This window comes from Bufo gargarizans, chromosome 6 (genome assembly GCF_014858855.1).
Source record: "Bufo gargarizans isolate SCDJY-AF-19 chromosome 6, ASM1485885v1, whole genome shotgun sequence".
Lineage (NCBI taxonomy): Eukaryota > Metazoa > Chordata > Amphibia > Anura > Bufonidae > Bufo > Bufo gargarizans.
Genome location: NC_058085.1, coordinates 321,060,932 through 321,121,879, shown reverse-complemented (window position 1 = coordinate 321,121,879; position 60,948 = coordinate 321,060,932). Strand labels below are relative to the sequence as shown.

At 45.4% G+C, this 60,948-nt stretch overlaps 1 protein-coding gene across 3 annotated transcripts; it reads left to right on the top strand.

Annotated features, from left to right (window-relative positions):
- The first annotated feature begins 5,237 nt into the window (after positions 1-5,237).
- MAPRE1 (microtubule associated protein RP/EB family member 1) lies at positions 5,238-40,433 on the top strand. 3 transcript variants are annotated; one of them, XM_044297566.1, is made up of 7 exons: positions 5,238-5,382; positions 9,108-9,232; positions 18,707-18,852; positions 19,642-19,849; positions 21,879-22,000; positions 22,496-22,648; positions 35,502-36,348. In XM_044297566.1, exons 2-7 carry the CDS (start codon positions 9,112-9,114, stop codon positions 35,505-35,507), a joined length of 756 nt encoding a protein of 251 aa, XP_044153501.1. In that variant the 5' UTR covers positions 5,238-5,382; positions 9,108-9,111; the 3' UTR covers positions 35,508-36,348. The 3 variants fall into 3 exon arrangements, with proteins under 3 accessions (XP_044153501.1, XP_044153499.1, XP_044153500.1); XM_044297564.1 differs by lacking the exon at positions 35,502-36,348 and adding an exon at positions 39,371-40,433 and having other exon boundaries at positions 5,239-5,382; XM_044297565.1 differs by lacking the exons at positions 5,238-5,382; positions 35,502-36,348 and adding exons at positions 5,399-5,426; positions 39,371-40,433.
- Positions 40,434-60,948: the final 20,515 nt, after the last annotated feature.

The window sequence follows — 60,948 nt, the reverse complement described above, 5'->3', positions numbered from 1 at the left end:
ACCTTCTTCCTGATTTTTATAGATTTGTGACTCTAGCATATCCTGCCTGACCTGCTCTATTACCATTGCTGCTTCAATCGGTGATGTCTCCTTAGCTGCATTTAAACTAATTGTGGTATCAAGATATGGAAACTTCTCCACAAACATATGTATCATGCCTTGTGGTGCTCCTACACCATGATCCTTTGTCACCTTCCTATACATGGCTTTAAACCTTCCACAAAGCGCATGGATGGTAGGCCTGAAGTTACTTAGGACCTCTGGGGTGACGTCCGTGTGCCCTGTTACCAATTGCATGAGGATGGAAAGTCTGTCTTCCTCATCATATAATAGGCCATTCCTGGGGGCAATTTTCCCTATGACCTCATATCTTTGAAAAAGATGTGTAGGCCACGAAAGCTTGAACAGTTCCTTGCGATATTCTGGAGGGACAGAAAATTTCTGGCAACGTCCCTCAAAAATATCACAGGAAGGGAAAGGATCTGCGTCTGGATCATATGTAGGAATCAGTTTAAATATTTTTAGCAGAAATTGCATCCTCTCCATGTTATGGAAAGAATGCAATTCTGCGGCATTGCTGTGACACGTCTGTGAGTTGGAAGTGGTCTGTAAATTTCCTATGCTACTTACTAATCCACGAATTGTGTCACCAGCAGCACTTTGTACAGCTACTGGAGTTGTATCAATTCCTATGACAAGCAGCGTTTTCGTGTCCGCCTCAAAAACAGAACGGAGACCAAACGCAGCCAAATTGATGCATTCTGAATGGATGCTTATCCATTCAGAATGCATTGGGGCTGAACTGATCCGTTTTGGGCCACTTGTAAGAGCCCTTAAACGGATCTCACAAGCGGACCCAGGATGAGGTTCTGGCTGAGAGCCATATTTCCTGTAACAGTAACCCTTAGGCCCCTTTCACACAGGCATTGCACTCGCACTGAATCCGGACCCATTCACTTCAATGGGGCTGTTCAGATGAGAGGTGATTTTTCACGCATCACTTGTGCGTTGCGTGAAAATCGCAGCATGTTCTATATTCTTTGTTTTTCAGGCCCCATAGAAATGAATAGGAATGCGTGAAAATCGCAAGCATCCGCAAACACGTGCGGATGCAGTGCGATTTTCACGCATGGTTGCTAAGGAGATGATAGGGATGAAAGCAACCCCGGACCCCATTAAAATGTATTCGCTGTATTATTTTCCCTTATAACAAGGGAAAATAATAGCATTCTTAATACAGAATGCTTACTAAAATGTGGCTTGAGGGGTTAAAAAATAAAAAAAATTAACTCACCTCATCCACTTGATCGCGCAGCCGGCATCATCTTCTTTCTTCTTCTTTCAGGACCTGCAAAAGGACCTTTGATTACGTAAGCGCGCTCACCACGTGGTGAGCGTGGTGATGTCAGTGCAGGTCCTGCCGAATGAAGATAAAAGGATCTTCTATCTTCATTCAGCAGGACCTGCGCTGACGTCACCACTCTCACCAAGTGTTGAGCGCGATTACGTCATCAAAGGTCAACCTAATATAGGTCTCAATGACACCATGAGGGGCAAATGCCAATTACTGGCAAAGCCCCTATCATTACTTTCTGATTGGTGGGGTCGCTACTACTGGTCCTAGAGGTCCTAGTGATCCTGGGGAGGGCTGTTCCCTGCACAGTGTAGTAGTCGGGTCATGCATGTACTGTGTAGGAATCTGCAGTATAATAAGGCCAGGGCTTTTTTCTGGCAGAACGCCCCGATACAGGGTTCCGCCACCAACTTTCTGCCGACTCGCCCCGCCCCCCTTTAGTTACTGGGCCCAGCCGGCCCGCTGCTTAGGCTGCTTACTTACAGACAGTTTACATGATTGCTCGCCTCTCAGTCCCTGGCCTTGCAGCCTCCGGCACCTCCGGCTCTCCACTGGCTCAGGCCTGCCCAGCTCCCGCCCACCACTGACAGCGGCGGAGAGAGTGAGAGAGCCGAGGAGACGCCGATTCTGTGGCCCCAAACCCCGCCCCCCAGGCCAACTCCATTGCAGCCTGTCTGCGGCCCCAGACCCGGGACCCCCCGCCTCCGGCTCCACTGACAGGCCCGCCCAGCAGGCAGGGAGGCTGCTGGAGGCGCGGACGGCAGTTTAGTGTCGTGGGTGTCGGCACGAGCAAGAGGCAGAGGGGCACCAGGCAGGAAAAGGAAAAAGGTAATTTTTCATTTATTTCATTTTTAAATTAAAAAATATTGAATTGGCCAATTAGGGGGACAGGAACAGGGAAGGAAGGGGCCAGGCCAGGCTGCGCTGCCCATGTGTAGACTATGGTGGCGGCGGCCGCGGGCACTGGGAGCCTGGCTGTCACAACTGGCACTGGCAATGGCATGGTGGCACTAGGCAAGGCAGGCAGTGGCACTGGCACACTACTTGGGGCGGCGGGCCCCCCTTTCGCCACTGCCTGCCTTGCCTGCCAGAGACCTAGTCCACACATGGCCGGCGCAGCCGGGCCCCATCCTTCCCCCAAGTAGTGTGCCACTGCCTGCCAGTGCCCTAGTCCACACATGTTGGGGGAACTTAGGATGGGGCCCGGCTGTGCCGGCCTTGTGTGGCAACTGGCAACTAGTGTCACTGGCAGGCAAGACAGGCACACTACTTGAGGGAAGGATGGGGCCAGGCTGTGCCGGTGTTGTCAAATTTTAACCGAACTATAAAATTTTCCTACCCCCGCCACGTGACTTCCAGTTCGCACGCCCCTACGCGCAGGGACACAGCGCATGCACATTTTACTGCATTGCTTATTATTTCATTCCATACATTTACTTTTATAGCCCCAAGGGGGGGGGGGGGGGGTGAGTTCCACCACCTTTTCTCTGAGAAAAAAAGCCCAGAATAAGGCTAAATGCACACAGCAGATTTTTGTGTGGAAAATCTGCACTGTAGATCAGGCACATTGTATTCTATGAGAATTTGAAATTCTCATGCACACGATGCAGATTTCTTCCGTGCGGATTTTAAAACCCACAGCATGCCAATTTATTTTATTTTTCCTGACTGGATTTTCTCCATTCACTTCAATGGGGAGAGTAAAATCCGCCTGTGGAAAACCCACACCAAATCTACATGAAATCTGCACCTTGAGGCGGATTGACCGCACGGATTTCCCTGCGAACACTGGCGGACTTCAGTGTGGATTCTCCGCACATAAATCCTGAACGTGTGCATTTACCCTAATGCTCCACTTCCCTCCATACTGGGTGGCTGGGAGCGCTGCAGTAAAGAAGGGTCTGTAATGTTAAACCAACACTGCGGCACCTTCAGGCTTAGTATTATTACTCCCCAGGTGGTGATATACAACTGGATGGAGTATTATTACTCATGATGTGATGATATATAACTGGAAAGAGTATTATTACTCCTCATGTAGTTATATACAACTGGATAGAGTATTATTACTCCTCATGTGGTGACATACAACTGGATAGAGTATTATTACTTCCCATGTAGTGATATACAACTGGATGAAGTATCATTACTGCTCATGTGGTAATATAAAACTGGATGGAGTATTATTACTCTTCTTGTGGTGGTATATAACTGGATGGAGTATTATTACTCCTTGTGTGGTGATATATAACTGGAAAGAATATTATTACTTCTCATGTGGTCATATATAACTGGATAGAGTATTATTAGGCTAGGTCTACACAACATTTGTCGCGCGACAGATAGGGCACAACTACACTGCAACATCTGTCACGCAACATTTTGTTGCAGCAATGTCGCGCGACAATTTTTAATAATGGCAGTCTATGGTGTCGCACTGCAACACTTGACATGCTGCGACGCGACAATCGCAAAAAATCCATTTGAGATGGATTTTTCTGCAACTGTCGCAGTATGTCACATGTTGCAGTGCGACACCATAGACTGCCATTATTAAAAATTGTCGAGCGACATTGCTGCAACAAAATGTTGCGTGACAAATGTCGTCGTGTAGACCTAGCCTTATGTATCACCATGCAAGGAGTAAGGCTAGGTCTACACGACGACATTTGTCGCGCAACATTTTGTCGCACCAATGTTGCGCGACAATTTAGACTACCATTATTAAAAATTGTTGAGCAACATTGGTGCAACAAAATGTTGCGCGACATATGTCGTCGTGTAGACCTAGCCTAAATGGATAGGGTATTACTACTCCTCATGTGGTCATATATAGCTGGATAGGGTATTATTACTTCTCATTTTGTGATATATAACTGGATAGAGTATTATTTTTTTACTCCTTATATGGTGATACTGGATAGAATATTATTACTCTTAATGTGGTAATGTATAACTGGATGGAGTATTATTTATTACTTCTCATGTGGTGATATATAACTGGATAGAGTATTCTTACTACTCATGTGGTGATATATAACTGGATAGAGTATTATTACTCCTCATGGGGTGATATATAACGGATAGTGTATTATTATTCCTCATGGGGTGATATATAACTGGATAGTGTATTATTACTCCTCATGGGGTGATATATAACGGATAGTATATTATTACTCCTCATGGGGTGATATATAACGGGAAAGAGTATTATTACGCCTCATCGGGTGATATATGACTGGAAAGAGTATTATTACTCATGTGGTGATATATAACTATGACTGTAGTGTATTATTACTCCTCATGTGGTGATTAAACTGGACAGTATGATTATTACTCTTCTTACAGGATATTATGAATCTTCGTGTGTGATGATACATCATTACTCAGAAACATAACCGGATGGTAATTGTCTATTCATAGACATATTATTTGCACAATAGGCCAGTATTACACCCGGCCTTTAAGACAGGGCGCAGCCCTCGGTGAGGAAGCAGTCTTTCTATTGCCCCCAGTGGCTGTCACCTGCTAGTGCAGCTCCGCAGTACGACACAGGGAGGCAGGCGTTGCTCTGCAGTACGCAGGGCCCCGCCCACCAGCCTTACAATGCGGTAGTGTCCACCGGAATCTGCCCGTCAACCGTCACATCCAGCCTGGCACACACCACCAATGGGAAGAGAGACCGCCATGTAACTCGTGCTCTCAACACTGTCTCTATTTCCCTCAGTACTGTGTTCGAGGATCGCCATTTTCCCGCAGCCTCACACGGTTATATTACTGGGTCCCACTTCGGGAAAATGGCCACAGCGGTCGGGACCGGGAAATGACGTCTGCAGCAGTGAAGTCGCTTCCTCACACTCACATCACGTGATTCTTGGGTGTGGTTTGCTCTGCTCCAGACAAAGCGTCACCTAGCAACTAAGCGAAGTATAAATTATTCATGAGGTGACGTCATCCCGCACGGCACGTTCTTCTACAGGCGTGTGACATCAGCACGGGTGAGGCCGGTTTGAACGAGACAGAAAAAGGTAACGGCAGCGGCGTGAGAGGGGGAAGTCTCGGGGTGCAGACGGTAGGGGCGGCGGGCGGTGTTGTAATAGGTATCCCCTGATTACTGGCGTGAAACCACCTCACCTTCTCCCCCCCCCCCCCCGAATACTAATCGATACCCCCCGTCCTCTCCCAGCCGGCCCCGGGTGGCGGCCCCTCATTCTCCTTACACTACCTCTACCTTTATATAACGCAGGGTGTGCCCCTATTACCGCTCATGTTCTCACCTACACCCCCTGTAGGTGCCCTTATTACCCTGACACATCCAATACCTTACCCATTATATGCCCCCTCGTGTGGTCTCCATTACCCGTGATATGCCCATATTACCTCCCCATGTTCACCCCGACATCATCCATGAAATGCCCCTACCACTATGGCACACATCCCATAGTTTACCTCTGATATACCCCCTCCTGTCTCTAAATTACCCCTGTTAGCCCCTCTTATGATTCTCACATCTTGTGCATCTATGACCCTTTTCTCATGTTTTCCCCCAACATCACCAATTACTTGACCCCTATACACCCTTATGTACCCGCTTAGATCAGCCGTTATGTCGTTTATTTCCCCCCCCTTACATTCTCCCCTGTATTGCCCATTATGTGGCCTTTTTACCCTCTTAGTCTCCCTGCATTACTTATTATATGCTCCCTATTACCTCCTCACATTCTCCCCTGTATTGCCCATTATATGCCCCTTATTACACCCTCACATTCTTCTGTCACCTGTTATATGCCCCTTAATATCCCCTCACATTCTCCCCTGTATCGCCCCTTACATGCCACCAATTACCTCCTAACATTCTCCCGTCAGTTATTTACCCCCCTCACATTCTCCTGTCAGCTATATGCCCCCTATTACCCCCTCACATTCTCCCCTGTATCGCCCATTACATTCCCCCTATTACCCCTGCACATTCTCCCCTGTATTGCCCATTATGTGGCCTTTTTACCCTCTTAGTCTCCCCTGTATTACTTATGATATGCTCCCTATTACCCCCTCACATTCTCCCGTGTCACTGTTATATGCTCCCTATTACCCCCTCACATCCTCCCGTGTCACTGTTATATGCTCCCTATTACCACCTCACATTCTCCCCTGTATTGCCCATTACATGCCCCCTTTTATCCCCTCACATTCTCCTGTTTCACCTGTTATATGCCCCTTATTACCTCCTCACATTCTCCCCTGTATCGCCCCTTACGTGCCGCCAATTACCGCCTAACATTCTCCCGTGTCACCGTTATATATGCCCCCTATTACCCCCTCACATTCTCCTGTCACCGTTATATGCCCCCTATTACACCCTCACATTCTCCCCTGTATCGCCCATTATATTCCCCCTATTACCCCCTCACATTCTCCCCTGTATCGCCCATTATATTACCCCCTCACATTCTCCCCTGTATCGCCCATTACATTCCCCCTATTACCCCCTCACAATCTCCCCTGTATCGCCCATTACATTCCCCCTATTACACCCTCACATTCTCCCCTGTATCGCCCATTATATTCCCCCTATTACCCCCTCACATTCTCCCCTGTATCGCCCATTATATTACCCTCTCACATTCTCCCCTGTATCGCCCATTACCTTCCCCCTATTACCCCCTCACAATCTCCCCTGTATCGCCCATTACATTCCCCCTATTACACCCTCACAATCTCCCCTGTATCGCCCATTACATTCCCCCTATTACACCCTCACAATCTCCCCTGTATCGCCCATTACATTCCCCCTATTACACCCTCACATTCTCCCCTGTATCGCCCATTACATGCCCCCTATTACCCCCTCACATTCTCCCCTGTATCGCCCATTACATGCCCCCTATTACCCCCTCACATTCTCCCCTGTATCGCCCATTACATTCCCCCTATTACCCCCTCACATTCTCCCCTGTATCGACCATTACATTCCCCCTATTACCCCCTCACATTCTCCCCTGTATCGCCCATTACATGCCCCCTATTACCCCCTCACATTCTCCCCTGTATCGCCCATTACATGCCCCCTATTACCCCCTCACATTCTCCCCTGTATCGCCCATTATATGCCCCCTATTACCCCCTCACATTCTCCCCTGTATCGCCCATTATATGCCCCCCTATTACCCCCTCACATTCTCCCCTGTATCGACCATTATATGCCCCCCTATTACCCCCTCACATTCTCCCCTGTATCGCCCATTATATGCCCCCCTATTTCATGGCTTCCATCTCCACTGATTCCTTTCACATGACGGGGTCCCTCCGGTTCTTGATGCCAGGAATAGCGATGCAGACTGCTACATTTATTATGCCATCAGGAGCACAGCGACAAATCCTAAAATCCTGTGTGCTGTATCCGTCTCCCGTGCTGAGAGCATACCCCCTAACCTGCTCATACATAACATGTATATCTGCTCTGACCACCTTCCGGGATCACTAGCCGTTTCTGCCCCCTACTGGTCCATCAGCCATGTCTCCCCGTGCCCCTCCTCAAGGACCTCCTGCCATACATGAATGAGATGTCTAGATTGAAGGCTGTGCTGCTGCGCTTATCTGATTGCCGGTGACAGATCCGCCGCTGGTCGTCTCGATTGAATTAGCATCTCACAAACTGTCAACCAAAAACGTGGTCTAATAGTAATGTCATTTCAGAAGACCCGAAGCAGAAATTCTGAGTGATGTTGCCACAGCAGATTGGGTTATTGTTTTGTGCTTCTGGTCTTCTCAAAACGTCTCCATCTAAACCAGGCAGCTTGCTTTGTTTGTTTGATAATCCAGAATATTTGCTAATCTGCCACCTATTGATGGTGGATTAAACATTTCCAGATGCTGATTTACTTGTCCCCCCTGAGCGGGGTCTCGTGTCCCTTTTTGCTGTGCTGTCAGACTTCAGCTAAGATGGCATGCCATGCTGCGACCTCCAAATCTGCTGTGCGCTCACTTGTTATCGGAGGCCTGATAGCCATGTACCTTGTAAATCCTGATGTCCATAAGACCTACAGGAAGTCCGAACTGGGAGGAAGAAGAGACCCGTCCCCCACCCACCTCACCAGCGCAGGGCGCACCCAGTCCTGCAGGGGTGGCTGCTGACTTGTTCCTTGGGAGGCCTTGTGGGATTTAAGATGCTTCCAGAGCCACATGCATGCTCAGCTGTTCCACGGTTGAGTTAGGAAAGACAACATCTTGGGTGGCTTCAGTTGCATCTTGGAGGAATCCAGGTTTTCTCTCTGTATATCACTGCATAAATTATGGAGGGTTGATGTTGTTCCACCGGGCAGATTAATGACGCGAGTAATCTACATAGAAAAAATGCCAGCGTGACAAGTGGAAGGGAAGTGTCTATGTACTATATGGCCGACTACAGCAGGAGGAGCTGCTCAGGGACACAAACTGCTGGTTTCAGGAGGCTGTAGTTTGGCCACGTAACATCTCTATCAGGTCTACAAGAGCCAACCTTACACCGGAACAGGACCCAGTGGAACAACGAGTGGTTGTCGTGTCTTCTGAAACAGACCTAATAAGAGGCACAGTAATGAGCTCAGTGTATAATTTGGACAGAGCCGCCCCACCCCCTCCTGTGGCACAGTCATGAGACTGGTGGCTCCAGGGAAGGCAGTGATCTATAGCTCCGGGTTCTGGGGCAGTCACATTGTTGTATTTTTGCATTATGTTTTTGTTCTGATCTTTGTTCTCATATTTCTCTTTTCAGAACGATGGCAGTGAATGTTTATTCCACGTCAGTAACCAGTGACAATCTAAGTCGTCATGACATGCTTGCTTGGATTAATGAGTCCCTACAGCTCAACCTGACCAAGATAGAGCATCTGTGTTCAGGTAAGTGACGGCTTTGGAGAGCGGCCTGCATACAGCCATGGAGAGGACTGGAAGTGATCAGGGGAGATTTATAATATATTGTCTGCATGAGTGGGGCGCCCTCCACAGGACGTGTTGGGGGCTGAGTTCAGTCCCTCCTATATGGTTGACACCGGTTTTCTCCCTCCTTCATTACTACACTAATGTGGAGCAGCACCTCTTAGTTCTGATCACGTTCCCTGCTCCCCACCATTCGGTGTCCAGCTGCAGTGATGACATCCTGGCATGGGGTTATATGACCACTGCCAGTGGCTGCAGCCTTAAGATGTCATCGCTAAGTAGTGAAGGCTGGTGGGCTGGGTGTGGTCAGAATGGCAGTGCCAGGGGGTTAGTGATTAAAGGGGGTTGTCTCATCTTGCTGTTACTAAGGCAAGATGAGACACAGTTCCGACTAGGAGGTGGCACGAAGACAGTGGAGCAGCCTGGCATCTGCTGTTTCAGTAGCTCCTATTACATTCCTAGGGAGCTACGGAAACAGCCCAGTTTCAGAAACCGCATAGCTTGCTATAATGGTGAGACAAGGCAACCCCCTTAATACATATTCTTATCACTTATTTTCGACTATTTTTTATTTATTTTTTCCCTTGGACAACCACTTTAAGTCTATTTGAAAATTGCAAAGAGCATTCCTTCACCACCCTCCTTTAAGTTGGCAGCAGCTAGAACCCTACAGATTGAACTGGGCTCAGTTCATTCAGTAGACCTGCAGGGGTCCTGGTTATTGCATTAGTGGCAAGGGCTGAAATCCCCCCCCCCCCCCCCCCATAGCCACAGCCTACCTTGTGTCAAGATATCCACGGTCTGTTAGTGGCTGCCAATCGAGAGTTAAACTGCACATTGCAGCGAAGTTTGTTCAGGCATTGATTGACTTTGCCTTCCTGTAAAAGTTTTAATTGCAGTCAGGGCATGGCGAGGAGTTGTTTGTCATTGATATAACTGAGCCATAGTTAAAAGGGTGTCTCTTCAGCAAATGACATTAATCTTGTAGAGAAAGATGATGCAAGGCACTTACTAATGTATTGGGATTGTCCATATTACTTTCCCTTGCTGGATGGCTTAATTTTTACATCCCATTGTACACTTCTCGTGTCCAGGAGTCATGGCCTCTGCTGCAGTGTAGGTATAAGGTGGCCACCAGAGAGGCTGGACCTTTTTCCAATAGTGTGCAAGCCACGACCACCACTACTGGATTGCAGGGTGGTTGTTACCCCTGGAAACAGTGTAAAAGGAGATTGAGAAATGAATCCAGCCAGCAGAGGAAGCAATATGGACAATCACAATACATTAATAAGTGCCTTAACGTACATGCCATTTACTGAAGTGAGACGACTCCTTAAGTCGGCTTGGCAACTGCAGGGCTCTGACCAGCACCTAATGTCTCCACTGTCTATGGTTGAAGTGTACCTGCACTTTAAAAAGGATTTTGGTATGTCATAGCGACATTAAAGGTTTTTGTTGATGGGGGTCCGAGTGCTGAGACTCCTGGCGATCTCTAGAATGAGCAGAGAGAAGTGCTCACATCAGGATCTCTCCTCACTGCTGAAGACAGGGTCAGTAGTCTTTGTCTCTAGTCTGTCTCCAGCAGTGAGGAAAGTGAGCACCACTTTCCTCATTTTAGCGATCTATGAGGGTCTTGGCACTCGGACCCTAACAAATAAAAACCTGAGACATCACTGAGTTTTGAAGTATGGGGACACTCTTAAGTGCGGCTTTGCTGCCTGCTGATGTTTGGCTTCTGTGCTGTTGCCCAGTAACTGTGGTCATTGTCTGCCGTCAGCGACCCTTCAGTAGCCGGCCCTCATGTTCTAGAAGTGTTAACGGCTTTGTTGCTATAGTGCCAGTTTCTTTCCTAAGAACCAGCGTCAGATAGCTTCATTGTTATATTGATGTGGGGGTTGTGTGGGCGTCTTAGGATGGAGCCTTTGGCATTAGAGGTTTTGGTTCATTTTGCCTTAAAGTACATGGTTTGGGTTGCTGTTATGGTACTTGAAGAAATGCAAAGTCCCCTTCCCCCTACCCACCAGTGCACGGCAATATTATAGAAGAGAGCTTGTCTGGTATGCTGGGCCCTGGTTACCACGCCAAGGGGCTGGAGCATGTCCTCTCTGTGAATGACCACGCCAGATCTACACAAGGACATACAGATTCAGTACTATCACACACAGGCCTTGTCTACAGTTTCTGAGGAATGCCCTGAGCATATCTGGGCAGCTTCTTGGCAAACTGCTTGCATGCTTGTGATTCCACATCTGGCCATGTAAAGGGCCCTACACTTATGCCCTTACATAGGTGAATTTGGATGCGCTTTTTCCCCCCCCCTTTTTTCTTCAAAACGTATTTATTCCAAATGGCAAAAAGAAATTTGCAAAGCATGCATGTAAATGCATAAGAAATACACAGAAGCACCGAATAACGGTGGATAATGTCAAATATAGTTTGAAGAAGCAGGATGTGTATAAAAACAAAGCAGTCGTAAAACTTTAGGAAAATAACCTACAATGAGTTACATGAATAATGCAGTATGAATAGAAAAGTGCTCAACTGCTGTGACTCTTTTGGCCCAGGAGTCAAAGGGGTTCTGCAGTCTGTTTAAACTGATGATCTATCCTCTGGATAGTTAATCAGCATCTGATCGGTGAGGGTCTGACACCCGGCACCCCCGCCGATCAGCTGTTTGAGAAGGCAGCAGCGCTCCAGGAGCACCACGGCCTACTCACGGTTTACTGCAGGCCCAGTGACGTCACGACTAGTATCAACGGGTCTGGACGGGGCTAAGCTCTGCTCACTTAAATGGAGCTTAGCCGGGTCCAGACCTGTTTAATACTAGTCGTGACCTCACTGGGCCTGCGGTAAACGGCGAGAAGGCCGCGGTGCTCCTGGAGCGCTGCTGCCTTCTCAAACAGCTGATCGGTGGGGAGTCCTGGGTGTTGGACCGTCGCCGATCAGATGCTGATGAACTATTCAGAGGATAGATCACCAGTTTAAACAAACTACAGAACCCCTTTAGGCTAGGTCTACGTGACAGATGGGGCACAACTACACTACAACATTTGTTGCACCAATGTCGCGCGACAATTGTTATAACGATTGTCTATGGTGTTGCAACATGACATGCAACATACTGCGACGCAACAGTCGCAGAAAAATCAATCTCAAATGTTTTTTTTTTTTTTTTTTTTTTTTGCGACTGTCACGTCACATTCACAGCATGTCGCAGTGTGACACCATAGACTATCATTATAAAAATTGTCACGCAACAAAAGTTGTCGTGTAGACCTAGCCTTAAAAGGGAGAAAGGTCAGTCAAGTCTTCCGTAGGCTATTCTAAGTGTTCAAGGATTGGCACATTTTAACCATGGATTCCATACTTTTGAGAACTGTTCCCTGGAATCGCTTAGTGGCATTAAGTATCTTGTATAACGCTGTGTGATTAACCCTATGAATAACTGCCAAGATAGTAAGTGAGGGAGACCTCCACATGGACACAATATTAATTCTTGCAGACATTAGAACTAGAAGATATTGTAGACGTTTATAGGCAGTATTAATAAATGTTGGTGGTTTAAGCCCCAGCAAGTACACAGGTGCTGAGAATGGGGCATCTCTCCCAAATACGTCGAACAATCCTCTCTTGATATTGGCCCAGATCCGTCTTACTATGGGACTAGGTTCACCATACATGGAGGGTGTTGCCAGTTTCTTGGCAACCCCTAAAACATAAGGGAAAACCATTGGATAAATGAGGTGCAATCTAGAAGGCACCATATATACTCTGTGAAGTATCTTTAAAGAAGTTAAAAGGGAACCTGTCACCGGGATTTTGTGTATAGAGCTGAGGACATGGGTTGCTAGATGGCCGCTAGCACATCCGCAATACCCAGTCCCCATAGCTCTGTGTGCTTTTATTGTGTAAAAATAAAAAATAAAAATTGATACATATGCAAATTAACCTGATATGAGTCCTGTCCCTGGCTCATCTCACATACAGGACTCGGGTTAATTTGCATATGTATTAAATCTTTTATTTATTTTTTTATTACACAATACATGAGAACTTTAGATTGAATGTGTTGGACTGGTGGTAAGACTATTTAAAGCATAATAACAGGATAGACGGCAATCAATTATGGGAAGCAGGAAAGGCATTTCTAAGGGTACGGATAATTTCCTATGTGGCAGGGCAGAAAAGGAGGCTAACACAATTATACTAGCCAGACCCCACTCCTCTACACAGAGTAATGGGATAGGGCGAAAAAAAGATTACAAACTCATCTGTAGGGAAGATCTATATGGAACTGCACAGGCCCAATTGTTCAAGTTTGGGAATAAGATGCGGAAACTTCTGACATCCCTAGTAAAAGGCCCATTCAAGCATTCCCCAATTGCTCCGATGAACGATAAGTGGGGAAAGACGCACTCATCTGGGCAAGGTAAATTACATTTTTGAGGGATTTCTATGCTGATCTATACTTGGGGAGTCTTGGCAAAAGCTAAGAAGCAACCCACTGGCTTAGCTTGGGGCTTCCCAAACTCAGGGGGAGGATATGTAGCGGTTAAATATTCCTGACAGTTGTCGAAACAGGTATAAAGTCACTGGGGTTGAATAAAGCGCTGGGCCCAGATGGGTATATAGGGAAGTTTTATAAAATGATGGGAGGACACATTATTCCCATTCTCAATGATATGTCTGGACACGTTATCCCTCCCAGTGTCGGCACATCCCACATAAGTCTTCCCTAAGTAGGGAAAGAAGTCCCTTTTAGCTTCATACCGTGCAATGTCGCTAATAAATGGGGATCTCAAGATTTTAGCAGACTGACTAGCGGGTTTTATGCCCAGATTAATTCCCCCTGATCAGGTGGGCTGTATTCAGGAGAGGGCAACTGTAATTAATATCCGTAGGGTCCTGGCGATCCTTGACGAAATTATGATGCTTCCACATTTCCACCAGTCCCCAGCTTTGCTGATGTAATTTTCTGTTTTATTTGGAGTTTGTACTCTTTGAAACTCAAAAAATAAAAATAAAAATTGTGGTGCACATTATCCCCACTTCTTTTAAATTTAGCGATCAAAGCCTTCTCCTGAGCTACAGCTTCTAACCTAACTGGGATCAAAGTAGGAGGTGGAGGTACATCATGCCTTATTTACGGGCGACCTGCTGCTGTTCAGGAAGATCCCTGTCCGGATATTCTAAGAAGTGTTTAAGCTTCTCTCGGATTTTCTGACTAAGTGTGACATCTTGGACCTGGCCCCAAGACTGAACATGCAGTTGGAGGCATTTCCGGTAACAATACCCAAGACCTCAGTGAAATACTTAGGCAAGATCCCTGCAAACGATCCCGGTTTTACCAAAACACTCAGATGTTATTACGCTGCAAACTGCCTTGAGATATTTTATATGGTCAGGTAAAAGGGAGAGGATCTCGTTGAATAAGCTGATGCTACTGAGGGTGAGCAGACCTACCAGATATCAGAACTTGCCGTTTGGCCAATTTGCTTCGATTTGGAATTGATTGGATAGGAGGGTCTTCTGAATTTTCCATTCTGGCACTAGTCAGTTGGTATACCCTTGGAGTCTAAATGCCCTCTTGCGTACCAGATTCTCTGCTATGCCCTCAACTACAAAATTAGAGACATGGTAGCGGCCCGGAAGGCATTGTGGAAAGTTTTCCACAAACCATTTCTAATTTCCCAATATCTCATTCCTTGGAAACGCCCTGAATTTACACCTGGCCCTATAAACAATTCACTGCTTGGAGACAGAAGGGTCTTCTCACAGTAAAGAATTTATGGAATGATGGTACACTGAGATTCTTTTAAGGAACTGTGCGGCATCTGTCATCTAGATTCAACCCACTTTCTAGCGCATCGCCCAGTCATGAGATTTCTCAAAACGAGATTGAAAGATCTCTCCACAGATGAGATGGAGGACATCCTTTCTGATCCTCAGGAAATTAAGTCCTTAGCAAGACTATATGGCTTGTTGAGGAGAGCAAATAAAACGGGGGCAAAGGGGCACTTTTTAAGAAGTGAGAGGAGATGGTGAAGGTGACGGATGTCATACTAGAGCAGTATCTAGTGAGATATGGAGAGAAACACAATTTTGCCTTATGCATAGGGGAATTTATGGATGTAATTTGCGTGATCTGGGTTGAGAGGACATGAAATGCTGCGTGCATTCTGGTAGTAAGTGCTACACGATGAATGCTCGCCTCCTACATGGGGTTTGGACATGCCTGACAGTAGGCAAACTATGGAAGTCTCTGATGGAGACGATCCAAAACTAGGGGTGCACCGAAATGAAAATTCTGGTCCGAAACCAAAAATTCAGGATGCCCTTGACCGAAAACCGAAACCGCCTTTTTGCCCAAATACTTTTAAAATACTTTTTTTTTTTTTAATGATATTTATAACAGTGCCATCCACAGACCCCCCCCCACCCCATAACAGTGCCATCCACAGACCCCCCCCCACCCCATAACAGTGCCATCCACAGACCCCCCCCTCCCCATAACAGTGCCATCCACAGACCCCCTCCCACCCCATTGCCGCTCCAGTACAGACTAGTTATAAAATGTGTACAATTAATAAGGATTCTATTCATGAGGCTCCCTCTGCAGTAGAACATTCAATATAGCCACATCCTACTCACAGGGCTGTTATCTTAATGCTGGCCGGCCGGGCAGACGAGCGGCAGCGTCACGACTGACGTCACATGCCTGCGCCGCCTCCTTCATTCAGAAAGTAGACCGGGCACATGACGTCAGTCGTGACGCTGCCGCTCGTCTGCCCGGCCGGCCAGCATTAAGATAACAGCCCTGTGAGTAGGATGTGGCTATATTGAATGTTCTACTGCAGAGGGGGCCTCATGAATAGAATCCTTATTAATTGTACACATTTTATAACTACTGGAGCTGGGGGCTGGAACACAGTGAACGCACCGGCCCCCAGCTCCTCCTCCCAGTCCCTCCCCGCTATTTTCTGCCGATATGTACCAATATCGGCCGAAATGGATTAGGCCCATTTTCTGCCAATATTTTCGGCCGCCGGAGTTTCGGTGCACCCCTATCCAAAACCTTATGAAACTTCAATTATCACATCTTCTCTTCCATCATACCGTACATCTGGTTCCCATGGCGGTGCAGGCGGTAATATTAGCTATTTTACTTTTAACATCACATCAGTCTGCTCGTTTTGTATTAAAATGTACCAGTATTACTACCCTAAGTGTCCTTTTGTCTAGAAAATCGCTTTTATTAATATGGTAATTACCTGAGTAAGGGGCCCAATGAGGCGCTGACGTGTATCCTCGGAATGTGTTCACTGAGCCATAAGCTTGTGCATGCGCCGTGGATAAACGTCAGCGCCTGGAATCGCCCTCACAGGACGCACTGCACATGCGCCAGCCTGCAATGAGCAGTGAATAAATTAGCAGTGGGGCGGTGCTGGGCTCCAGGAGAAGGGGCGCGGCTGGGCACCAACGGCCGGGCAGACAGCCCCTTGGGCACCTTACTCAGGTAATTGCCATATTAAGAGATTTTCTAGACAAAAGGACACTTAGGGTAGTAATGCTGGTAAATTTAGAATACAAAACAAGCAGACTGATGTTAAAGGGATTCTGTCACCTGGATTTTAGTGACAGAGCTTTTAAGGTAAACTTTCTCTGTATCATGGACTGCATGAATCGAAAAGTATTGCAGTGGCAGGTTTCTTTTTGCATCTTCTGTGGACTTTTATGCACATTCTATGGACTTTAAAGAAGCACTCTACCCCCCCCCCCCCCCCCCAAAAAAAAAGGATTCTTTGACCTGTTAGAAAGGTACATGTAAACTGTAGTGAAGGTAATCTTACCAGTGACTGTATTTGAGGTATAACCTCCCTTCTGATCGAACGTATGAGGTATAGCCTCCCTTCACACGAACGTATGGGTTCCATTGCCGTATTGTTCACTGCATATGTGGATCCGCAATAAACGGACACCATTCTGTATCATGGATGCGGGCCCATTCACTTGAATGGGTCTGCAAATCCGAAGGTGCGGAACGGAAACCCACGGAAGCACTATGGAGTGCTTCTGTGGGGTTCCGTTCCGCACAAAGATAGGACATGTTCTATCTTTTTGCAGAACGGAGGGATGCGGACCCATTCAAGTTGAATGGGTCTGGATCCGTCCTGGAAGCCTCACGAACATTCTCCATGCATTGTGGCCCTGATGAACAGAGCCCATACGTTCACGTGAACAAGCTCTAACACCCCAAATAACACAGGAAGTCGGTTTCCCTATGTATAGTCTCATAGAAATGAATAAAGAAGTAACTGACTTTCTGTCCTGTGTTGTTTGGAAAGTCTGATTACTGCTCACATGACACAGCTGAGGATCAGAAGGGAGGTTATAACTGTTACTGGTAAGAAAATTACCTTCACTACATTTTCTCGTGCACCTTTTGTAAGTGCTTCTTTAAGAATACACTGTCATGTTTTTGGGAAATACAATTGGATTCTTTGGATTGGCCAGTGTCATCAGTATTAAACTCCTAGACTTACAGAAAAACACTGGTAACAAAAAAAAACACGTGTGGCCTGCATGTCTTATTTCTAATATCCCTTGCGTTTTTAGCTAGAGAAAACACCACTAAAAGTGATGACAAGCTCCACCATAACCCTCCTTCCTTTTACTGCAGTTTCCCATTAATGCCCCATCTTCCTTGATGAAACAAGAGCTTGGGTGGTAGACACCCTTTATCTGCTGTGGTCCTCTGGGTCTGGTTCCTCCTCGCCTGTACACTCGGCTCTGTCTGAGCGGTACAAGTCTCACAATCCATGTAACTCATCACTCCCTGAGAGTCTGAATGGTTTACTTTACACAGGACTACACAAGTTCCTGGAGTGAAGACTGAAACCGTACCTCAGACCTCATTGCCTTTTCATGGAGATCACAAAAATCAAAGGACTGCTATTCCCTGAATGCCTCTAAATGAGGGCATTTGTTTCTTGTGGCTTTATTTGCCACTTGGTACAACCGGTCTTATAATCTGGACCATACATAATTGTCTGTATGCCAGAAAGGTGAGCCACTTGTAAGGACATGAGTCCTGCATGCAATAAATGGACATCACCTATCTTCAGGATGGGCCATCAATATCTGATCGGCAGAGGTCGCAATAACACCTATACAAGCGTCATAGCCATTTTTCTCCCTGGAAAAGGTCTAAGGCGTTCCAATTCGCCTTAGACTTTTCCCTGCCTTTCATCAGCGCTGAGTGCGACGTGAACAGCCTCGGCAAACAGAAAGTGCCCACTGCGTGTAATTTTTATCACATAAGCTAAAATCTGGCTAAAAATGATAAATCCTGACCGCTCCTGGTTCATTGCCTTAGATACTGTAAATGTGTGATCTGGGTGTGCAGCTAATAATTTTCATACTTTCTTTTCACAGGTAGCATGTATTGTCAATTTATGGATATGTTGTTTCCTGGATCAGTCACATTAAAGAAGGTGAAATTTCAAGCCAAACTTGAACACGAGTACATCCAGAACTTCAAAGTGCTACAAGCCGGCTTCAAGAAAATGGGTGTGGACAAAGTAAGTGCAGTGTGACCTTATGAGTTGTCTTGGTGTGTGTATGGTTGCAACTTTCATGTCACTGCTGCATGGTACAGATCTCTATTTATAAGGCCTCATGGACACAGCGGTATGTATGATGATTTTTTTTTTATTTTTTTTTTTTTTTTTTTTTGTTTTTGTTTGCAGAGCTATTGACTTCAATAGTTTTTTGGTGTGTTTCATTATACTTTTTTTTTTATTTTTTTTTTATTTTTTTTTATTTTTTTTTTTTGGAATGGAAATGCAGATGCAGAAAGAACACAGATCATACATCTGCTTTCCACTTCCTTGTGTCCATTTTGCAAAAGATATGCAATCCTGACATGGTGCCCAAAGAACGGCCACTTGGGATGAGCCAATAGCTTCCACTCTATATATGATGCATTGGAAGAATTGCTTATTAAATTCACCAAAAGCAAGCATCAAAGCTTTCTCTGTGCGGTCTGTTAGCTGACCAAACTGTTTTACCTCCCATTCTGGGCAGTAAAGATGCTTGCAAGAAGCTGTTCACCTCTGCGCAGTCCCAGCAGTGCTCTTTTATGATAGAAAAGCTTCAGGTCCTTGAGGTATCTAGCAGCTAGGAAGTTTTCTGCATTTATGAGTGCAGATCCTATGAGGAGACCTCCCAGTGAAGCATTATTAGAGTTCAGTATGAATGCCATTCTTATTTATGCAGTTATACCAGGAGACTGATGGCAATGTATAGATAAATGTTGTATTGTCATGGAAATGGTTAAACTTTTTTTTTTTTTTTTTTTTTGTCTGCAGATAATTCCAGTGGACAAATTGGTGAAGGGAAAGTTCCAGGACAACTTTGAATTTGTACAGTGGTTTAAAAAGTTTTTTGATGCAAACTATGATGGCAAAGACTATGATCCAATTGCTGCTAGACAAGGACACGAGTCCGCCCCTGCCCCAGTCCTCCCCACTCCAGTCATGAACAAACCCAAGAAGCCGATGGGAACTACAAATTCTGGTACTGCCAATAAACCTACTTCCTAATGTTTAAAGTCCATCTTTCAGCAGATTTGTACCTATGACACTGGCTGACCTGTTACATGTGCGCTTGGCAGCTGAAGGCATCTGTGTTGGTCCCAGGTTCATATGTACCCGCATTGCTGAGAATCGTTTAATACGTGCAAATGAGCCTCTAGGAGCAACGGGGGCGTTGCCATTACACCTAGAGGCTCTGCTCTCTCTGCAACTGTCGCACTCTCTGCATCTTTGACGGGGCCTGGCAGTGAGAACGTCCTCACCTGGCCATGTGAAATAGATCAGGTCCAAATCTGCTGACAGATGCCCTTAAGACGGCTTCACACAGCTGTAATATATGCAGCATCTTGGAGTCTGTGTAACATCTGAAACCCCTGGACTCGCTGCTGAACCAAGCTTTGATCACCTTGCTGTTCTAGAATATTCTGAAGAGGGTCTAGCTGTACAGATCTTATAATGCAACCTCTTGTACAGCAGTGTGAAACTAGTCTAAAAGAATATTCAGATTTTCATGAAGACTGTTTGGTGTAAGTTAACCTTTGCTGTTAATGAGACATCTTAGGGAATTGGTGTTACAATAGAACTAGCCCCATTAGGGCGATTGTAACTGATACTAGTTGGTCTAAAGGTTGTTTTACCAGTTTCCAGATTCCCAACTAGCCCCAGAAAACTGTTAATTCTTAGTTAATGCTCCAGCACACTTTCCTATCGATTGGTCATTTCTCCCACCACCTACATACAGAGCCTCAAGTCCTGCTTCCCCGTCGCATAGAGGGAGCAAGCGAGTCCTGCTTCTCCCACCCCCGCATACAGAGCTAGCTAGTCCCGAGTGATCTGCCTGCTAGAGCAGTATAAGGGTCGATTCACACATCTGGTGTATGGCGGTTCTGCAATACACTCAGCCGGCACCCCCCATAGCACATGTTAAAAAAAAAAAAAAAGCAGCGTCTCGGAAGTTCGGGGCCGCGCTCCAGAAATGCGGAGAGCACATAGTGTGCTCTCCGTATCCCATTCTGCCCCATTGAGAATGAATGGGTCAGCACCCGTTCCTGATATTGCGGACCCATTTGCATATGTGTGAATGGACCCTAAGGGAATTTTATATTGGGCCAGCTGTTAATAACTCTGCACACCATTAAGCACCATTCACACAACCGTGTTTTTGGTCTGCAGTTGGGTCAATAGGTCCGGAAAAGATGCGGACAGCACACGGTGTGCTGTCCGCATCTGTATGTCGGTTCTGTAGCCCCACAAAAAAGATGGGACAGGTCCCCTTTATGGTCTGTTTTGCAGACAAGCATTGTTACAATGGATCTGCAAAAAAAAAGTAAGACAGCAGACATTACTGTCGTGGGAAGCGGCTCTCGCAGGCGCCCTGTTAGTGGGTGTGGGAAGCGGCTCTCGCAGGCGCCCTGTTAGTGGGTGTGGGAAGCGGCTCTCGCAGGCGCCCTGTTAGTGGGTGTGGGAAGCGGCTCTCGCAGGCGCCCTGTTAGTGGGTGTGGGAAGCGGCTCTCGCAGGCGCCCTGTTAGTGGGTGTGGGAAGCGGCTCTCGCAGGCGCCCTGTTAGTGGGTGGAAAAGGGAGACTTTTGGTGTTTTGATAGCAATTTAAAAAGTGTTTTCCATGAAAATACGGAGTCTGATTGTAGGAAACTATAAATCGCCAAGCTCAGCACTGCAGTCCTATGTTTGCTCCGACCTGACAAATGTATCAATTTGTGCACGCAAATAACTGGATTTTTGTGCATTTTGTTTTTTCTTTTGGCCTTTTTTGAGCTGTCTGATTTTTGGTGAATACTGTACCTCTTTCAGATGATTCTGCTGATCTAAGCCTGCCAAAGACAGAAGAGAAAAGGAAAATGGCCAGAATTGGTACATGCCTGTGTCAGGGAGCGGGGTGCACATATTTTGAGTGGTGTCTCACAATAGGCTGTGGGTTATGGTGGTTTTGTACATATCAGCACTTGAGTGCAGCCCAAGAAGTTTGTTGACTCTGTAACATTTTGTCTCTCAGCTCCACAGAGAGCCGTACAAGCCCAGAGGACCGCGGTAGCAAGCAAACCTGCCCAGGGAGTTGCCAGAAAGCCTGCTGCCATGGGCAATGGTGAAGAGGAATCTGCAGAAATAATTCAACAGGTAACCAATTTCAGTCTACGATGCAGCACTCTGTATTGGTCATATTATTTACTCCTTTGTTGCCGAATACAGTGGTTAAATGGTTTCTTGGTGAGACTTTGCCCACCCTGGAAGTGGCTTAATCACTTTGGCTCTCATGACAAAATGGAGCTGCCCATGTATTCTGAGAAGCCATTGACCTGGAGCGGATTTTTAGTCCTGCCCTGGCAGCAATGGAGGTTTTCAATTGTAGCTGTTGGGGTCTGGACATAGGGTGCTTACATTTATTTAGGCAATTGTTATTAGGCCAAAACGCATGTACAGACCCCAACCAGTGTAATATTCTGGTTTAAACGATTTGCCCATCCTCTAGAAAATCTACATGCTCGTTCATGCAAAGTTCTGGAAAATCCCACGCACCAATGAAGAAACTTTAGGAAAAACCTAAAGGAAAGTGGTTTACATCTTTGACAGATATATATTGTAAGGTTTTTTTTGTTTTGTTTTTTTACACAGATGAACGTCTTGAAAATCACAGTTGAAGACTTAGAGAAAGAAAGAGACTTTTATTTCGGCAAGCTAAGGAATATTGAACTGATCTGCCAAGAGAACGAAGGAGAGAGTGACCCTGTCCTGCAGAAGATCATAGAGATTCTTTATGCCACAGATGTGAGTGTTTCTGATGTTGTGTCATCAGACTTATAAAGTAGACAAACTATTTCATTTTTCAGTATTTGATTGGGCTGGCTCATCAGATTTTAGTGGCACGTTGCTAAGAAATGTCACCTAAGTCCAGGGAGGGGGGGGGGGGGGGGGGTCACAACAGTAAGAATTATGCCCTAGGCTACTTTCACACTGGCATTTTGGCTTTCCGTTTGTGAGATCGTTCAGGGCTCTCGCAAGCGCTCCAAAACAGATCAGTTTTGCCCTAATGCATTCTGAATGGAAAATGATCCGCTCGGAATGCATCAGTTTTCCTCCGCTCCGTCTCCACTCCGCTTTGGAGGCGGACACAAACGCTGCCTGCAGTGTCTGGCTCATTTTCGTCAGACTGACACCAAAACTGTTTTCTATGACACAATCTGGCACAAATATAAAACGGATCCGTCCTCCATTGACTTTCAGTGGTGTTCAAGACGGATCTGTCTTGGCTATGTTAAAGATAATACAAACAGTATACGTTCCGAACGGATGCAGACGTTTGTATTATCTGACTGGATCAGACTGTGCAGATCCATGACAGATCCGCACCAAACGTGTGAAAGTAGCCTTAAAGATGATATTGGTGACATTTTCTAAGCATGTGCCATCACTTTCATTGATATGACCCATTTATCTTGTGCCATAAATCCATTAAGGTAAGCAGTAATATTTTTTTCATTCTTAAGTGCACAGAGCCGCTTTAATCATAGGGAAAACGGTGTACTTGCACCAGGCTCCACGGCAGCAGCGCCATCTTCAACTGTATCTGCATTCTTAGGATTTAAACAGCTGTTTTGCATCAACTGATTTTATTTATTTTTATCATCCCAACCCAGCAGTGCCCTCGGTGTCTATAAATACCAATGCCCCTTTATAAAATATTCCACCCACTAATATAACCCCCCCCCCCCCCCCCCCCAAATACTGTTACCTTGTATTTAAAGGGAACCTGTCACCTGGATTTGGGGTATAGAGCTGAGGACATCGGCTGCTAGCACATCTGTGATATCCAGTCCCCATAGCCCTCTGCTTTTATTGTCTCATAAAAACCATATATTTTTTTCGGCTCATTCCCTGAGCCTGAGCATTCCCTAACTTCTGATCCCAACAACACACAGATCTCATATGCATTGTCTTTATCTAGGACAGGGATCAGCAACCTCTGGAAACTCAACGAATGCTCCATTCACTTTTATGGGAGTTTAAAAGAACAGCTTGGCATATTGCATGCTGGGAGTTGTAGTTTCACAGCAGCTGGAGTGTTGAAGGTTGCTGGACCCTGATCTAGGACAGGGATGCTCAACCTGCGGCCCTCCAGCTGTTGTAAAACTACAACTCCCACCATGCCCTGCTGTAGGCTGTTCAGGCATGCTGGGAGTTGTAGTTTTGCAACAACTGGGGGGCCACAGGTTGAGCATGCCTGATCTAGGATATCTGACTCTGCACTACAAGGTTAGGGCTCATGCACACAAACGTTTTTTTTTTTTTCCTTCCCCTTTTGCCGATGACGGCACCATAAGAGAGAAGATCCGCCCCCACAGACAGGAAACCTGCAGAATAAAAGAGCGGACACTCTCCTTCCAAATCAGTGTGGTTTCCTGTCTCTGGGGAAGCCTGCAGTTTTTTTCCTTTTCAGGTTCCCTCCCTCTGGTGCTCCTACGCTGACCCCTATGGTGGGCTGGATTTCTCCCCGTCGTACCTGCCATTCCTGGGATTATATTGCGGCACATCTGGTGTGCTGAATGGGACAAGCAGAGGCACAGCAAAACTCTACTTTGTGTGCTGGAGCATACAGTGCCTGGCGGCATCAGTGATGCGCTAGAGGCACAGACTTTTAGACCCCGGGGGGGAAGAGAAGAAGCTTCCGGCAAGCTGTTAGGACGGGGAGAGCGGCATGTGACATCATAGAGGAGGCCTATGGGAAGGGGGCATTGTTAATGGATAGCCGGTGTCCTAGCAGGCAGCGCTGGTGCAGTAACAGAAGCAGCACGGAGGAGGACAAGCACGTGGAAGAGTCTGCAGTCCCTCCAGCCTTGGTACCTCTGAGGGGGTGAGTGCTCTGGGCATAATGTTGTGCTTCTCTCTGCTGATGTACTTAGACTAATGTATTACAGACAAAACCTAGGAAAGTGGTGACAAAAAAAGAATAAAGAATGTGTTCTTTGTAAAACTCGGTTGTCATCTGAATGGGAGAAGAGGCTGTGTCAGCCGTGTATTGATAAAACAGATGAGGAATCGCCATCTTTTTACAAATGTCTTCAGGCACTAGTCAAATCGGAAGTTAATTCTACCTTCTCACTTAACAAAGAATCTAGAATTAGAAGACCTGATCCTATACAGGAACATAATTCGTCTGATTCTGATGAAGGCGACATACATTCCTCATTACATATCCAGTCTGATTCCTCCCTATAGTCTTCTGTAGGTGGTGAAATTAGTGGTAGACCCTGTTTCTCTAAAAGCCATACGTTCAACTATAGGCATGGAAGAGACAAAAGAACCCAGGTCCATCCAGGATATTATGTTTGGGCGGGGGGGGGGGGGGGCTGAAATCTAGATACCTTAGCACCATTCCGGTTCATAAAAATGTTTCAGCTTTAATCAAAGGAGAATGGAAAAAACCTAACAGAATAGTTTACATAGCTAAAAATCTTAAACGTAAATATCCCTTCAAAGAGGAAGGTTGTGCCACATGGGATAAAGCACAGAGAATAGATGTTGCCATTTCCTGCTCTTCCCTTTGATATGTGGATATTAAAGGACCCACTGTATAAAAAGGCTGATACCTTTTTTAAAAGGGGCATGGGAAGCATCTACTTTGTTCAGACCAAGCATTGCCTCTACTTGTACGGCCCGATCTCTGATAGTATGGCTGTCTGGATTCGAGAAGTAATCAAGGAGACAAAAATAAATAAATTTCAGAACCAAAGGAGAGGTAGAAATTACTTTTTTCAACCAATCCCTTGTAGACAAAGAAACAAGACCAGCAATGATGCCAGAAGTCAGGTAGGGGGCAGATTACATTTATTTTTTTCCTGACTGGTCCCAGATTTCTTCATGTTCTTGGCTACTAGACACCATTCACAACGGATTAAAACTAGAATTTAGTCTGTCCCAGCCAGCAAGATTCTTAATTACAAAAAGTTAGACCTTGGCTCTAGGAAATTCAGCCATGGAAAATGAGGTGCTAAAATTAGTTGAAAAATCGGTCTTAGTGCCAGTAACAAAAGCGGAAGAAGGTTTTACACTCCCCTGTTTTTAGTAAAAAAAAAAAAAAAAAAAACGCATTTGTCCTTCAGGACAATAATAAACCTAAAAAAATTGAACCGTTTTTACAGATAAAGTTCAAAATGGAAACCTTTGAAATCCGCTATAAACATTCTTTTTTCCACACTGTTTCATGGCAGTACTCTATCTCAAAGATGCATATTATCATGTCCCAATCTTTCCAGAGCATCAAAAATTCCTAAGAGTCGCAGTGAGACTTCAACATTTTCAGTTCCAGGCTCTCCCGTTTGGCCTGTCCATGGCTACAGGAGTAATTACGAAAATAATATGGACGATTTTCTGATAATGGGGAGGGGGGGGGGGGGGGAGAGAGAGAGACAGAAGCTTGCAGTATTGACAGTATCAGAAATTCTGAGCAAGTTAGGCTGTTTTTTTAATCTGGAAAAGTAAAGACCAGATCCCACTGGAAGACAGTCTTTTCTTGGACTGCTATTAGATTCCTCCTGATAGAAATGTTTTTACCACAGGAAAAAGTTATCCTTGTCCAGAAAAAAAAAAATCTAAGATCTGGTCAGGAACCCTGAGATCACAATGAGGAAGGGAATGTCTGTTTTGGAGTCCCTCACATTATGCATTCCAGCAGTAAGATGGGCGCAACTCCACTTGATGGTTCTCCAGTGGGAAATCCTGTCATTCTGGGAGAAGAAAGACTGCCTATAGGCAAAAATAAGATTATCAGATGTTACTCTTCAGAGCTTAAGGTGGTGGATGGAGGAGAAAAATCTGATTCGGGGGGGTTCCATGGAAACTGGAAGACCTGGTATGTCTAACTACAGACGCAAGCCCCTGGGCGTGGGGTGCTCCCATCCAAGAGATATCCCTTCAGGGTTGTTGGAGGGATATCCAGGAAAGTGGATCCTCCAACCTAAAAGAACTAGCTGCGGTATGCCTTGCAATGAGCTCTGTCCTCCCAAGAATAAGAGAAAAAGATCTCGGGGTCATGATGGACAACAAGACAGTCTCGTATCTGAAAAAGCAGGGGGGCACAAGGTGCAGAACTCTGATGCAGGAAGCCCAGAAAATCCTCCTATTAGCAGAAAGAGTGCCTCCATCTCTGCATTACGTATCAGAGGTGCAGAAAATGGACAGGCAGACTGTCGCCATTTTTTTCCTCTGGGGTGAATGGACTCTAGACCAATCTATTCAAGAAAATAACTGCCCTCTGGGGACAACCAGACATCGACCTCTTTGTTACTTACCAGAACAGGAAGGTCCAGGGATTCTTCTCCCTAGACCTGGCGGGATTCCCTTGTGGAATAGATGCTTTCCTTCAAAATGGGATTTTCCCCCTAGCTTACGCCTTTCCTCCTCATCCCTAGATTCCTCGTGTTTTATGGAAAATCAGGGAAGATGGGGCGAGGGTTGTGCTCCTTGCCCCTTTTTGGCCAAAAAGATCTTGGTTCACATGGCTCTGAATGTCGGTCTTGGATCCCTGGGTTCTTACAGATAACTGGAATCTATTGAGCCAAGGCCCAGTTTTTCACCCTGGCATAAAAAAAAAATCTCCATTTAACAGCCTGGAACTTGAAAGGTACTTGTTGGGTAAGAAGGGATTCTCTGACACCCTAATCTCTACCCTTCTTAAGAGTAGGAATAAAGTGACTGTGGCTATTTATGCTAGGGTTTGGCAAAAATTCCTAGACTTTGCTCCGATCCAGATTAATGACATCCTCTGTCTCTTCTGCTCCCATGTATCTAATTTTTTGAGTTCCTTTAGAAGGGACTGGATTTGGGCTAGTAAGTAGTACTTTGAAGGTACATGTTTCGGCTCTGTCAGCTTTATTTAATCAGGACATAGCATGGATCCAATGGGTGTCCAGGTTCTTTTAAGCAGTAGCCAGATCCACCCCAATAACTTCCACTAGAACCTCCTCCTTGGGATTTAAATGTAGTGTTAAAGCCTTCAACTCAACCTCCATTTGAGCCTTTAGAGACATCTCCATTAAATGTCTCACCTTTTGCAGTTGTACCTTCTAATAGCCTTAACATCTGCTCGCAGAAGAGGATAAAGTCTTGATTTGGCCAGACCCGGCTTTTCTTCCAAAAGTAGTGTCTAAATTTTATAGGTCTCAAGAGATTGTTCTCCCTACATTGTTCAGTAACCCTGGGTCAGAAAAAGAAAAATCTCTTCACTGCCTAGACATTAGAAGGACCTTGATTTAATTACCTATCTCTCACTAGACTGGCGCAGATCTTCACACTTTATACTCTTCCATGGAGTGAATAAGGGAAAGGCGGCCACAAAGTTCCATTGCTAGATGGACTGTCTCTGCTATATCTTTGTCTTATCTTGCTTCCGGGTTGTTTCCTCTGGTGGGTCTTAAGGCACATTCTACCAGGGCAGTTGCTACTTCCTGGGCAGAAAGATCCTCTGTTCCCATAGAGGATATTTGCAGAGCGGCTATCTGATCTTCTCCAACTTTTTTTTTCAAACACTATCGGCTTGATTTGAATTCCTCTCCTTCAGTCGTCCTTTGGGGAAAAGTTTTTTTTTTTTGTTTTTCCCCCTCTAGTAAATCTCTTGTGCTGCTGTCATGGGTGAAACGGAAATGATTACTTACCAGTAATTTGATTTTCCAGAGCCCATGACAGCACCCTTCTCTTGATTCTCTTATATTCAAGCGGGTGTTGCATCAAAAAATTAAATGAAAATTTATGATCATCTAACACTATGTTGGTGGACTTCCTCCAATGCTTGGCTATCACACTGAATTGGAAGGAGAGTGTTTGCCTGCCTTTTTTATTCTGCAGGTTTCCTGTCTGTCGGGGCGGATCCTCTTTCTCGTGCTGTCATGGCCTCTGGAAAATCAAATTATTGGTAAGTAATCATCATTGTCCATGTCGTATCGTGTGTTTATTTTTTTTTATTTTTTTATTTTTTTTGGAGGGCCCATATGCGAAACCATTCATTTCAGTGGGGCTGCAAAAAATGGTAATGACTACGTAAGTCCGTTTTGCAGACAAGGACAGGCATTTTTGCAATGGATCAACAAAAAAAGATGTTGCACCGGTTGTCATGCATTTTTTTTTTTTTTTTTTTTTTTTTTTTTTGTGGACTGCAAAATACATAGTTGTTTGCATGAGCCCTTATCATGGACATACCTGCCCAAGGAAGAGTAAATTCCACTTTGTAATTGCTATCCACAAAGTGTGAGAACATGTCTAAGCAGAGTTTCTTAGGGTCCATTCAAATGTCCGTATGTGTTTTGCGGATAATGTGCGTTACACATTTTGCGGACCGCACATCGCTGGCACTCATAGAAAATGCCTTTTTCTTATCTGCAATTGCAGACAAGAATAGGACATGTTCTATTTATTTATTTTTGCGGAACGGAAGTGCGGATCTGCAAATGCTGATAGCACATTCCGGCCCCATTGAAAATTGCAGACCGGATGCGGACCCATTTTGCAGATGTGTGAATGGACCCTGAGGACGTATAGACACATGCATATCGTTTCTCATTACATCAAAGTACCATAGCAAAAAAGTAAAAAAATAAATAAAAAATTCTAGAGAAACTAAAGGATTCACTTAAGCCTCAAAAAACAACTTTTTCCACTACAAAGTCCTTTTATTATTGGAATACAAAAATTAAGAGTACATTCATACTGGTGTCTCTAACAATTTGAACTTAATAAAAAGAAATATACCAAATCTGCTTTGCGTTGGTGACCCTGCCTACCAAAAATGGAGCAAAAAGTTATCCAAATATCATACGTACCCTAACATGATATCCATATGAAAACTGCAGCATGTCCATCTAAAAGCAAGCCTTCACAATGGCTTAATCCAGTGGTGCCCAACCATTTCTTTCATCTGGGGGCCGCCCTAGACATGGAATTAATTTTGCGGGCAAGAACCTGGTAGCTTTGCCAGAAAGAGAAGCAATCGTTATTTAAAACGGAAATGATTCTAGTGATTTAGATAAGTGTTAGAAAGAACCCAGAAATAATTTCTGCAATCGCCATTTGATGTAATTTCATGACGTCCACAGATGTTTTCCAGAAACCAGTTTTGAAATGTTCGGGTCAAGGTTTGTCACGTTGATTCTCAGCACAGAATGCGTATTGTCAGTAAGCTGAGAGCGCGAGACAGGTTTCGCTCTCTTTAGCACTGAAAAAGTGTGTTCACACAAGTACTCGCAAAAGTTGTCGTCACACTTTGTCCTAGTATTTGCAAATTTGGAAATGTTTCTGGACATAGCTCGGCATAAAAGTCTGGTAGTGCTTTTTCTCGACATTTGTCCAGTAGTGACAACTGGGATTGTAAGTCAATCGGTTCCAGCTGTAAATCACCTGGTGCAGTGGAAGTGTCGACTGAAAATGGATTTTCAAACAAACTAATATTCTTCATGTGGTGAAAATCTGCAAGCTTAAGAAGCTGAACCATTCTGCCTCTTGGGAAGCGAACATTCATGTCTTCCTGATGTAGTTCAGCACATGTTGGAAAGTGCAACAACTGTTCTCTTTCAGCTTGTATGAACATTTAAAATTTTGCTTCAAATGCATTTGTCTGCATACACGTGACAGATTAGCTTGTTTTTGCTTTGCAGCCTTAGATTCAGTTCATTTAAAGGGGTTATCAGTTATTTATTTTTGTTCTTTCTATGTTCCTAACTAGGCAAATGTAACAGTTTTCCAATTAACTCGCTATCTCCAGTGGCTGGTTTCTCAGATTTCACTGAGGGTCACATGACCTGTGATGTCAGCTGCTCTCCTTGCTCTGATTAAAGGTCGTTTTGTCACTGTGCTGGCCACGCCCCCTTCACTGCCGTCTACTCTGCTAGGATTCTTAACCCCTTCAGCTGCACAGCTCTGCAGGCAGTGAGGAGACAATGCTGGGCACTGGAGCTGACATACTAGAGAGAGCATTGCACAAGAAGGTAGGGGGAAGATCCTGTGTGTATTAGCAGTGTCATTATACAGGTCGGACATGTAGTTCTACACTTAAGTTGCTGTTGATTCTCCCAGCACTCAGGCAGCTCTTGTATCCACTCCCTTAGCAGTGTCATTATACAGCTTGGACTTGTAGTCCTACACATACAACATGCTGCAGAGTATCCCAGCAGGCAGACATGTCACACAGGGCAGTTCTTGTTTCTAAAATGGGGTCATTTTTGGGTGGTTTCTATTATGTAAGCCTCACAAAGTGACTTCAGACCTGAACTGATCATTATTTTTTTTTAAGTGGGTTTTGGAAATTTTCCGAAAAAGTTCAAGACTTGCTTCCATACTTCTAAGACTTCTAACGTCCCCCAAAAATAAAATTTCATTTTCAAAATGATCCAAACATGAAGGAGACATATGGGAATGTAAAGTAATTACTATTTTTGAAGGCATTACTATCGATTATAAAAGTAGAGAAATTGAAATTTGCTAATTTTTCAAAATTTTTGTTAACTTTGGTATTATGAATAAAATTTTTTTTTCTTTTACCACTGTCAGGAAGTACAATATGTGACGAGAAAACAATCTCAGAATGGCCTGTAAGTTAAAGTTATCACCACATAAAGTGACATGTGAGATTTGCAAAAAATGGCCTGGGCAGGAAGGTGAAAACAGGCCCGGGGTTAAAGGGGTTGTCAGAGTTATGAAACAATATACAGCACTGAAAATCTGATATATAACTGAGCTAAGCAAGTTTTATGGAAAAAATTTTTACAGTACAAAGTTTGGACACCATCTCATTCAAAGTTTTCTTTTATTTTCATGACTGAATATTGTAGATTCACACTGAAGGCATCAAAACTATGAATTAACACATGTGGCATTATATACATAACAAAAGTGTGAAACTGAAATTGTCATATTCTAGGTTCTTCAAAGTAGCCACCTTTTGCTTTAATTACTGCTTTGCACACTATTGATGAGCTTCAAGAGGTAGTCACCTCAAATGGTTTTCACTTCACAGGTGTGCCCTGTCCGGTTTAATAAGTGGGATTTCTTGCCGTATAAATGGGGTTGGGACCATCAGTTGCGTTGTGAAGAAGTCGGGTGGATACACAGCCGATATCCTACTGAATAGACTGTTAGAATTTGTATTATGGCAAGAAAAAAAGCAGCTAAGTAAAGAAAAACGAGTGGCCATCATTACTTTAAGAAATGAAGGTCAGTCAGTCCGAAAAAATTGGGAAAACTTTGAAAGTGTCCCTAAGTGCAGTCAAAAAAACCAAGCACTACAAAGAAACTGGCTCACGTGCGGACCGCCCCAGGAAAGGAAGACCAAGAGTCACCCCTGCTGCGGAGGATAAGTTCATCAGAGTCACCAGCCTCAGAAATCGCAGGTTAACGGCAGCTCAGATTAGAAACCAGGTCAATGCCACACAGAGTTCTAGCAGCAGACACATCCTCAGAACAACTGTTAAGAGGAGACTGTGTGAATCAGGCCTTCATGGTAGAATATCTGCTAGGAAACCACTGCTAAGGACAGGCAACAAGCAGAAGAGACTTGTTTGGGCTAAAGAACACAAGGAATGGACATTAGACCAGTGGAAATCTGTGCTTTGGTCTGAGTCCAAATTTGAGATCTTTGGTTCCATCCACCGTGTCTTTGTGCCTAGTTCTCCTCCGCCATGCTTCACGGTGGGGTGTGATGGTGTGGGGGTGCTTTGCTGGTGACACTGTTGGGGATTTATTCAAAATTGAAGGCCTACTGAACCAGCATGGCTACCACAGCATCTTGCAGCGGCATGCTGTTCCATCCCGTTTGCGTTTTAGTTGGACCATCATTTATTTTTCAACAGGACAATGACCCCAAACACACCTCCAGGCTGTGTAAGGGCTATTTGACCATGAAGGAGAGTGATGGGTGCTGTGCCAGATGACCTGGCCTCCACAGCCATCAGACCTGAACCCAATTGAGATGGTTTGGGGTGAGCTGGACTGCAGAGTGAAGGCAAAAGGGCAAACAAGTGCTAAGCATCTCTGGGAACTCCTTCAAGACTGTTGGAAGACCATTTCAGGTGACTACCTCTTGAAGCTCATCAAGAGAATGCTGAGTGTGCAAAGCAGTAATCAAAGCAAAAGGTGGCTACATTGAAGAACCTAGAATGACATATTTTCAGTTTCACACTTTTTTTTTATGTATATAATTCCACATGTGTTAATTCATAGTTTTGATGCCTTCAGTGTGAATCTACAATTTTCATAGTCGTGAAAATAAAGAAAACTCTTTGAATGAGAAGGTGTCCAAACTTTTAGTCTGTACTGTATATTTCCTCATTTCCCTGGTTCTTTTCTGGCCCTTTGTTTTATTGCATGTAAACAATCTCTTGTAGCCACTCCCTTAGCAAAGCAGAGGGAGGGGCAGAGATGGTTTTTATTGCATGTAAACAAAGGGCCAGAAAAGAACCAGGGAAATGTGTGTAGAGATAGATATATAATTTTTTTTTTTCTTGATAAAACTTGCTTAGCTCAGTTATATATCAGATTTTCAGTGCTATAATATATATTTTTTTTTCTTCATAACTCGGACAACCCCTTTCAACCCCGGGCCTGTTTTCACCTTCCTGCCCAGGCCATTTTTTGCAAATCTGACATGTCACTTTGTGGTAACTTTTTAAAACTTTTTTGCTTATACAGGCCATTCTGAGATTGTTTTCTCGTCACATGTTGTACTTCATGACAGGTGGTAAAAAAAAAATACATATCCATAAAAAAATACCAAATTTACCAAAAATTTAGAAAAATTGGCAAATTAGAAGTATGGAAGCAAATCTTGAAAATTTTTTGAAAATTTCCAAAACCCACTTTTAGGACCAGTCCAGGTCTGAAGTCACTTTGTGAGGCTTACATAATAGAAACCACCCAAAAATGACCATTTTAGAAACTACACCCCTTAAGGTATACAAAACTGATTTTACAAACTGTTAACCCTTTAGGTGCTCCATAAGAATTGATGGAAAATGGAGATGAAATTTCAGGATTTCACTTTTTTGGCAGATTTTGCATTTTAATCCTTTTTTTTTTTTCTGTAGCAAAGCAAGGGTTAATGGCCAAATAAAACGGTTGCCCTGATTCTGTGGTTTTCAGAAACACCCCACATGTGATCGTAAACTGCTGTACAGGCACACAGCAAGGCGCAGAAGGAAGGGAATGCCATATGGTTCTTGGAAGGCAAATTTAGCTGAACTGGTTTTTGATGCCATGTCCCATTTGAAGACCCCCTGATGCACCCCTACAGTAGAAACTAAAAAAAAGTGACCATTTTGGAAACTACGGCATAAGGTGCCAGTTTTATTGGTACTAATTTGGGGTACATAGGATTTTTTTTTTTTTTTATTGCTCTATTACGTTTTTTGTGAGGCAGACATATTAAGTTTTACACAATAGCATTTTTGAAACCGAGATAATGTTATTTTAGTGTCTCATAGTCTGAGAGCCATAGCTTTTTTATTTTTTTGACCGATTTTTCTCTCAGGTAGGGTCTCATAATTTTTTTTTTTTTTTGCGCGGGATGAAGTGACAGTCTGGTACTATTTTGGGGGCATACGCCTTTTTGATCACTTGCTGTTGCAATTTTTGTGAAGTAATGTGACAAGCCTTTTTTTTTTTATTTTTTTTATTTTAGTGTTCACCCGAGTGGTTAGGTCATGTAATATTTTTATAGAACTGGTTGGTGGCTTTTTTTTTTTTGCGATTGTCTTAGGTAGGGGCTTATTTTTTGCGGGATGAAGTGTCTGTTTTATTGATACCATTTTGGGGGGCATACGCCTTTTTGATCGCTTGGTGTTGCACTTTTTGTGATGTAAGGTGACAAATGGCATTTTTACACTATATATAGATATATCTATATATATATATATATATATATATATATATATATATATATATATCTATCTATATCGGACAGGGTGGATCATGTAATATATTTATAGAGCCTGTCATTACGATCGCAGTGATACCGAATATGTGGGTTTTGTTTTTCCCCCTTTTTTTTTTTTTTTTTTTTACTTTATGACATTCAGTTTTGGGGGTCTGATCCCCTCTGCAATGCATTGCAATCCATCTGTATTGTAATGCATTGCCTGTTAGTGTATGACTGTGTCAGGTTGCCTAAGAGACCTAGCCCGAGGCTGAATCTCCTTGGCTCCCGTAGAAGGCAGTTCCTGATGCCGTGCAAGGCATTGGGCAGCCTCTGCACGGCATCGGGTCCCTGCCACAGCAGCGCGAGGACTCAATGCGATTGTTCACCTGACACAAACCTCTTCTATGTCGCGGTCAGCGTGCACCACGGCATAGAAGGGGTTAATTCGCAGGCATTGGCTTTTACAGCGATGCCGGCGGATACAGCAGGGGCCCAGCTACCACTGACGGCCGGGCCCCTGCAGTTATCGCACGCGCACCGCTCCGGTGTGCGCACGATTACTATGATGTACTATTACGTCAAATTGTGGGAACTCAGTGGTTCCCATGACGTAACAGTACGTCAAAGGTCGGGAAGGTGTTAAATAAGCTGCCAAATCGCACAAGATTGCTAAATCCCAGAGCCATGATGGATCGCTAATCTCGGGAACTTGTTTTGATTTTTCAGCCATGAAGATACAAATCTCATGTTTCAGGTCAAAAAAAGCATTTCAGCCCTTTGCCTCGACTCAGCTAGCGGACTTCACGGTGATAGACAACATCTTCATGTTCAGATTCAAGTTCAATGAGAAATTCTCTGAAAGTCCTGTGATTCAGTGCATGTGATCGTATGAAGTTTACATTTAATGACAACCTTCATAACATGTTCCAAGTTCAACTGCTTCCCACAAAGATTTTGTTGGTGAATTGTACACTGGAGCTCCAGTGGTGGAGAACCATTGGATTCATCACTTTTTGACGTACTCTAGCTACCAAACCACTGTGCCGTCCAACCATGCTTCTTGCACCATCTGTAGTCACTCCTATTAACTTGCTCCAGTCCAGGCCAAGCTCGTCAATAACTTCTGATACTTCTCTGAACAAATCTTCACCAGTGGTTGTTCCAGTCATGCTTTTCATCGCTGCCAGTTCTTCAATAACTTCAAATGTAGAGTTTCTACCACAAATGAACACAAGCAATTGAGCAGTGTCGCTTACGTCTGTAGACTCATCAGCAGCAATTGAAAACATGTCAAACTGGCTTTCTATGGTCTTCAGTTGCAGCATAAGATCGCCTCCTGAATCTTTCATTCATCTCGTGATTGTCATTCGTGACAGGCTGATTTATTTTCTTTTCTGTTTTTATTGAACATTTTTGTTAATCCATCAACTTCATGCAATTTGTCCACTTCTCGTAAAAATTTCTGCACACCATTTTCTACAGTTGGTGCTGCTCAAACCTTCCAAATTGAGTGGCAACACTTTTATTTTTTTGGAGCACCTTTAAAATTTAATAAAATAAATATTTTGCATTATATTGGAGTTCCATGGTATGTGAACTACTTATCAACAAATTAGGCCCCTATTTTGGTGTAGTTTCATATAGCGGCCACTAGATGGTGAATGGGGCACAACTTAAAATAGTGACCAGGCAGACTTGTATAGATTTGCTCCATATATGCAGCACAGACAACTTTGTTTGCATACCTCCAAACCCTCCCAGATCTGGCAGGACAGTTCCTGATTTTAGTGGCTGTCCTACTGCCCAGGAACGGCTGAACTATGCCCACTCTCATCTGTCTGTGCATAGACAGCCTGTAACGGTCAAGCAGGGAGATGTCCGCTCCACCGTTCAGCGTAGTTGCTCTCTCAGCTGCGTGATGCAGTCAAAATCCCACTGCTGGGCTGTGTAGGAGACACAGACCAGCAGCTGAATGTGTGACAGTATCCTGCTGCTGGGGAGCACAGTTCATCAAAGGAACTAGGTGATTATTTACTGATTTTATTTATTTTTTAAATTCCTGTGGAGGGGGCACATACCTTCACATAGCTAGTCTAAGGAGTGGGATGCGGGAAACTCCACAAATGACTTTGGGTGCAGCATTACAAGTTCTCTCTCATTATTCCTGAGGAGCAACCCAGACTGCCACACGGACTTGCTAAAATACACGTCCCACACCTCGCCTGTCACATCCCTCCACAGAACTCCTCCCTTCCTACTCGTCCTCACCTTCTCCGACATGCTCTGATGCCTGGCTGAGAGTCCAGGTGAGGTCTGTACCAACCGGTGTGGGGAGATGGGGGGAGATGGGGGGGGGTGTCTCCAGTCGCTGCTAAAATAATTGTACCGCAACACTGCAGAGGGCCAGGTGTGTCCTCCTTCGACTGAGCGCAAGCTCTTCCTCTGGTCACTGCGCAGGCTGAATTACTGTTAAGGGGGCGCACATGTGAACATTACTGTGAAGGGGGGGGGTGTGCGCACACGTGAACATTACTGTGAAAGGGGGCGGCGGGCACACGTGAACATTATTACTGTGAAAGGGGGGGGGGGGGGGGACATGCCTTCAGATAGCTAGTCTAAGGAGTGGGATGCAGGAAACTTTCCACAAATGACTTTGGGTGCAGCATTACAAGTTCTCTCTCCTAAGCTGGTGAGGAGCGCTTCCTGAGGAGCAACCCAGACTGCCCCATGAACTTACTAAAATACACTTCCCACCACTACTACACCTTGCCTGTCACATCCCTCCACAGAACTCCTGTTCCCTTACAACTTTGTCCTCACCGTCTCAGATGTGCGCTGATGCCTGACTGAGAGTCCAGATGGGGTCTCCAGTCGCTGCTGAAAATAATTGTACCGCAACACTGCAGCGGGCCAGGCGTGTCCTCCTACTGAGCGCAAGCTCTGCCTCTGGTCACTGCGCAGGACGAATGACTGTGAAGGGGGGCACACGTGACCATTATTACTGTGAAGGGGGGCACACGTGACCATTATTACTGTGAAGGGGGGCACACGTGACCATTATTACTGTGAAGGGGGGCACACGTGACCATTATTACTGTGAAGGGGGGCACACGTGACCATTATTACTGTGAAGGGGGGCACACGTGACCATTATTACTGTGAAGGGGGGCACACGTGACCATTATTACTGTGAAGGGGGGCACACGTGACCATTATTACTGTGAAGGGAACACACGTGAGATTTGTTGCTGTGAAGGGGGCACGTGACAATTACTACCAGTGTCACAATTCCAACCAAGACCAATGAACACCACTCATGTCATGGCCTTCCCAAACAACAAGGAGGGGTTCCCTTCTTACCCCTCAAAGCCATGTAATGCCGGAACCTGCCACTTGGACAACACTGGCTGTTCAAGATCCCAACTCTCCTCGCTAAGTGTACCAGCCACACTCACAGGGGCAGCCCTACTGAAACACTTCTCACTCCTTGGACCACTGTCGCCTGTGCCGCCATTTACAGCCCTTCCTTCCTCCGTACAGTCCGTTCACAAGGACCGACATAGCGCATGAACTCAGCACAAGCTCCGCCTCCCATCACTGCGCGGGCCGGATGTGGCCCACCACTGGAATCGATGGAAAAATAAGTTATGACTGAAAAGTAAAACGTTAAAAAAATAAAAAATCTAATTTTTAACTGTACTGAACCTGCAGAATAAAGTCAATGTGTTATTTATACCACATGGTGAACAAAGCCTAATGGTATAATTTGCTGTTTTCATAAAAATGTATTATGGCTTGATGTACTCCACACAGTTTGCACATGGCTGACTTCAGGGACTAGGGCAGCCTAAGCAGTATGTACGGCTCTGGATATGTGTCCAAACCTTTCCCAATGTCAAAAACAATTGCCTGTAAATAAAATAGTTTATAATGTTTAACTGAATTTTAATTTTGTAAGATGGTGAACGATGTTAGAGAGGGGCCCACTCCTAAAACTTGGGCACTAGACCCACCACGGCCCTGCAGGTGCATATTATCCATGTAATTGAGCACCGCTCCTTCTATGATGATGGAGATCCCTTTTGTCTATCTCCTTGTCATGGTTGCAGAGTAAAGGCCCCATTAGACCAAATGATATTCAGGCCAATTATCCGGAACAATTGTTCATAGGAGCGCTCGTTCCCAATAATTGGCTTTTATAGTCGATAAACCGAAGAACGAGCAAATGCCGTTTGTCAGCCGATTGGCAGATTGAAAGATGCATGCTTTATCAGTAGCACATCTCCTTGTGTAATCAGGGATGTGCTGCCAATCTGTAGAACTGAATGAGCGAGGGAACCACTCTGCTTGGCAATCTACCCTCTCAAATTTGCTTTGCATTGGCCTGTGTAGTAGGCCAGTGCAATGTGTTTATCATCCATCGGTGCTCGTCCTGCTTCAACATCGGCAAATGTAATGGGGTCCTTGCTTACAGAAAGGTCTTTAGATAAGACAGCCTCCTACAATCAGGTTGACGTAAAAAAAAAAACTATCAAAATGGTGTCCATGTGGGCAATTTACCTCTAATCTTCTGAGCACTTTCTTATCTCTTCCAGGATGGCTTTGTCATACCAGATGAAGGCGCACCCCCGGAGGACCAGGAAGAATATTAACGGCACTCTCGTACCATGCAGTCATTTCCAGAAAAACATTTTTTTTTTTTTGTTTCCCTCCCAAATCATGTGCTTAACTGTAAAATATCCCTTTTATTCTCAGAGGGCTGGCTCAGCGCCTCACTTTTTGAAAGTGTACTTTGCCAAAGTTTCACTCATTTTACAGTGGTTTAACCTTGGAGATGTCTCATTTTGTAGCAAAGAAGTATTGTTTTTTTTGAACATTTTTGAGGACTTGAGAAGGTTCATATGTTGCAGAAAAGAATGTTTTAAATTGATTGTCGCTAAATGAAACGTGGGGTTGGGCAAACGACAAAAACGTATTGAAAGTCTTGTATTCGTTGTAATGAGATTAAATCTAGTGAACAAGAGTTGAAAATGCCTTAAGAAGTTTACACGTGCTTTCATATCGAAGCCCAAGAAACTATAACCCTGGCGGCATGAGCGAGTTGCGTGCTCGTTGTGAAGCTGGTGTGCGTTCTTCTTAATCGTTTAAAGGCGTTTTCCTGGCTCCTCATATTGTTGACTGAGTGGAACAGGAAGCAGAGCTCTGTTCAAAGTGTGGTGGTCTTGTCCGGTTACTGCAGCTTGGCTCCCATTCATTTTGGTGACAGCTAAGCTGCAGTAACCCAGCACGGCCACTACGCTTTGAACGGAGCTGTGCTTCCTTTTCTATTCAAAGTGTCAGTGCCAGCTCCAGAGGCTGCAGAGAACAGCTGATCTGTGGGGGTGCAGGTGTCAGATCCTCACCAATCGGATATTAAGGACCTATCGTGAGGATAAGTTATCAGGAGCCTGGAAAACACCCTTTAATGCATGCAAAAGTATTGAGACAGCTCCCCCACCAATGTGCTGCTCTCAGATGCTGTGGGAAATGGATTTGTGCATCTGCCTCTACCTCTTGCATCCTATTGCTCTCTACTTTAGATGGCATTGTTGCATGAAGACCCCTTTGGCGGCCTCGAGGGTAACGGAAGTTTAAAAATAAATATATATATATCCAGGATTAAATGAGTTTGAAATTTTTACTGAGGCTTGGTGATAAATCTTTGAATTTTCTGAAGCCTTCTATAACTTTTTTTATTTTTATTATTAGAATGTCTAACTTTATTTTGCCAACATATTATTATTTAATAAGTCAATGTGTTGTATGTATCTGCTGTATCCTCCAGATCACTGGGTTGTTCACTCCGAGGAGAAAAAAATAGAATGGTTTGGTTATTGCTGTTTATGTTCTATTGGGTAACAAAAAAGTAACGTGTAATGCATGAAAAACAAAATAGAAAGATTTAAGCCCGTGCTGTCTTGGTAGCAAGCCATCACCGACATTGCAGTGCTACACTTTCTAAATCTCTCGTGGCCTTTTTTTTAAGACTCTTTAATTCTTAATCCCACCCTTTTTTTTTTTTTTTTTTTTTTTCAGACTTTAGTCCCAGTTTTTTTTTTGTGTTTTTTTTTGTGTTTTTTTTTTTTGTCCCACTCTGTTGGTTCTACTTTCTCAACAGTTTTCTACTTTTAAGTCATTTCTAAATAAAACTTCTGTATTTCAAGAGAGAACTCTCTCACACTTTGTGTCTTCATTTCTGAGCCTTGAAATTGGACTTTGAAGTGATTCTGTTGGCATCCCTCTATAAGGTTTTATTCAAATTTTTATATATTTTTTTTTTTTTTGTTTAAAAGGGAACGCCTTCCTTAGTGGTTCTCTGTCTTTTTTCGGCAGAGGAGTTTGGAGCATGTGTCTTCCTGGGGCCTTGAAGCAGGGAACAAATTTATAATGGAATTAAGCCAGGATCTACAGTAAATATTTTGAGTCTAGTAGGCCTTTTGGTGCTTAGTCTTCCTTTGTGTTAATAGTTGGGGTATATTTACTTTGCTTCTTCCTCTGTTTGGTTTGGATGGTGTAGACCCTGTGCCTCGTTTGAGGGCTACCTGTGAACCATGTTGCCTTGCACCCCCTTTTCATGTTTGTGCACCCCCTTTTCATGTTTGGATCCATTTCATTACTTTGTTTTAGCCTGCTTTCTCTGTGCTTAGTTTGGTCACTGACCCTGTGCCTCATCCGGCTTTTTGCTTCTGCCTCTGTTCCTGGTCTGTCTAGCTTCCTCTGCATCTTGCCCCATTGGCTTTTATCTAACAGCTGAGCTTCTGTACTTGGATGGTTTGGTGTATGTTTCTGTGTCTGCCATTGAGTTGCCTGATTTGCTGTTCCTGGCCCAGTGGTTTAGCATTCATGAACTCAGCTGGTATATTCCCTCTAGCAGAGTGTCAGATATATTTTTTTTATTTATTTTAGGGGGAAAGAAAATGTATATATATTTTTTGTATGAGTCTGGTGGAGGTAGCAGAGGTCCAGTTGGGGCTCCTAGTGTGGGGTGGTACAATAGGTAGTATGCAGAGTTTAGCAGAGGACAAGTATGTGAGGGCAGGTTCTAAGCTCCCAGTGTAGTCATAACAGGGGCAGGATCGCATTTAGGTTACTTTCACATGACATGAAAAACAGCTGTGTGATTGCTGCTTTTGTAATGGCCATCACATGGCTGTTTTTAGAAAAAATAGTTGGGGCTATCAAAAAATAAAACTTGTTTTCACGGCCAAACGTACCCCACTGAAATCAACGGGACAGTTTTTAACGGCGGTTAGGAGTGTACCCATCAAACAGCCGTTAAAAATAAATTAAATAAATCACTCGCCTCATCCACTTGCACGCAGACAGACGCTCCTGTCCTGATGCTGAAGGCCCTGTGCTCATGTGACGTTATCACGCTTGATTGCAGGTCCTTCAGGATCAAGAGAGGAGCGAATGAATTAGGCTGCAGATAATGATTATTTGAATAATCGATTAGTTGTCGATAATTTCATCGAAAAAACACCAAAATTACAAAAAAAGGGGGGTTTATATGATTTTACTTGAAAAATTATGTTCAAAGGCCATATTAAAACAAATTTAGGAGTTACATAATTCATTTTTGCATTACAATGTAAAAAAGACAAGTTCTGGGGGATCTGTGGATGGCGCTGTTATGGGGAGGGGATCTATGGATGACACATATAGCATACGATGCTATATAGTATGTGTCATCCACAGATCCCCTCCATGACAGTGCCATCCACAGATCTCCCAATACACCGGCCACATCAGTATTCAGACTATTCCTTGGCAGTAACTTTTACTTGATCTTTAAATCAGCTCTATGATCTTTATTACCTTACAAATACAATGAAGCTCCAGTAACAGGCAGAGCACTTACGTGATGCGCCTGCTCCGCCCACTTTATGAATGAAGCAGGTGCGTCACGTGAGTAAGTGACGTAACGCCGCCGCCCGCTCTAATGAAATTCATGGGTTTTTTTTTGTTTTTTTTTTAACAGCTATGAAAAATGGCCTTGAAAAACTGTATTTTGCATGGCCTTTTTCTGGTGTATTTATAAAGAGCTAGTATATGTTCCTAGTTGGAAGTCAGAAGATGAGCAATTCTGCACAAACTTGCACAGTACCTAAGGTTCATAATGCTTCTAGCTGGAGTCAAAAGGAGTTTGCACTATGGCCCATAATGTGATATCTATCTTGGATCCAAGCATCTGTTCTGCATCATAAGGCAGGACTGATGAAGCCCAGTTGACTGGAAAAAAGTAACATCTTTGTCATCAGGCACCTTGTGGTAATGGTCATGTTGTGTCAAGATAAATACTGTCTAAGAGGTTTTGGTAACTTTTTTTTCTTTTTTTTTTTTTTAAAGAAAAAGGATGAGGAATCCGTAAATTGGGATTTCATGCGTGTTTCGGCTCTGATGTCATTGGATTAAGGCAGGGCTTGACAAATTTCCTTGGAATCTAGGAGCCAGCTAAAAAAAAAAAGTTAGGAGCCATTTTTTTTTGTTTTTTAACCTTTATGAAGCCTTATTTTCAGCAACAAGAATATCACCTCTTAAATTAACAACATATAAAGAAGTCTAGAACCAATCAACATGGGCATTAAGAACATGTATAGTGGCAGTGTACAGACCCGCTCACACAGCGTTTTGGCCCCTTAGCGGCCAGAACCTGGGATCTTTCAATCCCTTCTCCTATTCACCCTAATAGAGCTCTATTAGGGTGAATAGGACTTCACACTCTCCCTGCTGCCCTGTGCATAGTACACACAGCAACAGAGAGATTACCATGGCAGCCAGGGCTTCAGTAGCATCCTGGCTGCCATGGTAACTGATCGGAGCCCCAGAATTATTATTATTTAAGCGCCATACATATGAGAAGAGGTATACATACATAATACAGACAATTGCATTAATCATAAACAAGACGAGTTACAAACTGGTACAGAAGGAGAGAGGCCCCTGCCTGTGAGGGCTTACAATCTACATGGTATTACACTGCTGGGGCTCCGATCAGAAGCTGCCACTGCCACCAATGAAGAGGAGCGGAGGGGACGCTGTGGCCACTGCCACCAATGAGAAGGGAAGGGGACCCTGTGGCCACTGCCACCAATTATTTAAATACTGGGGGGGTTGAGAGGGGTGGCCGCACTGTGCCACCAATGATAATTAACCCTTAATACAGGAGGTGGGTACTGGCTGCAGATCAGTGGCAGTTAACCCCCTCAGGTGCCGCACCTGAGGGGTTAACTGCCGCTGATCACAGCTCCCTGTCGGGGCAGAGTGACGGCTATGTGATTCTGCTGCCGGCACCCGCCTTCTGTATTATGTGTTAAAGACAACCTTATATGGGTCCAGAATTTAAGTAGCAAGCTACCCAGAGCGGTGCCCAGAGATGTCCCAGCACTTACTATAATTCCTGGGCGCCGCTCCGTTCGCCCCATTACTGTCTCCTGCTCCATATGCTAAGGTAATTACTATCGGAGCAATGGGGAGGAGAAATCAGCTTCTCTCCTGGGCGTGCCTTCTCCCTGCACTGCGATTGGACAGCGCTACAGCCAGGGTTAAGGAACGCCCACATGATGCGGACCCACTGCGTCCTACCTACCCCCTCCGCTCCCCCGATTCCACCCCGCTCTCCACCTGTGGGTCACACCGCCTGGTCTGAGCCACGAGCAGCATCTAGTGAGGGGGCGAGGCGGATCCAGGTAAGTCCTTCCCTGCCAGACTGTCTGAGAAGTCCACGTAGAGGTGGCGGAGTGCCGGGAGTGCCCCAGATTACAGGGGGGGGGGGGGGGGGTCAGCCATGTGAGGGCAAATACCCAGGCTGGACAGGGCTTGACAAATTTCCTTGGAATCTAGGAGCCAGCTAAAAAAGTTAGGAGCCATTTTTTATTTTTTTTTTTACCTTTTATAAAGCCTTATTTTCAGCGACAAAAATATCACCTCTTAAATGAACATATAAAGAAGTCTAGAACCAAACAACATGGGCATTAACAACATATACAGTGGCAGTGTACAGAACTGCACACACATAGACAGCGGCAGCGTACAGAATCGCATACACATATACAGCGGCAGTGTACAGAATCGCACACACATATACAGCGGCAGCGTACAGAACCGCACACACATACAGCGGCAGTGTACAGAGTAGAGTTGTTGCGATACCAAATTTTTGATTCGATACCACAAAAAAGTATTGAGATATTTGATACCACGCAAAAAAAAACAACGTGCATTCCGCATAAAAAAAAAATGGCGAATCGCACAGTTTTATTTTTTTCTGTTCCGGCATTCACCGTTTATTTTTAGATTTTAATAGTTTGGACTTTTCTGATGTGGCAATATGTGATGTTTATTTCTCACCCATTTCCTTGAGGGACACAGGAGACCTTGGGTATAGCTCAGCTCCCTAGGAGGTGTGACACTAAATGAAAACTGTTAAGCCCCTACTCCATCAGCTATACCCTCAACCTGGAGAGAGAGACTGCTGCCAGTTTTTTGCTTAGTGTCCAAGGAGGCAAGACACTCCCTGCTTTGCAGGGCTGTTTTCTCCTTATCATTTTTATTTTATTTTTATTTTATTTTTGATTTAATTTAGATTTTCCTTTCTTGAGGGACAACAGAGACGCCTGGACCTCTGTTTTCTCCCGGGGTCGAGTTGTGCCAGCGCCGGTCACCTGCACTGCTGCCTCCCCCACAGAAGGCAAGATGGACCAGGGCAGCCCAGCTCCCCTGCATCCCGCCAGCGTAAGGGTCGCCCGCACGCCAAGTCCCTCTTCCAGCGTCCTGCCACTACGTTGCCAGTAGCTGAAGGGGCAACCCTGCTGGAATGGACAGAGGGTGAAGACAGCAGACGGTGAGAGGTGGCTGCTCCAGCCCTACCCCCTGCCCGCCCCACTGCTACTAAGGGTTCTCTGCAGGTATCCCCACTTCTTGTACTCCAAGCTGAACTGTGTTACCAGAAGCGCTCCAGAGCGCAGGGGCTCTGGTCGGCACTTCACTCTGGGATCCGGAGCTGCGGGTGGCCGCAGTGCTCTCATGCAATCATTACATCGCACCTCAGGGGTTAATTGGGCGGCTGAACTTCTGTCACGGGCGATTGAGCGCCCCTGTTCCTCAGCTCCGCCGGGACTTCCGCCGGGCTGCTGCTCCTTTTTTTTTTATCATCGGCACCGCAGGTCCGACACTTCATTTATCAAGAGCACACCTCGCACGCGGCACTCTCCAGCAGCGGGGGGCGGGACCTATCTTCCTGCGCTTTGCTCTCTTCCCGCAGCTCCAACTCTGAGGAGAAGGAACCTGCTGGCTGCCGCTGCTGTCTTCTCCACCTCTGGGGACCTCCTGCCATCCAGGCACACCGCTGTTTTTGCTGCTCCATCGCTTACTGAGGCTCCTGGTAGGACTGTTAACCCCCTCCTAGCGCCAGTGGCCCTAGCCCGGATATGGGCCCTCTCTTCCTGGGATATATATATATATATATATATATATATATATACATATATAATCACCAACATGTCAGATCCCACAGGGGCCCCTAAGCCCTGGTACCATGCCTGTACCGCCTGCAGAGAACCCTTTCCACGTGGGCAATCTGATCCGCATTGCTCTGCATGTCAGGCCCCAATGCAGGATACACCACCTGCCGTGCCGCCCTCCCCCCCCCCTCCCTCTGGTCCACCTGATTGAGCTATGTCCCTGTCCCAGGCCGTGGAAAGTCTCACTCACATTGTAGGCCGCCTTGTTGACAAACCGCCTCCCCCCCCAGGCTGCCACACCCCCTGTTTCCTCGCTCCCAGTGAATCCTCTAGGGCCCGGCACTCTCAGAAGCTCTCCAGGGCAGAGCGCGCATCCTCCTCTGATGCGTTTCTCTCTCCGCCACGCGTGTGGGCTGCCGTCCAAACGAGCCTCCGCAGTGGGTCACCTCATCGCTAATATTTGTAATACCTTTACGATACACGATGACCCTCCCAGCACTGATAAGGCTGGTGTGTCCTTTTTCCGCCCCAAACAGGCGTCCAAAGTTTTTCCTCTCCACGCCGATTTCTCTTCGGTGGTCTCTAAGGCTTGGGCTCGCCCTGACACCCGCTTTACTTCCCCCAAAAAGCTGGACATATGTTGCCCATTTCCAGCTGATTGTGTTGCCACGTGGGCGTCCCCGCCTAAGGTTGACCCTCCAGTGGTCCGCCTGTCTAAGATCACGGCCATTCCTGTAGCAGACGGCTCCTCACTTCATTTCACTGAGGACCGTCGTATGGAGTCCCTCTCCAAAGCCATATTTGCTGCCTCGGGTTTAGCCCTCAGACCGGTCTTTGCCTCCGCCTGGGCGGGGAAAGCGGTCTCCCAATGGGGCTCGCAGCTTGAACAGGAATTGGGGTTGGACGTCCCCATTCAGGTCCTCTGATCTTTAGCTCAACTGATGGTTCATGCAGGAAAATTCATCTGTGAGGCTTCTCTCGATGCGGGTACCCTCATAGCCCGCTCGTCTGCCCTAGCCATTTCCGTCTGGAGGGAACTTTGGCTGAAGGTTAAGGACGTCGCCTCCAAGCGCTCTCTTACTGGGCTGCCATTCACGAACTCCCGTTTATTCGGGACCCGTCTGGACGAGATTATTTCAGAAGCCACATGTGGCAAGAGCACCCATCTTCCCCAGTCCAAACCCAAGGGCGCCTTTTGAGGCCGCTCTGGTTCAACACGCTTTCGGTCCTCCCGCAGGTCCTCCGGGCCTCAATCCGCAGCTGGTCCCTCCTCTGTCCCCTCCCAGGATAGGCACAAGAAGCCATTTTTTCGGGCGCAGCCCACTCCTCCACGGCCAAACAGCCCCCCGTCTGAAGGTGTGCCCCCACCCACTCGAGTGGGGGGCCGCCTCCTCCTTTTCAGGGACGTCTGGCGGGTTCACTTCTCCGACACCTGGGCGCTCGAAATTGAATCCTCCGGGTACAAAATCGAGTTTGCGTCCCTCCCTTCAGATCGTTTCTTTCAGACCCGTCGTCCGCGGGACCCCGAGCATGCGGCCACCTTCTCCGCAGCAATTCACACCCTTCTGGACAAGGGAGTCATTGCTCCCATGTCTCAGGCGGACAGATTCAAGGAGTTCTACTCGAACCTCTTCGTGGTCCCCAAAAAGGAAGGCTCGATGCGGCCGATCGTTTTCTCCGCCTTCAGCGATTCCGGATGGAGTACCTCCGATCCGCGGTGGCTTCCCTGGAGAGGGGGGATTTTATGTCGTCAATCAACATTCAGGATGCCTACCTCCACATTCCGGTCGCTCGGTGTCCCCATCGTTTCCTTCGCTTTGCAGTGGGAAACGATCACTATCAGTTTGTCGCCCTTCCCTTCGGTCTGGTGACGGCTTCTCGGGTGTTCACCAAGGTCCTAGCCCCTATTCTGGCCTTGCTCCGCTCCAGGGGAGTTTTTCTGCTGCCTTACTTGGACGAAGTCCTCATCAAGGCGCCCTACTTTTCTCAGACGTCCGCCAGCGTGGACCTCACTCTGTAGACCCTGGCACGGTTCGGTTGGCTTGTCAGCCACCCAAGTCTTCCCTGACCCCCTCCAGACGGTTGATCTTCCTGGGGATGCTGCTGGATACGGAGGCGGCGGAGGTCCGTCTTCCAATGGACAAGCGTCTGGCCGTTCACCGGTCGGTCCGCAATCTTCTTCTCCAGTGCCGTCCGTCCTTCCGATCCAGCATGTGGGTATTGGGGCAAATGGTTGCCTGCTTCGAGGCTATTCCATTTGCTTCGAGGATATTCCATGTGGTTCCGGAGGGTCCGCATAAGGGATTGGGCAGCCTTCAAGGTTGCGATCGCCCGCTTCATCAAATTGGCTATTGCTGAGGCTTACCGCACCAAGGGCAGGGTTCCGCCTTTCGGTGTCACCACTCATTCCACCAGAGCGGTCGGTGCCTCTTGGGCCCAGAGACATCGGGCTTCGGCTGAACAATTGTGCAAGGCAGCCACTTGGTCTTCCTTGCACACCTTTACCAAGTTTTACAAGGTGCACACTCATGCATCGGCGGATGCTGCTTTCGGCCGCATGGTTTTGCAGACGGCGGTTTCTTAATGCCTACGGTTGCTTCACCTTTGGGCTGTGGTCACTCCCCTCTTGGACTGCTCTCTGACGTCCCAAGGACTGCTCTCTGACGTCCCAAGGTCTTCTGTGTCCCCCAAGGAAATGTGCGAGAAAAGGAGATTTTTGTATAACTTACCAGTAAAATCTCTTTCTCGCTCTTCCTTGGGGGACACAGCACCCACCCACCCATCGTGTTTGTTCTACAGGTTACGGTTTGGTTGCCCCTGTTGGGTAGTTGGCTTGTTGGTCATTGCCTTTTCTCACTACTTGGACACACAACTGGCTGTCTCTCCAGGCTGAGGGTATAGCTGATGGAGGAGGGGCTTAACAGTTTAACAGTGTCACGCCTCCTAGGGAGTTAAGTTATACCCGAGGACTCCTGTGTCCCCCAAGGAAGAGCGAGAAAGAGATTTTATTGGTAAGTTATACAAAAATCTCCTTTTATTTATTGTTTATATATTTTATATGTGAAATTGGGAAAGGGGGTGAGTTATACTTAATATTTATAATTAAAACCTTTTTTTTTTTTTTACACTTTTTATTTAAAGAAGAGGACCTTTCACTTGTATAAACGATGTGAACTGAGTATGCTGCCATATAGAGCGGCGCCCGGGGATCTCACTGCACTTACTATTATCCCTGGGCGCTGCTCCGTTCTCCCGTTATAGGCTCCGGTACCTTTTGCTTCTTAAGTTATAGTAGGCGGGTCTTCCCTTGTCCTGTGGGCGTCTCCTTCTCCTAGGCTGCAGCGCTGGCCAATCGCAGCGTACAGCTCACAGCCTGGGAGGTTTTTTTCTGCCACCCCCCTGCGGCCAATGGGGATGCTGGCAATTCACTTTAATACGCTGGGTAGTAGACCCAGTGTAGTTGATCTGCAATTTTTTGTTGGCCAGCAGATGGAAGGCCAACATAGGAAATCAGTAATTCTCATATTACCATGCTCCTGTATTGATAAATTGTGAATGTTGTAGTCTCCTACACGGGCTACAAAAACAAAAAAAGTAAAACAATATATAAAAAATTATTAAAATTTTAAATCAACCCCTTTTTCTTAGAATAAAAAAATAAATGTATAAATAATAAAAAAAATATTAACATCATGGGTATCACCGTGCTTAGGCAATATGGCACTTTGGTAAAGATGGTGCTGTTTGGCTCGTGCTCAGTAGACATAACTATAAAAAAAAGTTATGGGGGTCAGAATATGGTGATGTTAAAATGTATTATTTTTTTTTAAGTTTTTATTTACTTTTACAGTATTTAGACATAAAAAAACTATACATATGTGGTATCGTTGTAATCATACTGACCCAGAGAATGAAGGGCACAGGTCAATTTTGCTTCAAAGAGAACGCCAGAGGGACAAAACCCATAAAACGGTAGAATAATGAAGATTTTTTTCCCCGCTTCCCACTACATTGTATGCCATATTAAATGGTGGCATTAGAACGTAATACTTGTCCCGCAAAAAAAACAAGCCATTATATGGATATGTGTATGGAAAAATGAAAACGAAAAAAAAACCTCCTGTATCCTGAATGGAAAAATAAAAATGAAAAAAAAACTACTGTATCCTGAGGGTTAATCCCTTAAGCAAGACACTTGAGAAGAGATGCTATGTGTAGGTAAACAAGCAAAGCTAAGGATCTGGGTGGGCCATAAAATCACTACAGATGATGAGCAATACAACAGTCGCATGAATCACATCAGGTCATTTGGTAGAACATCTAAAGGACTAAACACAATGATATCACACTTGCAGAAAATAGTATACATGGATGAATATGCAGGGTTATATATCAGGGAAGAAGGAAGCTGCACAATTAGACCTAGGGAAAGCTCTGTGAAGCATTTTTTTCCAAATGCAATGGGTTATGTTCCTGACTAGGGATGAGCGAATGTTTCATCTGAAGTCGATTCACATAATACTTTGGATTTCATATTTTGAAATTAATAAATTAATTTCTACTGTATATTCAAACACTCATCTCTACGTTGGCTCTGTGTAGGCAAAGTTCGTATTGCCCGAAGTTGCACGACACTTCGATGAATTCCTTTGGTATTCCTATCTGCGTCTTTAAAAACATTTTAAAATAGGAATCTGAACTAGGCTTTAGTACTGGCTGGTATCTCGGTACCAAAGCCAACGTCGGATTCCCATTTTAAAATAGCAAAGTAATTTACCAAAGTCTCATGCGAACTTTGCCTACGCGGAGCCAACCGAAGTCAATTCGTTCAAGTTCTTGAACGAATTGACTTTGGTTTTATGATCCAAAACTCGATTCGCTCAAGCCTAGTCCCAATACTCAGTTTATTTTGAGGGTTACAGTCTCTCTTTTTAGAGAACTTGGAAAGGAAATTCTAGCTCATATAGCATTCTTGCTAAATTATTTCTGGAATTAAAGGGGTATTCCCATCACAGACAATGTCTGATACGTCGAGAATGGAGTAGGGAGAGTGGTGGCTGGAGGACCTCGGGTTTCCCGGAGTCTGGCCACCACCAAGCACTCTCCCTATACAAGTGAATGGGAGCTCACCACGCTTGCGCGGCCACCTGTCCCATTCATTTCTATGGGGCCGACAGAAATAGCCGAGCCAGCTCTCCGCTATTTTTGGCGGCCCCATAGAAATAAATAGAGAGTGTCTGTGACAGCTTGCAATCAGACAGATTTTTAACCCTTGTATGTCAGAAATGGCTGAATAAAGACCAGTTGAAAAAAAAGATTTTTAGATTCTTAGGAATCAATTTCACAGTTACCCCTCTACTTGTGGGGTGTGATGTTCTCAGTAGATAGCAATGCTGCCAGCAAACTTAGTCCACCTCTGGAAAAATCCCGTAATTTGGCAATATGTCAGGTCCAGAGGGTGGGCATTTATACATAGAAAGACTTACCTGACATATTGCCAAATTACGAGATTTTTCCAGAGGTGGTCTAACTTGGCTGGCAGCATTGCTATCTGCTGAGAACATCACACCCCACAAGTAGAGGGGTATCTGTGAAATTGATTCCTAAGATCTATGTAAATCAAGGGAGGAGTGCCCGAATAACAGGGGTTTATTGTGCAGCATGTGCAACACCCCGATATAGGGGGATATTTGATATAGCGTCGCCATCAATCACAAGATATTTGTTTTATGATATTAGTTTTATGATTGTATATTTTTATACTTGAATTTTTTATTTATTTGATACATTTTAAATATTAAATAGGTCATATGACATTGAAGCAGTGCCAAACCACCTGCTGATTTTGCATGCTGTAAAGTTTCCAGTTTTGTCTTCTAGGGTCACCTCTCCTCCATACCAATTCCCTGAAAATGGAGTTGATTTTCTGGAACCTATCTAGTGATATCCAGACCGGGGCATTATGTAGGACATATAGTAGTTGAGGCATCATGACCATTTTTAGAAGGTTAACTCTCCCCACCACTTACAGGAACAGTTTGCACCACGTCCTGGTCTTGTGTCTAAACTTAGCAAGCATTGGTATTAAATTCAGCTCCTCAAAGTCCTCCAGACGAGGTGAGATGCTAATCCCCAAATATTTAATAGTTTTAACACAGGGAATATTATTCTCTATAGCAGTTGCTGAGGAGATTTGACCATCCAAGCGCTGACTTATGCCAGTTTATAGTCAAACCAGACAGCTCACCATTTCGGCCAATCAAAAACATGGTTTCTGATGTCGACGTATCCCCCAAAAACAGGAGAGTGTCGTCTGCGTACATAGCTATTTTGTTGTGGACCGATCCGTATTGGAAGTCCTTTATTACTGGAGAGCTACGTATTGCTGCCGCAAGTGGTTCAATCGCTATTGCAAATAGTAAGGGGGACAGTGGACACCCCTGCCGGGTCCCTCTAGCAAGCCTGAACAATGAAGATACTCTAATGCATGCTCTTGGATCTGAATGCAATGTTTGCACCCATTTAATAAAACACTGACCAAAGCCCATTGTGCGTAACGTACACCACAAATATCTCCATTCCACACTGTCGAATGCCTTAGCGGCATCAAGTGTTAGGATTGCCCTATCTCCCCTATTGTTCACCCAAAACTGCAGGCTGGTGAAGACTCTACGTATGTTAATAAAAGTTTATTTTTGGGGCATAAATCCAGTCTGATCTGAGTGTATTATTGACAATATGACTTTGGGTAGTCTCATCGCAAGGGTCTTGATAAGTATCTTAAAGGGACACTGACAGGGCCAATAAGCATATTGAGGTATATATATGGCAGTACAGGTCTTATAATGGGTATTACAATCATCTAAGTATCCCCCCTGTCCACATTATACATACAGTAAACTTAAGTTTTATAACCTGCTCCAACGGTCTTCAATCTGCCCAAGGGGCGGCGTTTCACCTCTCTTGCGCCCAGCCAGCCTCCCCCAACTGCCGCTTTGAAGCGCCGCCCAGCTCATGAATATTCAGTTTGCTGGGCGGCTTCTGCGTTCCCCGCTCTGAAGCGCTGCGCTTAACAGTGCCTGGCGCATGCGCCGGATCTTGTGAAGTCCGGTACAGTAAGCGCCGCCCAGCTCATCAATATTCACTTCGCTGGGCGGCGCTTACTGTCCCCGACTTCACAAGATCCGGCGCATGCGCAGGGCACTGTTCAGCACAGCGCTTCAGAGCGGGGACCGCAGAAGCCGCCCAGCAAACTGAATATTCATGAGCTGGGCGGCGCTTCAAAGCGGCAGTTGGGGGAGGCTGGCTGGGCGCAAGAGAGGTGAAACGCCGCCCCTTGGGCAGATTGAAGACCGTTGGAGCAGGTTATAAAACTTAAGTTTACTGTATGTATAATGTGGACAGGGGGGATACTTAGATGATTGTAATACCCATTATAAGACCTGTACTGCCATATATATACCTCAATATGCTTATTGGCCCTGTCAGTGTCCCTTTAACTCTCAAAATGAATCACAAAATAAAGATCCTCAGCAATGACGCCATAGGTCCAGCAGGCAGTCGTCTGTCTGTTCTACAGGCAATCCTTGGATTATTGCCACAAAAAAGACGGGCTTTGTCTAGAATTCTGAAAAATTGCCTGAGGACAGATTCCTTCCTACCAAACAATTTCAAAATTGTTCCAAACAAAAAGCAATGGAATTGGAAGTGTACTCTCTGATTTAAAAAAGTGTTGGTTCAGGTGTCTGTAAATGAAATAGGAAAAGTATTTTACTCCCATCTTTCTCATCAAAAAGCCAAATGGTTCCTTTCGGGTTATAAATCTAAAGAAATTAAACCATCCTCTGTCGTATACATATATATATATATTAATGCCAAGAATGGCCTAGACCTATCTTGACCCAGGTATAAAGTGTGTATTAAAACTTCACTTTTAATTCGACATAATGATAAAACGGCTGTGAGCCATAACAAACAATTAAAACACTTTGTTTCCACCCCAAAGAGACACGTTTCACCAATTCGTAGAGGCACTCAACTTTAATGATATAGGAATGAGATTCATGTAAGAAATCAATGACACTCTTTTTTGGATCTCAGACTTACCTTGGACCCTGGTGGCCACATCCTGAGATATACCGATAACCTACAGCAACTAATAATCTGTTGCATTGGAATAGTCACCACCCACACACCCTAAGAAAGGGGATACCTATAGGCCAATATATTAGGGCGCGCAGGAACTGTTTAGAGGATTCAAGTTTTATACAGGAAAGTAATAACCTGTATAACAAGTTTAGAGCTAGAGGATATCCCAAAAAGCTCCTACACAGGGCCTTTGCACGCGCAAAGGGTTTGAGGCACGAGGACTTGCTGACTACGGAACCAGGTCGTCAACAGATTTTTCAGAAATCACAGGTTAACAGCAGCTCAGATTAGAGACCAGGTCAATGCCACACAGAGTTCTAGCAGCAGACACATCTCTAGAACAACTGTTAAGAGGAGACTGTGTGAATCAGGCCTTCATGGTAGAATATCTGCTAGGAAACCACTGCTAAGGACAGGCAACAAGCAGAAGAGACTTGTTTGGGCTAAAGAACACAAGGAATGGACATTAGACCAGTGGAAATCTGTGCTTTGGTCTGATGAGTCCAAATTTGAGATATTTGGTTCCAACCACCGTGTCTTTGTGCGACGCAGAAAAGGTGAACGAATGGACTCTACATGCCTGGTTCCCACCGTGAAGCATGGAGGAGGAGGTGTGATGGTGTGGGGGTGCTTTGCTGGTGACACTGGGATTTATTCAAAATTGAAGGCATACTGAACCAGCATGGCTACCACAGCATCTTGCAGCGGCATGCTATTCCATCCGGTTTGCGTTTAGTTTATTTATTTTTCAACAGGACAATGACCCCAAACACACCTCCAGGCTGTGTAAGGGCTATTTGACCATGAAGGAGAGTGATGGGGTGCTGCGCCAGATGACCTGACCTGGTCATAGTCATGAAAATAAAGAAAACTCTTTGAATGAGAAGGTGTGTCCAAACTTTTGGTCTGTACTGCATCTGTCAACACATTAGCAGCATTAATACAAAGCTGGATACCACAATTTCTAAACATCTTAGATTTCATCATGGGGGAGACCCCAAATGCCTGACCTTTTTGGGGATCTGCAAAAAGACGCTGGGGGTATAAGGAGGGGTCATCTGGAGGCACTCCTCTTACAAGAAGAAACTAAATGGATATACCGGTTGGATAGTCTCCATCTGAAGGATTCACCTTTTCCTCATTTTTATAGACCGTTTAGGGAGGCAATCTTAGTTGGAATACATATTTATTGTTAGTTTTCAGTTTAGTGAGAAAATAAGCATAGATGACAGCTAGTGGTTGGCATGGTGGGATAGCCACAGTTATGCAGTTAGTGCTGAGTCATACTGTGGCAGTCAATACTAGAATGCATTTTTATATATTTGGCACCAGTGGATTATGGATATCAAATTTGCCCCTTTTTTTTTTTTTTTTTTTATATGGTTCTCCGTTAGTGACATTATAATCTATCCCTTACCGTAGTTAAAGTGTCAGCGCATCTATTGATTGGACCCTGGGCAATAATTTACTTGGGCCCTCTGGATCCCGCCTTTCCACACTCTAGCATGCAATCACGCCCTCCACCACAACACTAGAGGTGTTCCTTGGCAGTAATGTAAATACTGAATTTTTTTCTGAAAAGGCAGTGTTTACATTAAAAAGCTTGCAGAGACATGCTATAGACACCAGAACTACTACGTTTAGCTGTTGTGGTTCTAGTGACTATAGTGTCCCTTAATATAGAGGGGGGAAAAAATAATCAGCACAAAAGTATCAAATATAATGGCTGTATCATTATTCTAAAAATTAAAAAAGCATAACTTCTGACACAAATATATAGTATTTTGCAGATTACTTTATTTTTTATTTTTACAATGTGCAGATAGTACTGTACTACTAACCACTCCATCCACCCCTACATACAGGGTAATACAGCGCCAGTGACGTCTCTTTGATGTAGATGTTCTCTTTCCTCATCTTCTCCTTTCAGACCTTCAGACCAGACCACCATTTTTCAGCCATTTCTCGTCTCTGCAGTTTGACAAACAAAATCTACCTTACTATCTTTCCATCATCCTCCCATCTTCTGGTCAAATCATCCTACCACCACCAATACTGTGGCGCTGTGCTCCCCAATACTATACTGCAGAAACAGATAAACCCCCTGATAATAGTAGTACCATGCAGATAGTGCCCTTCAATAATTATTGGCACACAGTGCCCTAAAATAACTGCGCCCAGCAAATAGTGCCCCTGACACTAATATTGTAAACATAACGTCCACCAAAAATTATTGTGGTATGCGGATACTGTGCCAAGGTGCCTCCACAGTAATAGTGCTCCCAAAAGTCCCACCAATAGGAATAATTCTCTGCTAGAGCACACATGGTAGTAATAGTGATCCTATAGTGCCCCCAACATGTCCCCACTGTGCCCCAGAAGTAATAATGCTCCCACAGTGCCCATACTAGTAATCATGTTCCCTATAGACCCCCAGTAGTAATAAAGTCCATCATAATGCCCCCCAGTAATAAAGTCCATCATAATGCCCCCAATGTGCTAGTGCAAAAAATACCCCCTTTTAATGCCCCCAGTTGAGCTAATGTCACCATAGTTCCCCCATAATGTGCCAGTATAAAATACCCCTATATAGTGCCCCCAGTAAATGCTCCATAGTGCTCCTCGCCACTGTTCTTCCTAGTGCCCCTCATAATGTACCAGTATAAAATGCCCCATATATAGTGCCCCAGTAGATGACCTCAGTGTCCCCCATAATTTTCAAGTATAAAATACCCCTTCTTAGTGCCCATAGTACTCCTCTCTCCCCTTCCCCATAGTAACCACCATTATGTGCCCATAGATGCCCCCAATCATGTGCCAATACCAAGTGCCCCCATAGGTGCCCCCAATCATGTGCCAGTAACAGGTGCCCCTATTGATGCCCCCCAATCATGTGCCACTAACAAGTGCTCCCATAGATGCCCCCAATCATGTGCCAGTAACAGGTGTCCCCATAGATGCCCCCTAATCATGTGCCAGTAACATGTGCCCCCATAGATGCCCCCCAATCATGTGCTAGTACCATATAAAAAAAACACTTATATTTACCTTCATCAGGTTGGCAGCAATGCGATGCAGGCCTCTTTCGGCATGTGTCCTGCGCTGTACGGCTCAGGCGATGCGATGACGTCATCGTTCCGCCTGCACCTGCCTCTGATAGGCTGCAGGCCTAGTGCCTGCAGCCTATCAGAGGAACAGGAAAGGGAGACGACTCTCCCTCCCCTGCCCCACAGCACTGCCATCTGTATCGCTGTCCTGAGGACGGCGATACAGATGACTATAGAGATGAGCGCTTCCACAATGGAAGCGCTCATCTCCCTGTGCCCTGCCGCTGTCCCCCACATCGCCAGTGGCCAGCGGGGCTCAAGAGGCAGCTGCCTTGGGCCCCCCAGAAGCAACTGGGCCCGAGGCAGCTGCCCCTTTTGCCCTGCGTTAAAGATGGCCCTGTGTGTAGGACATTTCATTCAATACAGCAAGGTTTTTTGAGCTAGGTGGAGTGCTTAGCAGCGCGTGTGCAGTGTTTAAATGCGTCTTGACAGCTACTGACGTAGTGTCAGACAAGTGTGCTGTGCTGTGAACGTTTGTGTGTATGAGCACAGTCACCTATTCCCTTTAATCAGTTTTTGCAGGCAACTACAGGTAGTTTGCTTACATTAGTCTATCCACACATTGACCCCCTAATGTTCAAGTTCTGCAGATATAGGTGTGGTGAATAGGAGATAGTGCACATCTCCCTCACCCTGGTAGCAACTGAAGCTACTTTAACACTTGCGTTTGGTGCGGATCCGTCTGGTATATGGACAGACGGATCCGCAACTATAAAGGTTACTTTCACACTGGTTTCAAGGCCTCTCACAAGCGGTCCAAAACGGATCAGTTTGCATTCTTGTATGGATCTCAGCCCCCTGATCGGGTGCTGCCAGGCAGCAGGGGCCAGACCCCCCCTCCCTCCCCAGTATTAAAAGCATTGGTGGCCAGTGCGGACCCCCTCCCTCCCCAGTATTAGCATTGGTGGCCAGTGCGGCCCCCCCTCCCCAGTATTAGCATTGGTGGCCAGTAAGGCCCCCCCCCCCTCCCCAGTATTAGCATTGGTGGCATTGCACAGACCTGTCACTTACCAGTAGGAGGAGCGTCGGCTGGCCACAGACAGCGCAGGTAGGTATAAGATAAGTAACCATGGCAGCCAGGACTGCAGTAGCATCCTGGCTGCCATGGTAACCGATCAGAGCCCCAGTGATAACTGGGACTCCGATCGGAAATGCCGCTCCGCTGCCACCAATGATGGGGGGGGTTTGTTAGACTGTGGCCACTGCCACCAATGCTAATACTGGGGAGGGAGGGAGGGGGGGGGCCCCACTGGCCTCCAATGCTAATACTGGGGAGGGAGGGGGGTCGCACTGGCCACCAATGCTAATACTGGGGAGGGAGGGAGGGGCCGCACTGGCCACCAATGCTAATACTGGGGAGGGAGGGGGGGCCGGACTGGCCACCAATGCTAATACTGGGGAGGGAGGGGGGGCCGCACTGGCCACCAATGCTAATACTGGGGTTAATACTGAGGGGTTAATTGTGCGGATCACAGCCCTCTGTAAGAGATCGGGTGGTGCCAGGCAGCAGGGGGCAGTTATGTACACAGTTTTTAGTATATTCTAACTCGAAGTGTCCCCATCACTATGGGAACGCCTCTGTGTTAGAATATACTGTCGGATCTGAGTTTTCACGATCTAACTCAAATCCGATGGTATATTCTAACATAGAGGTGTTCCCATGGTGATGGGGACCCTTCAAGTTAAAATATACCATCGGATTGGAGAAAACTCTGATCCGATGGTATATTAACCGCCTCCGGAACGCCTAACGCAGGATCGCGGGGTCGCGGTCCGGAGGCGGCAGTCTGAGGCACAGTCACGCAGGGATGTCATCTCGTGAGACCGGGACGGCAAAAGTTCGAGGGGGCTTGCATCATCAGCCTGCCAGCCAATGATCATGGCTGGCAGGCTGATGATTTTTTTAAAAACGAATCACAGGCCAGTTAACACTTTATATTTATAAATATAAAGTGTTAAATGGCTTCTCTGCTCCTCTGCTGATTCTTTTCGTCGGTTGGTCTCAGCAGAGGAGCACAGTTCACAGTGAGTACACAAGACACAACACTTAGCCCCCAGATCACCCCGCATCACCCCAATTAACCCCTTGATCGCCCCTGTAAATCACCTAGTGAAAGGGAAAAAAGTGATCAGTGTAAACTGTCACTTTTTTTTTCTCACTGGTATTGACTGATAGGTTTTAGGATAGTTTAGGTCCCTTGGTTAGGTAGTTAGCAATCGGTTAGCGCCCAGCCCACTGCACACAGTCACTGATTCGCTGATTAGCGTATCGCTAATCAGCATTTGTACTTTTATAGTATCTGTAAGTGATCAAAACTGATCTCAGTCAGATCTATAATAGTATTAGTGTCACCTTAGTTCACCCTTCACCCAAAACGCAGTGTTTACCCGATCAGGCCTGACAAAAATGTTATTTTTTTTTTATCACTGCACAATCACTTTACAAGCGCTGTGGCGATAAAAAAAAATCAGTTTTGATATTTTTTTATCAATCGCAGCGGCCTCCGGTACTTCGCTAGCCTCCCATTTGTAAGACAGGCTTGCTTTTTTTCTTGGGTAGTCTCAGGGAATACCCCCTAAATTTAGTAGTCCAAATGTCAAACAAGGGGTATTCTTCTGAAGAGGCCTACAGGATTCTGACCCAGTTGGATGAGGAATGGGAACCCTCATCTGACGAATCTAGCGGGTCAGAATATGAACCTGTAGAAAGCAGTGGCAGTCTGACCCAAAGTTCGGACGAGGAGGTTGAGGTCCCTGATAGCACCAGGTGTACCCGGCCCCGTGTTGCTAGACCACATGTTGCGCAGGATCCGCTTCAAGGGCAGCAGAGTGGGGCTGGCGCTGTCGGATTACGTGGTGAGGCATACACCAGCAGCGCAGCCCTCCCTGGACCTAGTACCAGCACTGCCGTACAACATGGTGAAGTGGCGAGCACCAGAAGAGCAGATGACGTTGGTACGGTGGCATGTGCAATAGTTACCCCGTCGCAGCCACCGCACAGACAGGCCCGTAGACCCCTAGAGTCCCTGAGGTGCTGGCAAACCCTGATTGGCAGTCCCCAACTTCAGCCGCACCATTAGTTCCCCCTTTCACCGCCCAGTCTGGAGTTCGGGTGGAGACAGCTCAGATCGATTCGGCCCTGGGATTTTTTGAGCTGTTCTTGACTGCGGAGCTCTTAGACATAGTCGCGGCAGAAACAAACCGGTATGCCACTCAATTTATATCCGCCAACCCAGAAAGCTTTTATGCCCAGCCTTTCCGGTGGAAACCCGACCAAGTTTCCGAATTAAAAATCTTTCTGGGCCTTCTCCTCAACATGGGTCTAACCAAAAAGCATGAATTGCGGTCATATTGGTCCACGAACCCAATTCATCACATGCCCATGTTCTCTGCTGCCATGTCCAGGGCGCGATTTGA

Excerpts from the sequence above, each read along its gene's own strand:
- MAPRE1 (XM_044297564.1), top strand. The coding sequence starts at position 9,112 with ATGGCAGTGAATGTTTATTCCACGTCAGTAACCAGTGACAATCTAAGT. Across the intron at positions 9,233-18,706 it reads GATAGAGCATCTGTGTTCAG|GTAGCATGTATTGTCAATTT; the intron begins GTAAGTGACGGC and ends TTCTTTTCACAG. Across the intron at positions 22,001-22,495 it reads CTGCAGAAATAATTCAACAG|ATGAACGTCTTGAAAATCAC; the intron begins GTAACCAATTTC and ends TTTTTTACACAG.